The sequence below is a fragment of the Anomaloglossus baeobatrachus genome, chromosome 2 (assembly GCF_048569485.1).
Source record: "Anomaloglossus baeobatrachus isolate aAnoBae1 chromosome 2, aAnoBae1.hap1, whole genome shotgun sequence".
Lineage (NCBI taxonomy): Eukaryota > Metazoa > Chordata > Amphibia > Anura > Aromobatidae > Anomaloglossus > Anomaloglossus baeobatrachus.
Genome location: NC_134354.1, coordinates 741595124 through 741667212, shown reverse-complemented (window position 1 = coordinate 741667212; position 72089 = coordinate 741595124). Strand labels below are relative to the sequence as shown.

Here is a 72089-nt window from a genome sequence, read left to right as displayed (position 1 = left end):
TTGTGTGTGTCCTCTCATGCAGTTAAAAAAAAACTTACCGTGTATGGGAAGCTGAGACCCAGGCTATTTATGCGTATGATATGGATTGGCAATAGGTGTGGTTGGCCAATCCATATCATACGCATAAATAGCCTGGGTCTCAGCTTCCCATACACGGTAAGTTTTTTAAATGCATGAGAGGACACACACAAGCTAGGGACCCCAACGTAGAGAAATACTTTGGCGTAGTGTTGGGGCTCTATTGCATTGATCAATTCAGTAGCTAAATTTCTCTTTATTCATATGTTCATGGCAGTAATGCAGATTCCATTTTTCACATTTTCACTCTTACATATAGCTATTGGATTTTTCAAGTCAGTATTCACACAGCAGTTTCTGCTATTCCATGTATTCCCCTTACATAGTCACTGGTGTGCATACCTTATCTCCCCAGAATCAATAAAAGCCTTGATAGGCACTGTAGTCTCGGAGAACGAGAGCTGACCTGTAAAACTACACTTGGAGGGTGCAGACGGCGTACCTAGTAACCCCCCTCCTATAGATACTAGGGTTGGGAGTTTCCCTGGCGGCTGGGACACTTGTTAGCGTAGTGACCCGCACGACGAGACATGTAACATATAGGAGGACCAGACTTGCGTAGTCTGGAGGACGTATGACCTAACTCCATAGGAGTAGGAAATGTCTCAGATGCTGAGGAAGATGGTGGTGGACCTTCAACAACTGGAATAGCCCGATGCTTAGGGCGTGAGGAAGAGACCTCAAGTCTACGTTCCTTATGGCATACGTCGCTCCCATAGGGGAGTCGCCCATTCTAAGGCTTTGTCCTGAAGTAAGGATATGATAAAGCCTACTCTGGACCTCTCCGTAGAGAAGCGAGAAGAGTTGACCTCTAGGTGTATCTGACACTGACTAATGAAACCTCGACATGATCTGGCATCGCCAGAATACCTGTTTGGCAGAGCAAGTCGAGGATCATGTGCAAATGTCAGCTTGGTCTGAGGTTTATCCTCTGCAGTCTTGAGCCGCGACTCAAGTACTTGTATGTAACGGTGTTACTGCTGATATTCTGCCATAACTGCCAGACCCTTGGCTCAGTCCTAATGTTACGGGGGCTGTCTGATTATAAAAACCAAAGAGATATCAGACAGTCAGGGTCCACTGTGCAAAGTCTCTGCTGCAGACTATGGCAGAGGATAAGGGGTATCTTGTACCACGAAAGCAGTACTGACACTGATACATCTCAGTGACACTAGAGCCAATCACGGCGTGTACTGTTAAAGTCACAGCGACTACCGTATTTAGCATTAACGTAATGTTAATGAGTGAGGAAGAGTATATAAGTGTGCCGCTGTAAATAGTAGTACCACAAGTGCAGAGTGCAATACCTCTGTTAAACTCACAGAGGAATATAGTTAGGAAATAAAGCAATTCCTCCCTTACTCGGAGGGTGTGTGGTATGGTCTCTGTTAATGGTCACAGAGACAAAAGCAGTGAGTCTGAAATGGTACCTACCTAGGTCCGTTCCTCTAGTGGTGCCAGGAGACGGACAGCAGCGTAAGCCGCACAAAGCTCCTACCTGCGTTCGCTCCACTAGTGTGCAAGGACACGAACCACTAGATATGGCACCTGCCTAGGTCCGCTCCACTAGTTGTGCAAAAGAGACGGACAGCAGCACAAGCCGCACAAAGCTCCTACCTGCGTTCGCTCCACTAGTGTGTGAGGACACAAACCACTAGATATGGCTCCTGCCTAGGTCCGCTCCACTAGTGGTGCAAAAGAGACGGACAGCAGCACAAGCCGCACAAAGCTCCTACCTATGTTCGCTCCCCTAGTGTGCGAGGATACGAACAACTGCCAGACGCAGTATAAGGAACGTTACCCTAGCGGCAACGTCCACCTACAAGTAGAATCACAAGGCCCAGCCTGACAATGTGCCTCAGGCACCTGCCTATGTCCACTCCAATAAGATGCAAGGATACAGACCGCAGCCGAAGCTGTAAGGTACAAGAACGCTACCCTGCCGGTAGCGCTCACCTAGCATAGACAGAGAGATGCCTAGAGGGACGTGCACAGAGCGTCTACTCTCATGCATGAACCAAGAGGACTGAGCACCGAGCAGCGTGCGTCAGGGTCTTATATAGACTCTGTGCCTCATCCAAGATGGAGGACACTGCCAGAACGACAGCAATGACATCACGCTGGCCTATCACCGAGCAAGGCGTCACAAGCACATGACCAGCGGCTAATCAGCTTAGAAGGTGTCAGAGACATGTGACCTCGTGTCAGTGATGATGTCACTCGCACATGTGCAATGGCTCCAAGATAGGACTTAGTCTTCAGCGCTCGCACATGTGCAGTAGCAAGAAATCCGAACATAGTCTCCAGTACCACAGCAAAGGGGAAGGAGACACGCAGATACCCAGAAACGGGAACCGTAACAGGCTCACTGGTGGTGGCCGCAGCTCATAAGGGAAAAACCTGGTGACAGGTTCCCTTTAAGTATGTATAACTTTTTGATTTTACATTATAAAATAAAAACAAAACACAAAAAACACCATTCTGGCCCACCTATCACAATATTTAACCCGGTCTGTAGTCTTGTCTGTCCTGGGTGTCCTCATATCTGTGACAAGGAATGGGAGAACCCAACTGAAAACCAATATTTAGTATATCCATATTTATTTAACTTTAGCAAATGCCCTCCCCTGAAGACCCCCCCTATAGGCACAAGCCTTCTGTGCCCATCGATGTTCTTCTTCCTGATGCCACTTTATATATTTCTGATCCATGACTAGTGCGTGTACAAATTAGGAGCGCAATAAAACAAAATGACTTTTTCCAGACGGTCATTTTAAAAAGATTTAATAATTTGTTCATCCAGTCAATAACAGTGGCGTCGGCATATATGTTATATCAAGTTACAGCACTATGCATTGTAATATACATAGAATTGGAAAAAATACGGTATATGTATAAAAAGGTTTATTCAAAAATACTTTATAAAATGTCAACACTTAGGAATCTGTAATATGGCAGCCTATGTATGGTTAGATATCAGTCACTTGATAGCTATAACAGAGATTCAAGTTGATAAATTGGAAAAAGAGTAACACCAGGTCAGCATTATGGCAGTTATATATGGGCAAACGTCTTATGAAGACATTATCATATCTTTTGAAGTCCAAGGGCCAAAACTATGGCACAATAAGCATCGCATCAGCTCGTATTCATCCCTTTAGGAAACCCTCATGTTTTACTCAAAACAAGCATAGGTGTCTATAGCTGGCCTAATAATGTAGAAATAGAACCATATTGGGCTAAAATTAAGGTTGAGGTCCATCAAGGCTAGCACCTTTTCTAGCTGATCTCAACACAAATGTCTGCAGTCACTCTATGTAATTGCAGATTGACAAATCCCGTCAGTCTGCAATAGGCACACTGACAGGATTGCCCTGTGTTATATGCTGGAATGGTTAGTCATGTGATTTCAAGTATGTAATTTGAAGGCCAAATGCTGACTATCAACTTTTCCTGCTTCTCTCATTGATCTATTGAGGGAAGCGGATGAGAAGCTAGTCAGCTCATCTGCTTGAAAATGAAGAAGAATTGTGACGGTGTACATACTGCACACTGGCAAGATTTAGCAAACTGCAATCCCATAGAGAGACTGCAGAAATTTATGTTGAGCCCAGGAAGGCCCTTTAAAGGGAACCTGTCATCAGGTTTTTAGTTCTTATACTAATCACATCTATATAAAGCATCTAAAATGTTGGTTATATCTTTATGTTATAATCTGTGACTCCATTTTCTAGAAATCCATTTGCAAATGTTTATGCAATTGAGCTCCCAAGTGCAGGATGCATGGCCTGCACATACAGCTCTCCGTCATCTCTCCTTCTTTCTCCTCCCTTCGCCGGCCTTCTGTCAGTGACTGACAGGTCACTCCTCTCTGTGACCTGCTCCCTTGTCAGAGATCTGAAGCAGGTGCGGTCATTCCTGGTGGGGCGGCACATGCGCAGTAAGCTGTGATAACAGTGTTAGGGCCGGACCATAGATCTGCGCTAGTGCCACCCAGTGTAATGACTACTCTTGCACGAGTTCTCAGGCTGGTGAGCAGTTCACAAAAGTAGAGTGACCTGTCAGTAAGTGACAGGAGGATGGTGGTGGGAGGAAAAGAGGAAGAGTGGCCGAAGGGTTGTACGTGCCAGCCAACCCCCATCAATTGGCAGCTCATTTGCATAAATATTTGCTGATGGATTCTTAGAAACTGGAAGCACGAACCTATAATACAAAGGTATAGACATAACATTTCCAATGCTTTGCATAGATCAGATTAGTTTAGGATTGGTTACCACCGGCTGTTTATACTAAAAAAATGAATCTACTACACAGCTAACATTTATGTTAGATGACCAGTGAATTGGTGCTTTACTTTGAAAACAATTCCAAAATTCTTAGTTGTTAAGTACTGGCCCTCTATTTAAACAATCCATGCTGCCTCAACTTAAAGATATGTATGAATACAACACCATGCTTAAGTTACATCAGACAATGCACTTTGGTAGTTTGACCAATTTTACATTTTTCATGGATCAGAAAACGGAAAATCCTGTATATGGCCCACTCCCAATTTTGTCAGGGCCAAATTCAGACGTTCGTTAAATAAGGTCCAAGTATGGACTATGATGTCTGAACTGTCCGCGGGTCCCGTAAACTGAACTCAACAAATTCAATTTTGGGCATAAGACTGTTGAGTTCGGGTCAGTAGATCAGCGGCCGTTCTGGACTATATGTTCCCTTCCCAGACTGTGTTTTACTGAAGTCTAAATTCGGCTATAGGAGTTCAATTTTAAGCAGTACTGTTATAGCAATATCCGTGAAATAAACCAAGATGATCTGCAATGAAAAAGTCCATAGTATATTCCAGGAGGTAGAAGAGATGGTGTCGTGTAGTAGGAAGAAGAGATGGTGTCATGTAGAAGGAAAAAGAGATGGTGTCGTGTAGGAGGAAGAAGACATGGTGTCATGTAGAAGGAAAAAGAGATGGTGATGTGTAGGAGGAAGAAGAGATGGTGTCGTGTAGGAGGAAGAAGAAATGGTGTCGTGTAGGAGGAAGAAGAAATGGTGTCGTGTAGGAGGAAGAAGAAATGGTGTCGTGTAGGAGGAAGAAGAGATGATGTCGTGTAGGAGGAAGAAGAGATGATGTCGTGTAGGAGGAAGAAGAGATGTTGCTGTGTAGGAGGTGGTGTCATGTAAAAGAGATGGTGTCGCGTAGGAGGAATCGTGTAGGAGGAAGAAGGATGGTGTCATGTAGGAGGAAGAAGAGATGGTGTCCTGTAGGAGGAAGAAGAGATGGTGTTGTGTAGGAGGAAGAAGAGATGGTGTCATGTAGGAGGAAGAAGAGATGATGTTGTGTAGGAGGAAGAAGAGATGGTGTCGTGTAGGAGGAAGAAGAGATGATGTCGTGTAGGACGAAGAAGAATCTGGTGTTGTGTATGAGGAAGAAGAGGTGATGTCATGTAAAAGAGATGGGGCTGCGTAGGAGGAAGAAGACATGGTGTCATGTAGGAGGAAGAAAAGATGATGTTATGTAGCAGGAAGAAGAGATGGTGTTGTGTAGCAGGAAGAAGAGATGGTGTCATGTAGGAGGAAGAAGAGATGGTGTCGTGTAGGAGGAAGAAGAGATGGTGTCGCGTAGGAAGAAGAGATGGTGTTGCGTGGGAGGAAGAAGAGATGGTGTCGCGTAGGAGGTAGGAGGAAGAAGAGTTGCTGTTGTGTAGGAGGTAGAGGAGATGGTGTCGTGTAGGAGGAAGAAGAGATGATGTCCTGTAGGAGGAAAAAGATGCTGTTGTGTAGGAGGAAGATGAGATCGTGTCATGTAGGAGGAAGAAGAGATGGTGTCACGTAGACTTCAAAATTTAAAAATTCCTGGATAATTACTCATGCAGTAATACAGTATGATCAGTAATGAATATATAAGCTCTGCAAAATCAATTATTGGTCCTTATTGAACAATATCAAAGTATTTGTTATGTAAAATAAAAATATATTTTTCACAATGGTGCCGCTATTGACTTCATCATAAACTACCTTAGCAGTAAAATTGGCCTCTGGATATATCAAAATATAACTGAAAGATATAAGAAAAATCATCTATAAATTTTCTTTGATGTAGCAACCATATATTTTAAGTCATAGTAAAATGTCTTTATTTAGTATGCAAAAATACAATTTTTGGTGTATTTACTTTTTTTTTTATTTTTTTTGGGAAACATTACCATTTTTTATTCAATATTATTTTCCAATTTTTTTTTTACATATTTTCTAGCATTGTACTCTGGAATACTGGATTTAGCTAAAAAATATATATAAAAAGGCAATATAAGAATATTTGACAGTAATTATTTCTTTGGAATGAATCTACACAAAAAAATATACTTTACAATGATGCCCATCATGTGGAAGCTAAGCATTTTCTTGACTTTTCTGTATCTCTCAGTCTTGGTGATCCATTCAGATTCATCCATTTAGACCTCGATTCTTACTAAGTGTCTTAAGGGAAAATTCATTTAATTTTTGGAATTTTTTTGGTTTACATTTCTCATTCTATTTTTCTCTTGGTTCTAAAAGTTTATATTTTCTTATAATCAACCTTGGACTTGTCCATGGACTCGTTGCTGTTATGGCCCCCATACTAATGTTAGAGATAATGTGTATGGGGGCCTCCTGACAGATGGTGTAGGGAAAGAGAAGGATCGGCAAGTTGGAATTTCAACCGCGGAACCTTATTAGTGATGATCGAATATCACAAATAGTCGGCAATATTCGGCTTTGCGAATATTCAACGAATAGGTCGCCGCTATGCGAATATTCGATGCGCAATGTAAGTCTATGGGAAGCTCGAATAGTTGCTACTCGGCAACTATTCGGGTTTCCCATACACTTACATTGTGCATCGAATATTCGCAAATAGTTGAATAGCAGCAACCTATTCGTCGAATTCGAAGCCGAATATTTGAGGTATTCGATCATCCCTAATCCTTGTGTTCTCCCTGGAGATAAGCCTCTGCCAGAGCAGTCTGCTAGTGGCTCTGTCATAGAGAACATAGGAGCACTCTGCCAAGTGTTCCCATGAATGGGAAAGCCGGCGATAATTGGGTGCGGGACTTGTGTGATGTAACAACCTCAAGTAATCCCCAGGAACTTGAGCGCCGACACCATTAGAACTGCACCGGCACGGGAGGCAAGCATAAGCTTTTTTATTTTATTCTGATTGGTTGTGGGGCTCGCGTGTCATAACAATGTCATGTGAGCCCCGGAAATGCGAGCACCGACACTGCTGGAATCGTGCCGGCAGTGGAGGTGAGTAGTGATGAGCAAACCTGAGGTTCAAGGTTCAAAATTCGTGTTTGGAAACTGAACACCCCAAAAAAAAAAAAGTTTGAGTTCGAAGTTCGAGTGAGTTACGAGTGCAAACCACTTAAGTGGGTAGTACTTTGCTTGGGTATGATTGATACTCAGCCCTGTGCAAGCCACGTGTATTGTTTGAACAGCTCACATGGGAGGGAGGGTAAAATCAGCATGATCTGATGTAAAAAAATGTGAAAAACCCTGCCCACCCTTCCCCGGAAGTGATCAGCTTATGGTTGGCTGTAGGCGTAGACACGAACTGCCCAATTACTGACTTCCATTAAGGTTCAGATCAAGTCAGGGTCACAAATTGAACCTTATCTAGGGTTCGAATGTGTCCTCCGAACCGAACTTCCAAAGGTTCGCTCATCTCTTTTTATTTTTATGGGGACACACATGAGGAATGAGAAGGGGTTGTCCAAGTGTAGTCCAACATTGCACCCTTTGGGGGACAAGTGAATTGGTGCTTTACTTCTAAAACAATCAATTCCATTCTATGTATGGAATCTCCATGCTCGTATTTCTTTTATATCTTAGCTTTATCCTTTTTTAATGCTAACTTTTATTCAAAATAAATCTCCTTTTTTATTCAAATCACCTTTGACGACTTTAGGGAAAATTAATGCTTTGGAGGGGTTTTCCATTCCTTTGGGTAGATCATCAATTTTATATTGGATTGGTGGGAGTTTTAAGCTAAAGGCTACTTTACACACTGCGATATCGGTCCTGATATCGCTAATGTGGGTACCCGCCCCCATCTGTTGCGCGACACGGGCAAATCGCTGCCCGTGCCGCACAACATCGCCCAGACCTGTCACACATACTTACCTGCCCGGCGACGTCGCTGTGACCGGCGAACCGCCTCCTTTTTAAGGGGGCGGTCCGTGCGGCATCACAGCGACGTCACGGAGCGGCCGCCCAATAGCAGCGGAGGGGCGGAGATGAGCGGGACGTAACATCCCGCCCACCTCCTTCCTTCCGCATAGCGGCCGGGAGGCAGGTAAGGAGAGCTTCCTCGTTCCTGCGGTGTCACACATACCGATGTGTGCTGCCGCAGGAGCGACGAACTACATCGTTACTGCTGCAGTAACGATAATCGAGAATGGACCCCCATGTCACCGATGAGCGATTTTGCACGTTTTTGCAACGATGCAAAATCGCTCATCGGTGTCACACGCAGCAACATCGCTAATGCGGCCGGATGTGCGTCACAAATTCCGTGACCCCAACGACTCCGCATTAGCGATGTCACAGCGTGTAAAGCCCCCTTTATGTATGGTCATATTTGTAGGTATTAAAGGGTTTTCATTGTAAAATTGCCCTAATCTGGGTTTACACAAGAGACGCTAAGAAACTCATCAAAAAGCCTAAATGTGCAAGCTGTTGTAGTCCAAAAAGTGATCCAGGTAAATGTAAAAAAAACCCATCAAGAAACACAAATAACTCAAATAATGGAAATCCCTTTGCCAACCTGTAATTTCCTCCTCATGAACAATGATTCATTATTGAACAAAGCTTGCAACTGTTAAAAGCCGAATTTTCCAAGAATTGAAATGCAAATTGTTTGAATTTTTAGAATTCTCGTAAACACCTTTAACATTTATATATTCAGTAATTAAGAATCAGTTACAGTCTCTGCTAATGTCACTGAACGCTCCACATGTAAATTCAGCCTCAGAAGCCTCATGATTAGAAGACCGGCTGTCTATATAAACCTTTTATCTACCCATGGGCCAAAAAATTGCAGAAATGAGTATACACTAACAATGTTTAGCTATTAACACATTTTTCCCCTCATTTTTTTGTATTAGATATTAATTCTCAATTAGGTAACAATGTTCCACAAAGTTCCATTTTAAAATCCTTCCAGCACCCACATATGGTGAGGCTTTTGCTTTACTTCAGGAAACTTTTTGACTCTAAAAAAACAGGCATTGTCCTGGAATTAATAAAAAGAGAGACAGTTGTACTCTGTAGTGCTGCAACAATGAATATCGGAATATAGACATGCAATACTGCTATGTAAAACATGCTTAGCACACAAAAATGGCCTTTTTTATTTGAGCCCAACAACCAAAGCCAAGGCGACCTCTTATTGTTGGGTTCTTGCCTACTCTAATGCTTCTCTTTGGGTTAAAAAACCCTCCAATTTATGAGCGGACACGGACAGGAACCTGCAAATGGAGAATTAAAAGTGCCTGAGGTGAAGAGCAGGAGTGCTCAATCAGAAGACATAACATTGTGATCTAAGAAAAATACTGTGCTATCAGTCTTTTTCTTAGATTATAGTGTCCTGGAATCTGGGAAGCTTTGGCCCATCTACTGCATCCACTAATTCCATAGCCATCATTATTGTAAAAATATTCCAAAAATAGTGCCACCTCTGTCTTTGGGTGGTGTCTGGTATTGTAGCTCAGCCTCATTTTAGTGAATAGTGCCACATTTAAAGCTAGACACAGACTATGGACCGATGTGGCACAGTTTCTGCTAAAATAAAATATATATAAAAAGTAAATCTAATCATACCCAACATATTTAATTTTTCTCTAGAAAGTCTACAATTTCTAGTCTTGTCCTTACCGACTCCCTCAATTTTAACACACTCTTGTTCTGCTGCCACCATCATGATATCATTGGATACTTGTTGTTCTGTCCCTATTTATTTTCCAATACAAATTTTTTTTTAAACTGAGTAGCTCTTAAAATTAAAATTGCTCCACTGATTCTCTCTTTTCTGTGCCCCTTAGCTACAAAGTTATACCCCCGATCAAGGCCAATTAAAACATGGCCGCACCCACGAGGAGTTCCCAGTTTTGTTAAATGGAAAATTTCCTTCTTTTTCTTCTGGACCCCTCCATTCCAAAGTTATGTCTCCAGAAGAAAAGAACTATTCCAAAATGGAGCAGTGACAGTTGGAAAAAAGCTCAGTTTGAGTTAAAAATTCCAGTACAAAATCCCCTTTAAATAATATTTAGATTTCAGAGGACACTTTCCTTTTCATAATATGATAAGATTCGGGCAAGTGGCTACAAGACACATCTGGAGACACAGGGGACTAATAAGAAACCCATTGAGAAGAGTCAACAACTCACACCTGACATTAGCATTTTCTGTCAATTTCAGAAATGTTTATCACATTCATTTTTATATGTAAAAAAAAAATAAAGAATATGAAATTTACAAAGAATTTTTAGCTGCTCTCGGTGAAATTTAATTTTTGTTAACCCATCACATTTTAAACGCCTTCAAAAATATTTGATGAATACTGTCATCAGTAGTATCAAGAAAATTCTACTAGTAAATCTAAAGAATTGCATCAAAAAGTGAAGTTTTAAAATTATTTACAGTTCCCAAAATATTAAAAAAAATAATTGTTTATCACAATAAGACTTGGAAATGTTCTGTCACTGTCTCCAAAAATACACACTCCACATTTTTTTAAAATCTATACAGTTACGTGTCTCAGAAAATGAAGCATTCCTCATTGAAGATTATTGCAATTACACGTTTTGTTATACCCATGTTTATTTCCTTTGAGTGTATTGGAAGAACACAAAAAAAAACACAGAAAAAAAGGCAAATTGGCCATAATTTCACAAAAAAGACCAAAAAATGGGCCGGACAAAATAGTTGGCACCGTCAACTTAATATTTGGTTGCACATCCTTGGAATAAAGAACTGCAATCAATTGCTTCCTATAACCATCAACAAACTTCTTAAGGGCACTTTACACGCTGCGATATTGGTAGCGATATCGCTAGCGAGCGTACCCGCCCCCGTCGGATGTGCGACACGGGCAAATCGCTGCCCGTGGCGCACAACATCGCTTACAACTGGCACACGGACTTACCTTCCCTGCGACGTCGCTCTGGCCGGCGATCTGCCTCCTTTCTAAGGGGGCGGTTCGTGCGGCATCACAGCGACGTCACACGGCAGTCGTCCAATAGCAGAGGAGGGGCGGAGATGAGCGGCCGGAACATGCCGCCCACCTCCTTCCTTCCTCATTGCCGGTGGATGCACTAAGGAGATCTTCATCATTCCTGCGGTGTCACACATAGCGATGTGTGATGCCGCAGGAACGACGAACAACATCGTACCTGCAGCAGCAACGATATTAAGGAAATGAACGACGTGTCAAGGAGCAACGATTTTTCACGTATTTGCGCTCGTTGATCGTCGCTCATTGGTGTCATACGCTGCGATGTCGCTAACGGCGCCGGATGTGCGTCATTAACGATGTGACCCCGATGATATATCGTTAGCGATGTCGCAGCATGTAAAGCACCCTTAACTCCTCTCAACTGGAATTTTGGATCACTCTTCTTTTGCAATCTGCTCCAAGTCTCTCATATTTGAAGGCGTCTTCTCCCAATAGCAATGTTAAGATTTATCCACAGATGTTCAAAGTGATTTAGTTCTGAATCATTGCTGCCACTTCAGAACTCTCCAACGCTTTGTTTCCATCCATTTATGGGGGCTTCTTGAAGTATGTTTGGGATTATTATCATGCTGGAAGACATATGACCTAGGACGCAAACCCAGCTTTCTGATACTGGCCACTAAATTGTGACCCAAAATCCTTTGGTAATCTTCAGATTTCATGATACCTCACACACAGTCATGGCACCCAGTGCCAGAGACAGCAAAACAACCCCAAAACATCTTTGAACTTCCACCATATTTGACTGTAGGTACTCTGTTCTTTTTTTGTAGGCCTCATTCCTTTTTCAGTAAACAGTAGATAGATGTGCTTTACCAAAAAGCTCCATCTTGGTCTCATCTGTATGCAAGACACTTTCCCAGAAGGCTTTTGGTTACTCATGTACATTTTGGCACACTGCAGTCTAGCTTTTTAATGTTACTGTGTCAGCAGTGGGGTCCTCCTGAGTCTCCTGTCATAGCATTTCATTTTATTGAAATGTCAACAGATAGTTCACACTGACATTGATGCACCCTGAGCCTAGCCTACAGGAAAGCTAGAATTTCTTTGGAACTTGACTACGGCTGCTTATCAACTGTCCATCTTTGCCGTCAATGTTCAGGTAGATTTGCTATAGTGCCATGGGTTGTAAACTTCTTGATTATGTTGCGCACTGTGGACAAAGTAACACCAAGATCTCTGGATATGGACTTGTAAGCTTGAGATTGTTGATATTTTTGACCAGTTTTGGTTCTCAAGTCCTCAGATAGTTCTCTTCCTGTTTTTTTTGTTCTCCATGCTTATTGTGGCGCACACAGACACACAATGCAAAGATTGAGTCAACTTCTCCCCTTTTTATCTGGTTCAGGTGTGATTTTCATATTGCCCACACCTCTTACTTGCCACAGATGAGTTTTAACAAGCATTACGAAACAAAGTAGTTTACACACATTTTTCAAAAGGTGCCAACAATTTTATCCAACCCAGTTTTGGAGATTTTTTATGAAATTATGTCCAATTTTCTTTTTTTATCTGTGTTGTTCCAATACACACAAAGTAAATAAACATGGGTATAATGTAATGTGTAATTGCAAAAGTATTCAGAGAAAAATTCAGAATTTTTTGGGAATAATTTCAAGTAGCCAACATTTTTGTCTGTAACTGTATATCAAAAACATTTTAGAAATTACTTTATGCAGTGCTCGGAAAGACTCACTGAAACCTGTTAGGCAGATGAGATTCAAGGCCCATCATCTGGATAAACAGACCAGGTGGATATCCTCTTAAATTGATTTTATGGACCTTCATCATGCCAAGGTCTGGACCAACCACAGGATCTATATGTCCTCTGGATGGCCAGTCTGATAATGACTGTATGATAAATTTGTGGTAAAGTCAGCCTTCAGTATTTTGTGAATTACCTTTATTCCACACCTAAAGCTCACTAAATCAATCAATCAATCATATGTTGAATTATTCATACCAATAATTAAACCATTAACATGCCAACTTAAAGAGAATCAACCACCAGTATTTTCCTATATAAACTAAAGCCAGTGCTATACTGGCGCTATAAGGCTGATTCTAAGCCTACCTTTAATTGTGAGATCGGATGTATACTTTCTGAAATACAGGCAATTAAAGTTTGTGAAATGCACTGTTATTTGATGAGAGGTGCAACGGAATATCAAATAGATGGGTAGGGTTTTTGCTAGGTATTTCGCCCCGTCTGCTTGCCTCTCCTTCGTCCCCTGTCTCTGTTATTCCAGGGGGAGGAAGGAGGAAGGAAGGACAGGAGCATGGAAGGACAGGCAGCAGACAGGGGTGGGAATAACTAGCAAAACCCGACCCACCTATTAGATATTCCGTTGCACCTATGAATCAAATAACAGTGCATCTCACAAACTTTACTTGCCTATATTTCAGAAAGTATACATCCGATCTCACAACTAAAGGTATGTATAGAATAAGCATTATAGCGCCAGTATAGCACTGGCTTTAGTTTATATATGAAAATCCTGGTGGTTAGACCTCTTTAAGCAAGCAGAACATTTCGGCTGACATTTATCTTGTGTATAGGCTGCAAAAAAGGAGTTTGTCAGCAGAAAATGACTGTTCAAACCATGCACAAGAGCTAGGTGCATACTTAGCACGACCGATTAGGTCTGTGCAACTTCCTATCTACTTCTTTTGATTGATCTCCGCAATTCTGTTCCTTGATGGCAACTCTGGCTTTATATGAGCACACAAGAAGGTGGATGCAGAAAGAAATTAGGGAAAGTAAATACGTAGGAAGGTGCATTGAAATACTCGGTAATGCTAAGGGTGCACCGAGCTCATGTGTTTGGTTTGAACAGTTAATTTGTGCTGACACACTCCTTTTAAGGCCATTGTCACACTTGCGATTGCCTCGCGCGAGTCTCGCAGTGCATCACCCGGCATGGGCTCACACTCTCCTCACAAGAGCGGGTCGGTTGCATAGAGATGCATGCAACCGACCCGCTCCTATCAGGAGAGTGTGAGTCCATAATGGGTTATGCACCGCGAGACTCACGCGAGGTACACGCGAGGCAATTGCAAGTGTGACACCGGCCCAACTCCTAATATTTATTCTGTGTCCAATGGTTTGTAGATCTAAGTCCCTTCACATGTGATAAACCCATCCCAGTGAAAAAAGTGGGTTTCTGTTTAAAGTAATTATTATGTATGACATAGTTAAGGATGTGTTTATGATGGTCAAAGAGTCTCCACCAGTGAAGAGCTTAAATTATTCTCAAAAAAAGCAGAGGAATACAATAAAACTGTGTATAACACAAATTCCTCTGTACTAGATAGAATTACGAGAAAACAGATTAAATTAGTGCCCATTTTAGAAATTAGATTACAAAAACAGGTTTCTATAAAGCAGACTTATACGAATCTATGGTTTAATTTATCTACAATTGATCATGTCGCACAATATCCTGTGTAGAAAAATAAATGTTATGAAACAAACAGAAAAACATTGAAAAGAATCCAACAAAAGTGCCGTACATTGTCTGTACCTTCTCACTATAGTGTAACCAATGTTAATAGGTAAAATACAAAACAAAAAAAATCATAAAAAATAAATAGGTAAAAAAAGAAAATCAGTGCTGTTTGGTCTTTATCTTATATATAAAAAAACAACTATAATCCTATAATTTGAAGACTCCAGTGTTATAATGCTTAGTTCATGTAATAAACTACATCAAAAGAATCAAATGTCACTTTGATCACGAGCTGAACACTAGTCCTTCTTTTCGGTGGATATACATAGATATCATTAAAGAAAACTCTAATCTAGAGCAGGACATTGGGAAAAAAATAATAATAAATAGAATAAAAATAATAAATTAATTCGGAAGTACTAAAGGATAGTGTTAGTGGAAGCAGTTACATTTTTTTACATGATTAAAGTATATAAGTCAATTGTAAAAAAATAAAATAAACAAAAAATCAGAAAAAACATGTTTTCAATATTTTATAAGAGCTCATGCACACTGACATGGGATCAATAGAAGTCTATTGGGATCGTCACATGGGACCAATAGAAGTCTACTGGGATCGTCACATGGGACCAATAGAAGTCTATTGGGATCGTCACATGGGACCAATAGAAGTCTATTGGGATCGTCACATGGGACCAATAGAAGTCTATTGGGATCGTCACATGGGACCAATAGAAGTCTACTGGGATCGTCACATGGGACCAATAGAAGTCTATTGGGATCGTCACATGGGACCAATAGAAGTCTACTGGGATCGTCACATGGGACCAATAGAAGTCTATTGGGATCGTCACATGGGACCAATAGAAGTCTATTGGGATCGTCACATGGGACCAATAGAAGTCTACTGGGATCGTCACATGGGACCAATAGAAGTCTATTGGGATCGTCACATGGGACCAATAGAAGTCTATTGGGATCATCACATGGGACCAATAGAAGTCTATTGGGATTGTCACATAGGACAAAAAGAAGTCTATTGGGATCGTCACATGGGACCAATAGAAGTCTATTGGGATCGTCACATGGGACCAATAGAAGTCTATTGGAATCGTCACATGGGACCAATAGAAGTCTATTGGGATCGTCACATGGGACCAATAGAAGTCTACTGGGATACTGACATGGGACCAATAGAAGTCTATTGGGATCTTCTTGACACCGTATTACAAGCAGTTCCCCCATAGAAGAATGGCTTCTTGTTGAAGAATATGTCCGCAATATAGAACTATATGGGGGGCACACTGAGTATCTGTGGCTCCGCTATGTGTGTATGAGGCCTTAGTAAAAAAAAAAAAAAAAAAGACTAAATGGTTCAGTAGGAAATGAGAAGAGGAATAAAAAGTGCTTCTCCGAAAACCCCTGATGCACCAAAAATATCAAAATATAAATAAAATATCTATGTTTATAAAAATTAATGTTTGGCCTAAGCCAAAGGCTGCTGGTTATGTAATGTGCCAAGGCAATTACCCAACCCCCCCAAAAAATAAAGACAACCTTTGCTTTTAGTACAAATGTAATATAACCCTGTGCTGTAACTGAGCGATCACACCTCAATACAATACTTGAGCGTTGCTAAAATGTGAGCATACCGATGTACTTTGGAGATGCATGGCTCAGTAATTAACATACATGATTTACTATATAACCCCCTTGCTTGGAAGGAGATTACAAATGCTATTGTAGCAAACCTCCTTCAGCATTAGCTGAACAAAAGAAATAAACTTCACACCGCAAAAGGTGTATAGTCTTTTTTTTCGTTGTTATTATTATCTTCAATATCCACACTGGGATTTTTCCACCAAAATAGCTGCCGCAAGCTGTTGGGCGTCAGTCACGTGCGGATTTCTTTTCATAACTAATCGCACAAGTTCTGCTGGAAAGATGTTGCACAAGTTCACAAAAATCTTTTCTCTGGTGTTCGAAAATCTTTGGGGTTCCTGAGGGATTCCACAATATGGTACCCTCCAAGAGGGATCTTGGCTTTCTGGTGGGCTTTGGAAAGCAAACTGCTCATAACACGGTTGGGACGGGTTACCCGGCATTGGGTAGTTTGGTCGATAATTGTAAGCATCCCCATAACTCATTCGATCCCAGCTTCTGGGACTTTCTTGACTTAAGTAGGTTTTGTGCTGACGCTGTGGTGGGCTTTCGTATAGTCTTGAATCGGAAATGCTTTCCATTCTTGTAGACACTAGAGATCTTCCCATAATTCCATTTTTCGTCACTGGGGATTTTTGGGTAACATGGTACTCATTTGGGCAACTTGACCGAGCTGCAACAGCATGGTGCTGCAAAGACATATAAGGTGGTAACGTCTTATGGTGAAGCTTTACTTCTTGCTCATGCCCAAAGCTTTGAACTCTCGTTAAAGAGTCATGGTAGCCTTGCATGAAGGCTTGAGAACCTGAACGACTGTGTGGATGAATGTGCTGGCACTTCAGGTTATCTTCCAGTTGTGGATCAGGGGAGCTAACATAGGAACGGTCATTGTATCCAGCATAGGAATCGCTGCTACCACAGCTCAAACTACCATCACTACTACAGTCAGAAGCCACAGAACTGATCCTGTAATCCGTGTCCAGTGAAAACCGTCGTTCTGGGCTCCGGGTTCCAGAGATGCTGAGGTTTGAGTAAGCATTCATCATGGAATAATATCCAATATCCACTGGGGATTCACATTTGGGATACTGTTCGCATGAGATTGTCCCATGGCTCTTTGTGGACATTAACATTGGAGAGTAAAGTCCAGGTGGTACTTGGTCCTGAGATGGTAAATGCACAGTAGTAAGTAAGCCATTTCTAGATGGAGTTGTACTTTGGGGTTTCATACTTGATATACTAACTAAAGATGGCACAGACCTGGTTTCCAACTTATTTTTGGAGGGAAGCTTATCCTCCATGTCATAAGCCTGAGTTCTAATACTGGGGTCTGATTGCCTCTTTGGGGCTGAGCGCTTCACATCTGAGTTGATGTCAATCTTGGTGTTTGATGGAACACTATTGCTCTTGACTAACCCAACTTCATTGGCGGACTTGGTTATGTTGCTCCGAGACATGGCACGAAGTTCATCTGCTACTGACCGCTGAGGCTGGTTTCCTCTTTCTGGATGGTAATACTTGCACTTATGCCCATAGGTACATTTCTTTCCTAGATGGCAAAATAAAAAACACACAATATGAGATCTTTATATATTGTGACTCCAGATGACATGACTGATCTTTAAGGCTAGGGATGACACTACAGTTTATCAAAGTCTGTCTGGTCTCCTGTAACCTCACTTGTGTAATACTACTATTGCTGTTACTGCGTCTTCTACAACCTCTACTACCGCTTCCACTGCTACTTTCTACCTTTCAGCAGTCACTGTACGAATGGGGCATATTTGGCCTACAGCAGAGGTCCCCAACCTCGTAAGGCACAGTCATCTCTGAGAGGGTCGCAAGCCACATCCAGTTCGCGCCTCCACAACAGTAGTGGTACCCAGAGCCCCCATTACTCATATAATGACAAAGCTTTTCTACAGAAATCATACCGAGGCAGTAAACCGAGATCCAAGGGTTCCTATCTTGCCCCCATTCAGATCTGATCTGCTGGGTGGGGCTACTCCCAGAAGTCACCAACTAGAGACCTGCTCTTTGTAGCCGTTTGCTAGAGCTGGTGCTAATGCACCAAGCTGTAAGACAGCCACGAGTCACACATCATGGGTCCGCGAGCTACATGTGTCTCCAAAGCTATCGGTTGAGGGGCCCTGGCCTACAGTATAGACAAAAATACAGGCCCAACACCTTAAGTACAATGATTTTTCCAAACAACTCCAAATGGGATCTTTTTGTGCTGAACGTAGGAAGCTCTCCTGGGATATATTATTGGGTCAGAGTTTGGGCACATATAGACTTGTGACCTTATCATCAGGGTTATTGCTGCATATAACCTGTAACTTACCATAAGGACATGGCTGCTTCTTGTACTCAGGCACTACCGGCTTCTTTCTTAAAAAATTGTCCAGGCTTGGTCCATGGCGACCTAGCGGATCATCAGGTGGCATAAATCTTAAAAAAATAAATAAAATAAATGAGAACTGTGTACCAAGCCAGCTTATTTCCCATTTTTTCAATATTTGACTGATATATAATGTATATCTTATAATAAACTTTATTAATCAAAGTAGTTTTCTAGGATTAAAATGTTTAGGACTTTTCTTCAGCATTGAAAATCATTGGTTCATTGGCAGCTACTGACTGGAAAGGGGCTGAGTTGCACTCCCAGACACAGCTGCATATACAGATGAGCCGCTAAACCTTGACAAAAATTGTAGGGACACCAATCCTCAAACCCTTATACTGCAATGGTCATTGAGGGTGCGGATCCCTGAGATGGACCATTTATGGTGGGTTTAGTTTAAAGGATTCTGTAGTTTCGGAAAACCCCTGTAATTTATTTTACAAAAAAACCAAAAACCTGATTTTTCATCCTCCTGGGTTTCATAGCTGAGTCTCCACTGCTGATCCCAGTGCCTGTTATTGTCTGAAGTGCTGATGTCCCACTGACAGCACTCCAGCCAATCACCTGAGCTCAGTGGCTCGGAGAGGCTCATGCCATCTACTCTGGCAGAGCCACTGAGGTCAGTTATAGGCTTAATCCTTCAAACCTCTGCTTTCTGGGATTTTTGGTCCAGTGGGCGGTCCTATCAGTGACTGACAGCTCTCTCCATGTGCACACTAATACAGAGAAAGTGTCATCATTCACATATGGCTCTGCTCTCTTGCAGAGCCAGGGTGTGTTTTTCTGCTGTCTGTATGTTCTGGGTCTAGGCTTGGTGGGAGGGTCCTATTCGGTGATGCCTTATTCCGGGTGATTGCTCTTCCTCATCTTGGAGCCATTTCACCCGGAACGCTGTCCGTGACAGTTCCAGCTTGTTGTGTACATTTCTGGTTTCCGTGAGTTGCTATTCTGATCTTGTCCTGCTACCTAGTGTCCCATTCTGTGTTCCCTTGCTTCCCCTGCCTTATCTTATCTTCCAGTCTTCATGACCTCCAGCTTGCTTTGTGACCCCGGCTCTGCTCTCTCCTCGGTTCCGACGTGTCCTCTCAGTCCCTGACCCCGGCGTGCTTTCTAACCACGACTCTGCTCCCCTTATGTATCAAACGCTACTTCCTGGCTTACCGACCCTCAGCTCGCAAGTGATTCCGGCTTCTCTTTCTCCCCCTGTACTTATGTGACCTCCTGGCTACTGACACTTGGCTTAGTCGACTACTCTGCAGATATTCACCGCTAGGAAACTGGCGACCCCTAGCGGGCTAGCATCTCACTACACCTAGGTCCTGGACGTCATTCTAGTGCACTTGCGACCTTCAGTGGTTAGCGTCACAGGAAGCCATCGGTCACTGATAGGACCGCCCATTGGACCAAAAATCTTAGAAATAGCAGAGGATTAAATGATTAAAACACAGATTACACTGAATCTTTTCTCACAAAACCATATATTAATCCCCCTGCTGTATATCATGGTGTTTTCAGATTGGACGGCATTTTTATGGTGACAGGTTCCCAGGGACATGAGATGGAAATAAATTACATGATACAACTAGCGATTTGTTCCTAAATCTTCGTCTATTCCCTTATAATGCATCTTATTTTTTTAATCACAGACACTTTGGGTCCTCATATCAACCTCTGACGCAGAAAAGCTTGCCAAGCGTTCGTCTGTGTGGGATCAGAGGCCCCAACGCTATTTATAAAAGACGACTTCTATGTGATATGACGTCTTCTCCTTCACCGTTCTATTATATTTCCCCAGTCTGGATATGTTTTTTTATTACTGAGCTTACGACAACATTGTTCTGAATCACCAGTGATAACTAATATTGGAGCATTGAAGGCTGAGACTTACGAGGTCTGCCTTATTAATGCTCGGAGTGAATAGTCAATGGCTGTCACTGGATTCCAAATAACGACGTGAAGGAAAAGTCATTATTTTTTAAATTAGAGTTCATAGAGCGGCTTATTAGAGGATTCATCCGATCCGTCTTCATTTCCTCCTCAGTGTCTCTCATCATATGGGAATTCATCATTGTTGACAAGAAGTACCAGAACTATAGTTACTGAATCTATGAAATGTTTTCATTCTTCAGACTTGTGCCGACTACAGAGGAGATGATGGAAGACCACCCTCCATCTATGCAGGGCATGTAACCATCCACTGGTAGCTTCATTGGAATCTTTACAGTTATCATTGTGCACACAGAGCAGACCATCAATAAAGGTCCATTTACACAAATTGATTTCTGCCCATAAATAAGTGTTGATTGACTATACTATACGCTTATGAATGCTTGTTTACCCATTTTCATCCCTTTGTTATGAATCCTAATCAATATTAAATTATAGCCTGTATTATAACTCTACATGGCTTTTAGAAATATTCTTATAACTGGCAAGTAAAGATTTGCCAACATGCTCTATAAATTTGTTGACAAGGGCATACAAACCTTAGGGATAGCCTATAGGGCCTCTAGGGAGGTCCTAGCTTAGTTTGTCTGCATCCCTTTTTCTTAGAGGTTTTCTGGTCAATTTTTAAAATTCACAGTGGGCAGTCCAGAAAAAGTAAGATATATTTATCTTTTGATTCTCCTTCAGCTCTGGCTTAATGCTGTGACCACTGCTGGTGGTTATGGTCTCCTGAGCCGGCAGGCAGTCACACAACCACTGAGGCTGCATGGCTAGGAGACCATGACCACTAGTCACCTGACCTCTATGACCATTGCTTAGTGTTCATGACCTCCTGACTTGAGGCCAACTAATTGACATATGGGTGAGCCGACTGGTGAGTATGGTATCCTAACACTGCAGACAGTTACCTGAATACTGTAACCACTGAGCGGCTGCAAGGGCGGAAGGCCACAACCATCAGTCAACTGACCTATATGACCATTGCTGGTGTTAATGACCTTCTGACTGCAGGCAACTAATGACCATATGGGTCAGGTGACTGGTGGGTATGGTATCCTGAGCCTACAGACAGTCACCTGAATACTGTAACCAATGAATGGCTTCAAGGTCTGAAGACCACGACCACCAGTCAACTGTCCTCTATGACCATTGTTTGGTGTCCATGACCTCCTGACTCTGCAGGCAATCAATCTGAGTCAGGTGACTGGTAGGTATAGTATCCCGACCCTGCAGAATATCACCTGAATGTTGTAACCACAGATTGGCTGTAGGGTCGGAAGACCACGACACCTGACGGCTATGGCCATTGGTTGCATACAGTGTAAGGTGATCATGAGTCATGACCACTAGTCAGTTCCATTACCATTAAGACTACTGATTGGATCCAGGATCATGAGACTGGTGGAGACTTGATATCAGTGCTGGAGCAGGGAGCTAGTTACAAGCGGAAGCATAGCATAGCTTCTTTTGATTTTATTATATGCATGGCTCAGACATGTGAATTTTAAAAATAGGTTGGAAACCCTTTTAAAGTGAGATGATCATACATACCAATAGTCCTTATGTTTTTGGGAGAATCCAACCAAACAAAGACTGGAGTTTACGCAAATCCACCCAAAAGTTGGAGCTCCTGTTTGCTTCACAGATGTTCCCGGGTGGGAATCAAAGGGTTATTCCCTTCTCCAAGATCCTATCCCAATATGTAGTAGGTGTAATAATAATAATATTAGCAAATGCATCCAATTAGAAATGTAGTATAGTTCTCCTGATATAGCCATGTCTCTTCCCTCATGTGCAGAGCATTGCAGCTTAGGTATTCATGGTTAAGACCACAAGCAACTAATTAACTGTCACTATGAGTGAACATAACCATGGATATCTGTTACGTCACCGCCGGAGTCTGCTCCAGCGACTTCTGCTCCGATTGCCAGGCGACGCCATGTTCCTGCCGTGGATGGTGCTGGTGATGGGAGAGAAGTCGATGCCAGCGGCACCGGTGGGTGCAGGCTCCGATCATCCACTGGGCTGGGTTATCTTGGGATCTGCAGTACCGCTGGCTGACTGTGGGTGGCGTGTGTCTTCCAGCTGCTTCTTATTCCCCCTCCTGTCACATGACCACTGCCCGAGATAGTTCTGATTTCCTGGCTCCTGGTCCACCCTATTCTGTTTTGTGATTCCTGTGTGCTGACTTATGCGTGTTTTCTGACTCCCCTTCTGCCTGCTGTTTTTGTACCTCGCTGCCTGATCCGGATTTAACCTCTGCTCCGTTTTCTGATTACGTCCTTGTCTGCCGATTCTGTCCCTGTTCTGCTATTCCTGTTTTGACCCTGCCTGACGACTACTCTTATCGGACTGCAGCCTTCCACAGGTAGTGATCTCCAGGGCCCAGTGTAATTCCAAATCCCTGTATAGGGGTTAAAGGGCTTCAGGGTTCTGGGGGTCCTGCTTGGTGAGTGGCTTCCCTCTAGTCTGTCCATTACATCCCCCCTGAGTCTGTTGATCCAGGCAGGCGTTACAATATAAAAGCTGCAATGCCCTGCACATGAGGTAAGAGACATGACTATATCAGGAGAACTACAAATATTTTTAAAAAACTGACCTACCCGCACATCCAACAAATGTGAATAGGTGCTAGCTGAAAAAAACATAGTAACTATAGGATGCATACAGCTGCACACTAAAAAGCCAACAATGTATAAGGGAACTCTGGCACTGCATTACTGCTATATGAAAAAATTAGATTTTTAGTTAATGTATTGGCCAATGCATGTGAACCTGAAAACCAACGGCAAGATAATCTCTATAATCCGGGTGCCTAACTTAAATGCCACTATCTACTGTAGGTTAAAAACATCCGTGTCTGGGCAGCTAGACTAAAAAAATCTAACTTGAAATGCCACTATTTGGACTAACCTCCATGTTTGGGCAGTTAGGACTCCTGGTATAAAGGTTATGAACACAGCCTGGTTATAGGGTGGAGTGCTCAGTCAGAAAGAAACTCACTACAAATATTTCAAAAAAACTGACCCGCACATCCTACGGCTATGTGAGTACGCTGCATTTTTTTGACGCTGCGTTTTTGTGCGTTTTTGGCCGCTAAAAACGCACAAAAACGTACCTGCTTCGAAAAAACGCATAAAAAAAGCATGCGTTTTTACCGCGATTTTTGGCTGCGTTTTGCTGCGTTTTTCCAATGCATTGCATGGGCGGAAAACGCAGAAAAACGCAGGAAAGAATTGACATGTCCATTTTTTTTTTCAAGCTCAAAAACGCAGCTTAAAAAAACAGTTGTGTGCGGACAGCAAAACTGAAAACTCATAGACTTTGCTGGGGAAGCAAAGTCATGCAGTTTTGAGGCCAAAAACGCACCCGAAAAACGCGCAAAAACGCTGCGAAAAACGCACTGTGCGCACATAGCCTACAAGTGTGAATAGGTGCCAGCTGAAAAAACATAGTAACTATAAGATGCATACAGCTGCACACTAAAAAGCCAACAATGTATAAGGGAACTCTGGTACTGCATTACTGGTATACTTTCCGGACTTGCATGCATTGGCCAATACATGAACTAAAAATCTCATTTTTTCATATAGCAGTAATACAGTACCAGAGTTCCCTTATACATTGTTGGCATTTTAGTGTGCAGCTGTATGCATCTTATATATCAGGAGAACTATAATACATTTCTAATTGTAGGCATTTTCTATTATTATTATTATAACTACTACATATTAGGATAGGATCTTATCTTGGAGATGGGAATAACCCTTCAAATGTCCCAGTTTTGGACAGTTCAATATTACTGTTTCTGAGAACCACTGTTGCAATTCCCATTTTCACATACCATGGAACATAAGTGAAGAAAGTAGTGGAAAATTAACCTAAGGATGCCAGGAGGTATATTGGGTCATTCAAGCCTCCAGGTCTTCCTTTCCAGGTAGTAGTGTGCAACACCAAACGGTGGCCCCCTTTTAATCTTTACTCTGCAGCTACGTCACCTCTATTTTATTCTCATTTGTTCCAAAACTGAACCAGCAATGGGTCCTAGACAGGAGCTCAGACACTGCCTACAGTGTCAGACTGGGATGTCAGGGGCCCAGCAGTAACAGTTACTCTGGGAGCCCACTGATCAACTGCAAGCAAATATTGCATCCACAAATGTACCTATGCATCTATATAATAATACATTAGGTAGTTTGTAAAATGAATGATGAAACGCTGCCTTTGTCTGTACATAGTGAAACAAGTGTATTGTGCCAACTAGTGATTACATTTGGGTGGTAAGTGATGTACTACTACTGCAAAGGGGCCCACCAGAGGATTCTCCAGCTCTCCAGTGGGCCAGTCCGAGTCTGATTTATTCTAAATCCACAATAACAAATTATTTGTGGAAAAAAATTATGCACATTTTGAAGCACAGATGACTTACTTGTCATTGACAAATGAATACATGAGCAGCCTTTCATCAATGAACTTCTTCCACTCGGGCTTCTCATTTGCCAGATCTCTATAGTTATCATTGGACACGATGATGCCATCTGACTCAAATGCCAACTTCACTATGAAGCGATCATCGTAGCAGACCACTCTCCTGCCCTGCACACGCCGGGATGGGGTGAAAACCAGGATCTTGTCCTTCTCCAATTTCCGTAGGATTTCTTGATCTGGAAAATAAGAAAGTATATTAAGGAAATGATCTGCAAGGATTCTGCTTGTGCTAATCAGAATAACCTGTGAATGATATTGTACTTCTCAGATCTTTCGATCTGATTCAGGGCATTGATGGCTCCGAGCCCAATATAGCCCCATTGGAATTAACTGTCTAGTTGATATGCCAGAATTTCGTGGAGGGAATACCCATTAGCTCTACTGACATTTTACCAAGTACTTGTATTCCACAGAAATAATGCTGGATCTACTTTGTTTAGAAATATACATTCTGTTGTTCCTCTGTTATTCTTCCTGGAAATGTATGAATTAATTTACTACAAGATGTTCAATTGTTACAGTAAGCAACAACTAGACAGTTTCCCAGAGGAAAAATAGAGGAATGAGCCAAAGCAGAGTTGTAAAACATTTTTCATTAAAAAGATTATGTCACTTTATATAAACATGTAATTGTTTTACCTGGCGTAAATGCCGCATTTCTCCTGAATCTGGCATTATTTTCTTTCGTTTCTGTGCCTCTCTAATCCCGAGATATGGCCCTCTCGTCTCTGTATATAAATCCAGTTTTTTTAATCTAAGCGGGGGTGGTCCTCAAGAAGTCTCCTTTGCAGAACCACGCCCACTTGGCTACAAAGACTGGAATTATATACAAGTAAGAGAGGCCCTTATCTTAGGAACAGAGAGGTGCAGGAACAAAAGAAAAATATCACCAGATTCATGAGAACAGCGGCATTTACACAATGTAAACAAATCATGTACTTATGGGAAGTAACAGGTCCCCTTGAAACATTTTTTTTTGTGATAACATCTGTTTCTAAATGTTGATTTGGGAGAATTCAGGTCCTAGGAGTGCCAGTAATCGCTGAAACCAAAGCCTGCTTTACACGAGACGACCAATTGTGCGATAGCACAATCGATCGTACCCGCCCCCGTCATTTTTGCGTCACGGGCAATTAATTGCCCATGGCGCACAAACTCGTTTAACCCCTGTCACACGTACTTACCTTCCGGACGACCTCGCTCTGGGCAACGAACGTCCACTTCCTGGAGTGGGAGGGACGTTTGGCGTCACAGCGACGTCACACGGCAGCAGGCCAATAGAAGCGGAGGGGTGGAGATGAGCGGGATGTAAACATCCTGCCCACCTCCTTCCTTCCATTAAGCTGTCGGGTGCCCCGGGAGGCAGGTAAGATGCTGTTCATCGTTCCCGTGGTGTCACATGGAGCAACGTGTGATCCCACGGAAACGATGAACAACTGCCGCCATTTTAATTAAACAATTTTATGAAACCTAGCGACGAGTACACAACTCATGATTTGTGAGCGATTCTGCGTCGCTAGGAGGTGTTACACGAGACGACGTCGTGTACGATGCCAGATATGCGTCACGAAAACCGTGACCCCGACGATGCATCGCACGATCAGTCGTCTCGTGTAAAGCCCGCATAAGTTGATGAAAGTGCTTTCAGAGTGGACAACAGACCCATAGACTATCTAGGAAGCCCATCCACCTCTCTGCTTGGACTTGACCATAAATTAAGCTCTTACTTTCGAACTTAGACCCCCAATGATCAACACTATTAAACAGGACATCAAAAAATATTAAAAGATCTATATACCTTAAAAATAAAATTATTAGTAGGCCAATTTGCAGGGGAGCATTGCATGGCCTACAGTGATGGGCGAGCGTGCCTGTTACTGCTCATTACTCGATCATGCATTGGGTTTCTCCAACGCGACTTGAGTACCGAGTATAATTGAAATAAATGGAAAACGTGAGCATTTTCGAACTTTGATGTTCAAGGCTCGATCAAGTAACGAGCTGTGGTGAACATGCTCACTCATCGGTAATGGCCCTATATCAACTTGGCATGCATCACAAAGAGAAAGGTTACCTCTTAGACACACCGTCAGAGGCTTCTCACTCAGTCAAACCAGTTCTTCTGTTTTGCAGTGATGAGGAGCAAACACCCCAAAATACATGTCTGAAAATGGAGCTTCTGGTTTGTCTTCTTATCCCAAGTCATGTGACAAGGTTCTGGCACAGACTAGTACAATTTGTTGAAATCAATTGTGTTTCAGATTTGATGGTGTTGAATATTATCACTAACCAGTAATTAGAGCATCCGGTCGAGACTGTTCCTTCCGCCAGGCAGGTACAAACACTGTAATATCTTTATGGCCTCTATCTTGGAACCAGGTAACAGCAAGTTTGATCCCACGGCAAGAAAATACTTCTTTATTTCCATGACTGAAACAGACAAAGGATGGTATTAATGGATGTGGTATACCAACCGTGGTCAGACTGGTCTACACAAGAACAAGAGAGTCTTCCTTGGGTCCAGATTTGTGACAATGATAATAAAACATAATAAAGCCCGAGGTCCAGCAGCTGAAAACTCAAAAAGAATCGTGTCTGGTATGTCAGTCCAGCTCCATTAAAAGTCAATAAGACTTACCTGAACATCCACTCAGAACCTGTGAATGGGTGTGGCTTTGTGTTTGGTAGAAAGCAACCATGTTTATCGAATCCTAGACCACCTCTAATGGTAGACATGTATCTGTTTTAGGCCTTCTTCACACATGCGTATAAAACACACATGTGAAAAACTGGTATCATCAATGTGTCATCCATATTTTTCCAGTGCGGCTAAAGAAATAAAAACATAAAAAATCTAGAAAAGCGACACTCACCAGCCATAAAAACTCTTTATACCAAAAACACTGTTAAAACATACATGTTACGGGATAATGTGGTATGTGACACAACAACCGTTTCACGCCACAACCAACTCTTCTACAGGTCTCGCTGTAGAATGGGTGGTTGTGGCCGGAAACTGCTGTCATCGTGTCGTATCCCACATTATCCTGTAGTATGTACGTTTTCACAGTGTTTTTGGAATAAAGATTGACTCAATCTTTGCATTGTGTGTGTGCCAAACTAAGTATGGAGAACAGAAAGAGGAGAAGAGAACTGTCTGAGGCCTTCAGAACCAAAATTGTTGAAAAATGTCAACAATCGTAAGGTTGCAAGTCCATCTCCAGAGATCGTGATGTTCCTTTGTTCACGGTGTGCAACTTAATCAAGAGGTTTACAACCCATGGCACTGTAGTTAATCTCCCTGGACATGGACGGCAGAGAAAACTTGATGAAAGGCTGCAATGCACGATAGTCCGGATGGTGGATAAGTTTGAAAGAAATTCAAGCTGTATTGCAGGCTCAGGGTGCATCAGTGTCAGCGCAAACTATCCGTCAACATTTGTATGAAATTAAACACTATGGCCGGAGACCCAGGAGGACCCTATTGCTGACACAGAGACACAAAAAAGCTAGACTGCAGTAAGCCAAAATCCTTCTGGAAAAACATCTTGCGGACAGATAAGACCAAGATAGGAGATTTTTGGTAAAGCATGTCATTCTACTGATTACCAAAAAAGGAATGAGGCCTACAAAGAAAAGAACACAGCACCTACAGTCAAACATGGTGGAGGTTCAAAGATGTGTTTGAGGTTATTTTGCGGTCTATGGCACTGGGTGCCTTGATTGTAGTGTCCAGTGTCAGAAAGCTGAGTTTGCGTCTTAATGGGTCTTCCGTCAAGACAATGACCCCAAACATACTTCAAGAAGCACCCAGAAATGGAGAAATACTTCATTTTTTTTTAACAATTTCAAGGTCACCAACACTTTCGGACATGACTTTAGCAGACTGAAACTGCAATTTATTAAAAGATAAAGTCTAACATATATAAAAATAATTTCATATGTTTCAAAAGTTGTCTAATAGCCTTGAAGAAAGAGTAGCACTGAAAAATATTTGTCACAGTTTTGTGTAAAAACTGTAATATAACTATATGAAGGAATGAAAGAATTATTGAAGTAAAACTACTTGCATGTATATGGTTCCTTGACTCAGATTACAATGAGTATTTTATCAGAAGGAGATTAACGCTACATGACTACATCTCTTGTGCCAGCAGACAGGCTAATCTGTCTAACCCCGCCTCCACCACTGATTGGCAGCTTGATAGCAATTCACAGTGTACACAGGAAGCTGCCAATCAGAGCTTTGGGCAGGGTTATACACAGCCCAGAAGTCTTAGCCCTGCTACATCTACAGTGCCTTGCGAAAGTATTTGTCCCCTTTGAATTTTTCAACCTTTTCCCACATTTCAGGCTTCAAACATAAAGATAAAAAATTTAAATTTTATGGTGAAGAATCAACAACAAGTGGGACACAATTGTGAAGTTGAACGAAATGTATTGCTTATTTTAAACTTTTATAAAAAATAATAAACTGAAAATTGGGGCGTGCAATATTATTCGTCCCCTTTAAGTTAATACTTTGTAGCGCCACCTTTTGCTGCGATTACAGCTGCAGTCGCGTGGGGTATGTGTCTATCAGTTTTTCACATCGAGAGACTGAAATTCTCGCCCATTCTTCCTTTGTAAACAGCTGGAGCTGAGTGAGGTTGGATGGAGAGCATTTGTGAACAGCAGTTTTCAGCTCTTTCCACAGATTCTCGATTGGATTCAGGTCTGGACTGTGACTTGGCCATTCTAACACCTGGATACGTTTATTTGTGAACCATTCCATTGTAGATTTTGCTTTATGTTTGGGATCATTATCTTGTTGGAAGACAAATCTCCGTCCCAGTCTCAGGTCTTTTGCAGAGTCCAACAGGTTTTCTTCACGAATGGTCCTGTATTTGGCTCCATCCATCTTCCCATCCATTTTAACCATCTTCACTGTCCCTGCTGAAGTAAAGCAGGCCCAAACCATGATTCTGCCACCACCATGTTTGACAGTGGGGATGGTGTGTTCAGGGTGATGAGCTGTGTTGCTTTTATGCCTAACATATCGTTTGGCATTGTGCCCAAAAAGTTCGATTTTGGTTTCATCTGACCAGAGCACCTTCTTCCACATGTTTGGTGTCTCCCAGGTGACTTGTGGCAAACTTTAAATTACACTTTTTATGGATATCTTTGAGAAATGGCTTTTTTCTTGCCACTCTTCCATAAAGGCCAGATTTGTGCAGTGTATGACTGATTGTTGTCCTATGGACAGACTCTCCCACCTCAGCTGTAGATCTCTGCAGTCCATCCAGAGAGATCATGGGCCTCTTGGCTAAATCTCTGATCAGTTTTTTCCTTGTTTGAGATGAAAGTTTGGATGGATGGCCGGGTCTTGGTAGATTTGCAGTGGTATGATACTCCTTCCATTTCAATATGATCGCTTGCACAGTGCTTCTTGGGATGTTTAAAGTTGTGGAAATCTTTTTTTAACCAAATCCGGCTTTAAACGTCTCTACAACAGTATCACGGACCTGCCTGTTGTGTTCCTTGGTCTTCACGATGCTCTCTGTGCTTTAAATAGAACATTGCACTGAGACTATCACAGAGCAGGTGCATTTATACGGAGACTTGATTACACACAGGGGGATTATATTTATCATCATCAGTCATTTAGGACAACATTGGATCATTCAGAAATCCTCAATGAACTTCTGGTGTGAGTTTGCTGCACTGAAAGTAAAGGGGATGAATAATATTGCACGCCCCAATTTTCAGTTTATTATTTTTTAAAAAAATGTAAAATAAGCAATAAATTTGGTTCAACTTCACAATCGTGTGCCACTTGTTGTTGATTCTTCACCATAACATTAAAATGTTTTATCTTTATGTTTGAAGCCTGAAATGTGGGAAAAGGTTGAAAAATTCAAAGGGGTCGAATACTTTCACAAGGCACTGTACATCAGTCAAAACAGGGATTCTATCAAAACTGCACCAAGCAGCCCAATAAGTGACACATCACTGGAATCAGGCTCTATTGCCCTATATCATGCTGCTCTCAGATTAAATAGCAAAAACCTGCTGACAGATTTCCTTTAAACTTGGCTATACACAATAGATGTAGATCGTCTACATTCTTCGATTTCAGCAGGACTAACCCACCATTCATTTTTAATGGTAGCCTCCTACATAAAGGGAACCTGTCACCTATTCACCTGCGGGACTATCCGGTCCAGTTGGCGTTGCTGGTCTTGACCCCGGCGCCTGTTCTCTTCTTGCGATCCCCATCCTCCTTCTTGGTTGGTGTGGATGACTCATCATAAGTCATCCACACAGAGTTCTCCATTGTCCTCAAGCGCATGCGCACTTCTCTCTGCCCTGTTGTGCGCAGAACAAAGTACTGTAATTCACAGGCGCAAGGAAAGGTCAAGACCGCACGCACATGCGCACTACAATATTTTGATCTGCCCTCAGCAGGGTAGAGAGAAGTGCGCATGCGCAAGAGGACAATGGAGGATTCTCTGTGGATGATGTAGGACGCAAGAAAAAGGAAGCACACTAACTGCACCCGAGCTCCAGTCCATTTAGTGCACTTCCTTTTTATTGTTTCTTTCATCAATTTTTAGTGCATAAACAGAGTTGTCCATATTTTATGGTGGTGCCCTTTCTCCCCTATTTCTATCAGATGATGCAGGTCGCGTCATTGACACGAAGAAAGATGGAGGACGTCGATCACAAGAAATAGGAGGCGTTGAACTGAGACCAGTGGCACCCATCGGACCGGACCGCCCCGCAGATAAGTAGGTGACAGATTCCCTTTACCCCCTTCCACACTACCTGACAATTGTAGGGGAGATAAGGATTGGGATGTTGGATTAAAACTGCTATATCCTATTGTACTTGGGGAGAAAAAACCCACCAGATGTGTCCAGATGGACATTACACCCCTCTTCCTACTAGGAACATATGCATGCTCAGCTAACCTAAGTGTGGCGCCCTGGCCTAGCCAGGTCGTCACAAATAACATCCAAACACCCCCACCCCCAATAGACATGGACACCAGCCAAACAAAAACCCTTGTTGCCTCCCTCCAGTGTCTGATGTCCACACCAGGTGGGGCGGAGCTAAGCGGTTGGCCCCACCCACCAAGGAGTTCACAGGCCTGGAGGCGGGAAAAGTGACAGATAGAGTTTGGAGTTTGAAGTGAGAGGAGTGAGCACTTTGGGTGTCTAGGTTTGTGGCCCAGGCACTGACAGCAAGGTTGGCAGACGGTGGTGGCCGTCTGCAGGAGTGGTGAAGCAACGCGGAACCGTAGGAACGGGGAGCGAAGTGAAGCCAGCACACACAGGCAGGGCCATCGGACCCCGACCAGGCTTGGAGCCGCCGACAATAGTCAGATCCGAATGTGACTGGAACCCCAGGGGTTTCACAACAGCAAAAGTCCCGATTGAAGGCAACAGCCCACACCGTGAGGGTATACAGCTACCGCCTAAGGCTAGAGACCCAATGGCCAGCGTCTGTGGGCAAACGGGCTCCTCCGGTACCCATACATCAGGGAGCGGACTACCGTTGGGAATCCATAGTAGTCAGAAAGAGAACATCAAGGTGCAGGGAAAGACAGCCGCCATCACCTGTCCGGGGAGAAGCACTGCAGCCGGCTGCGGGACCCGTCCATCCAGCCGTTTGGTTTACCGAGGACTTTGTACCTTTCTTGCTGAGTGAGTATACCCGTGCCATCCGGCACCGCGCCGCGCTGTCCCTGCAACCGTGCACCTCACCAACCCTGCCTCCCCGTCATAACAACATCACCGGGCCCCGGGACCACCAACCCCTACCCACGGAGGGGGAAAACAACATCCCAGCTGCTCCCTACCATCGCTCCCGGGATCCCCGTCACCAGCAGCGGTGGTGCCCATCTTCACCACGACCCAAGGGTGGCGTCACGGACTAAATCCCCCAAACCAACCACCCCTTTCACTCACAGGCGAGGAGCGCCGCTCGAGTCCCCAGATCCGGCCCACCGCTCGAGCCACCGAGCAGCAGCAGCCGCAGCAGCGCCGGACCCGAGCGTTAGCGAGAGCGCAGCAGCGACGGCGTCCTCCCCGCCCGCGACATAAGCATGAATGTTTATGCGGGAACAATCAAGAGAGAAATGTTCATAAAGCAGATGTCTCATGTGTGTGATCAACCTGAAAAGAAGTACATGAAGCTGAGCTGCAATACCAGACACCGCCATGAACCAGAGAGGGCACTGTTCCCAGTAAAACCGCCTGTTATTGAGGGGACAGTGAATGACCACTATGCAATTTGGTCACAGAGATGTCCGAAAGAAGAAATATGATTGTAAAAACATGGCCGTCAATCAATGTCACTGATATGAGTCACTTCTCCTTTCAATAAAACTCTCACACATTTAAAACTTCCAGGCAGAACCCTCTTCTGCAATCACCTCTTGTAATCCGACATATGAAAAGGAAATTACAAGAGCAATTTGGATGTAATGATTTCTTGTCTGGAGTGGGATCTCTCTGAGAACATTAGCAATTATACCAATGAATTCTTAGCACATGCATTTCTATTCAGAGCTGCACAGGGAATTGTCACAATGGAAAATAATTAATTGAACACCATGCGAACATTTACTAGCAAATGCTAGAGTTTCATAACGTCTTTACACATAGAACAATATTCAGTCCAGAGACTTGTAATGAATTATTTCTGAGTTTTGTTATTCAGTTATGAATAATCCAACTTAAAGGTGCAACTACACTAGGAACGCTGATAATCGTGCTGTAAACAGGCCGCCGATCACTGAACGAACGAGCAAAACACTTGTTTGTTGGGTGAAATGATCTTCTGGTTTGGATAATCTATATTTTCTAATAATTCTGCTCTTGTTATAAGAAATTAACAAATCAATAAATCTAAAAAGTCCGTGGAGCCTCTGTTGGGAGTCTCAACGCAGAAAATAGCCAGATATTCCTCCAGGAAGGACCTAGCCAAGGAATGGCTCTGTTTAGGAGACCACCATAACCACCATATTAAGTGGCCCTTTTAGTAAATATCCAGCTCTAGGTGAGTTTATAGATATGACAAGGGAAATACCAAGACCAGTTATCCATCCACAGACAGCTGTTTTGGGGTATTGCCCCTCATCAGTGTGGGGTAGGATTCTGGCTAGGTGGGAGCAATGCCTAGTAGATCAGCAAGACAAAACAGTCACTGATCTCGGGGAGACCAGCCAGAGAAAACACTGCCGGCAGCCAGTGAAGGCGCTCAACACAGTGAAATCCTAGGTGCATTGCCGCCTGGGAAAGTCCGTGGGGCCTCTGTTAGCCAGCACCTAGGATTTCACTGTGTTGAGCGCCTTCGCTTCATCAAGAGCTGGATATTGACTAAAAGGGCCACTTAATATGGTGGTTAAGGTGGTCTCAAAAAAAGAGCCACTCCTTGGCTAGGTCCTTCCCGGAGGGATATCTGGCTATTTTCCGTGTTGAAACTCCTAACAGAGGCTCCATGGACCTTTTAGATTTGCATACTTCCCAGGGAGCAATGCACCTAGGATTTCACTGTGTTGAGCGTCTTCACTGGCTGTCGGCAGTGGTTTTTCTGGCTGGTCTCCCTGAGATCAGTGAGTGTTTTGTCTTATAAGAAATCAACTCAGAAAACTCCAACTCTCTGGAGAGCTTGTGATAGAGAGAAGCATCATAGGCGTAGAGCACAGTGTAACAGTAGTCCTAAGCTGTGTAGCACTGAATCCAGATCTAGGGACAAGCTGTATAGAATCTGAATCATCTGTTTACCCCTCTGCTATCTTCTCCTCCTTCAGATCTTCACACAGCGTATAATAGTCTGTGTAACCTGATAGTATACGGGGCTAGACTCGATCACAGATTTTCTTTCAATGTGTTATGGAGACAGGGTGAAGAGGAAGTAGAGGCAAAATATAGTTTTTTTTGGATATTCACTTGCACTATTGATTTATACAAGGTTTATGGAAAGTACAGTGTCTATTCACAGTATATACACACAAGGAAAGACAGAAGTCTTTAGATTTGCCTAGATATCCATATATCCCACGGTCAAAAAATGGCAATAAAAAGCTCTATAGTAAACATAGATATTTATTAGACAGCAAGTACATGGGATATAAAAAATTATCAATACATTAAAGACAGGATTTTGACAAGGACAGGTGAAAGAATCCTCATGTGGGGCCACATGCAAAACAGTATACAAAATAGCTCCCCGGTAAGAAAGGTGCTGAGTGGTAAAACCAAGCATACACATGGGGCGGAATAGCAGAAAAACACTTTGATAAATAAACTGAGAGGCCTCAGAAGTCTGCGTGCTAAAAATCCAGTGACCCAAAGGTATCACAACAGCACAGAGGACCAATACAAGGGAGCTTACCAAAATCAAGTAGGTCGCATGTGGACACACATGGGGACAAGTCCCAACACGTGTTTTGTGCGACTTCCTCATGGGACCGTGGACAACAAGGAATTCTATTCACAGTATATAACCTACTCACTGGATATGAGATCATTTATAGATTGTGCCATGGTTGGACTTTCACCACTTTCATTCTCTCTGAGAATGGAGTGGCTGTGCGCATGCTTGACCTCCATGGGCACGGCCAAATAAAAAGCACAAGCACAGCGCTAAGCGATCCCATATAGACTGAAATGAACAGTGATTGATTATTTGCACTGCTGCACCAATCTAACGAGGATAAAAGTGTCTCATTCAGCGGGTTGGCTCAGGTGTAGTGCTCGGCTCCCAACCAATCTATAAGTTATCACCTAGACACTAGGTAATAACCTATTTTCACCAGAGAACCCCTTTAAACAGGTGTGCGCTTTCAGGGAAGTGGGCAACAAATTGTGTAAAACATCGAATATGACAAGTGCTGCAGCAGGAACTCATCCTCCCTGGGTACAGCCACAGCTTCCTGGCCATGCTCCGGTCTCGGTGGTTTGGTTGCATTGGTGACATCACCTCTATAGCCAGTCTTTGAGCTCAGTGTGACGCCCTGGACTAGTCAGGTCGTCCCAGGTAGTCACACACACACATCACCCCCTCCCCGAGTAGGTGACAGCAGCCAACCAAGAAACCCTTGTCACCACCCTCCAGGTTTGATGTCCACACCAGGGGGGGGCAGAGCCAGGCGGTTGGCTCCGCCCACCAAGGAGTTCACAGGCCTGGAGGCGGGAAAAGACACAAGTTCGGACAGAAGTTCTAGAGCAGTCTAGAGAGTAGCCTTGACAGTGAAGGAGGGAGGACAAGTTCAAGGGCAGGCCTGTGACCAGGCCTGCCAAGAGTCTACTCAGGTGGCTTGGTCGGAGCCCAGTCACCTTTGGCAAGGAGGCAGACGGTGGTGGCCGCCTGCAGGAGCTGGGATTACAGCCGGTGGAACCGTAGGGACTGGGGTCGGGTGGTGGCCCGCCGGTACCGAACCGGGGAACCGATTGGAAACCGGAGCGCCAGGAGGGGTACTCAGACCCAGTACAAAGCCCCAAACCGACAGGGCCGAGTCAAATCAACTGATTGAGGACTGGACTTTAGAACCACAAGACCCGTTAGAAGACAACAGCCCAACCATACAGGGAAAAGCCACCACCAAGGCATAGAGACCCAAAGGGCCAGCGTCTGCGGGCAAACAGGGCTCTTCTGACAATCAGCAAGCTGGGGAGCGGACTACCGTTGCTTAGGCATAGGAGTTAACCGTTCATATAAAAGGTGCAGGAGAAAGGCGGAAACCACCAACCCGTTCAGGGAGAAGCTGCAGCCGGCTGCGGGTCCCGTTCATCATCCCGTTTGGTTTACCAGAGACTCCAGTGTATTGTGTCATAGTGTGTACACCACTGCCTTCGGGCCGCGCACCACGCCGCACCGCTTCAGCATACGCCCGCACCCACTCCCACGCCTCAACACCTCCCTCGGGCCCCCAGGACCATCACTCCCCTACCCACGGAGGGGTCAACACCAAGCTGCGCAACACTGTCCCCGGGAGGCCTAGTTAACGGCAGCGGTGGTGTCCATCTATTCACCACAACCCGTGGGTGGCGTCACAAACTTACATCCCAAACAAACCACCGCGGGCCCGGCCGTGGAACTTCCCCGTCAAGTCCCTGCGTGTAGCGCCAACCCCCTTGCAGAGCGACATGACCCCCGGGTCCGTGAAAGGCTCGAGCCACCACCCACCGTACGAGCACTGATCCGAGCGGCTCGGCGGTCGCAGCCGAGCCCGGGGCGGTACATCAGCACCTTCTACAATTAGCTCAGGATCTATGCCGAGGTTGATATGAGCTCAATGATTCGCTAGAGCAGTGATGCACACTACTGACGAGACATCACCACTGCAACCAAAACACCAGGACTGGAGCGGCGGTACTTGCAGTGTTTGATATTTTAGATGTTTTAAACAGTTTAAGGCCAACTTTCCTGAAATTTGACAACCATTTTAAGCTGTGTGTGTTTAACTACTAATTGGGTATTGTATACTATTTTACTTTTTTCCCTATTCAACCAAGTGGAATAGTTGCTTGGCATACATAACAAGTTATACACACATGGACAAAATTGCTGGTATCCTTATTGTAAAGTAAGAAAGACCCACAATGGTCACTGAAATAACTTGAAAGTAATTTGCAATGTAAATTTACTAACTATCACCTAATGAAAAGTAGACATTACTTTTGAAATGTGGCTCAAAAGAAGAAACATACAAACAATGAAGATGGCCTGGACAAAAATTATATTACACCTAGAAATGATTGAAAATAATATGATGCTTGTAGGAACATGTCAAACTAAAGCCTGCTTTACATGTTGCAATTTCGCATACGATATCGTATGCGATTTGCAACGCCCCCATCGTATGTGTGGCACGTTCAATTTTGTTGAATGTGCCGCACAAACCATTAACCCCAGTCACACGTACTTACCTTCCATACGACCTCGATGTGGGCGGCGAACGTCCACTTCCTGGAGTGGGAGGGACGTTCGGCGTCACATCGACGTCACGCGGCAGCCGGCCAATAGAAGCGGAGGGGCGGTGCTGAGCGGGACATAAACATCCCGCCCACCTCCTTCCTCCCACGCATTGTGGGTCGGGAGCCGCAGGACGCTGGTAAGATCTGTTCATCATTCCTGGGTTGTCACACACTGCAATGTGTGCTACCCCAGGTACGATGAACAACCTGACGTGCAATTCTAGAGAAAGGTACGATGTGTATGCGATGAACGTTTTACCGTTCAATCGCACGTACCTGTCACACACTGCAATGTACCTTACGATGCCGGATGTGCGTCACTTACGACGTGACCCCGCCGACACATTGTAAGATACATTGCAGCGTGTAAAGCGGGCTTAAGGTGTTTCCTACAACTAGCATCACATCTATAAACTAAGTCGGTCAGTCTGCTTATTTACAGGGTGAAACATAGTCACTGTCCTGTTTAGTATCATGGTATATACCACACTGAAAGTGGACATAAGAAAGCTAATAAGAGAGTTGTCTCAGGAGATTAGAAATACATTTTTTTACAAACATGTTAAAGGTAAAGGATATTAGACCATCTCCAAACAACTTGATGTTTTTGTGACTGCATTTGTACATACTCTGAGGTTTAAGGTGTATTGGACTGTAGATAATCTTCCTGGACGTTGGCATAAGAGGAAAATTGTTGACAATTATTTGGACTAAATAACTGAACTCTAAGGGTTACTTTACACGCTGCGACATCGCTAGCATTTGAAGAAGAGACGGGTTACTTACATCAGAGCTAGACTACAGGGAGACAGACAGAACAAACTTGAAAAGGCAAATCTATAGCCATTACACAATACATAGCATGGACATATTTATAAGATTATCTCAGCGCAGGAACATTTTTTATGACACATCCAGTTGTGGAAATTATTATTAAAATGTACTTTGATTGTACAACAACCCCTTTAAGTTCATCATCTGCCTAGAAGTTCTTTTCCACAAGACATGGACCTTCATCTGATAATCAATGATCTTGTTGTGGACATCATTATTCTTGTGCCATAGAAACCTGAGGTAGTTTCCACTGTCTTCACTGACAATATTAGCACTCCCATAAGGCCATTAATTAGGTTAGGCCTGGTAAGGACCAGGTTTGTTGAGAAGAATAACATCTGAAAAATACTCCAGATTTCTTTAGCTCCTAGAGCGTTTTTTTTTCTGAAGCCAATACACTTCTTGAGGAGATGTGTCTTCTATGGTGGAACATAGTTGATTTAGAGTTTTCAACCTTTTCACATTGGTTGCCCTTGTCCTGATATAGCTGATGTTGTAGCTGTGGGCAGAATGTCAGTAGTTTTCACGGACATTGGATCTGTACAGTTTCTGCTGTTAGAACGTCGACTCCCATACTTAAAGGGAATCTGTCAGCAAGTTTTTACTACTTCATCTGAGAGCAGCGTGATGCAGGCAAAGAGATTCTGAAACTAACCATATCTGACTTAGATTACTGGGTGCAGCCATTCTGACATTATCTACTATTGAGTTTACTGAGCTGGGAAAGCTGTCCCACCCACATCAGGCTCTCAATAGAGATTGTGTATTGACTGTGAGGTGTCAATCACAGCAGGGGGCAGGGGCCAGCCAGCCACAGCAATGATAAGGGAGGGATTTTGCTCTCTCTCCTCCGTATCCGGCTATTGCCATTCTTGCCCTGCACTCGAGTGCAGTGCGATTTTTCTCTCGCCCCATACACTTGAATGGGTGCGAGAGAGAGAGTCTCGCATTGCAGTTGCAGCATGCTGCGATTGTTTTCTCGGTCTGATTAGGGCTGAGAAAATAATCGCTCATGTGTGCTGACACACAGGCTAAAATTGGTCCGAGTGGAATGCGAATTTTTATCGCACTCCACTCGCACCGTTTTTCTCGCCGTGTAGCTTAGGCCGAACAGGAACTATGTTTTTTCTTAGGAGTAGGGTGACGTGCCGGCATATTGACTTGCAGGTGGGTATCTATCTGTCTGTATAGATTGCTTAGATGTAGGCCACTGGTACGTGAAGGAGTTTCAAGATCATGAATTGGCAGTACTGACCTTCAAAGCAGGATTTCTTTTGAAGAAATGTCTGTACTGTCAGGAACAATTGTAGCAGGGGTTCACATTTTTGGCTTAGCACTTGGTCTCCTCGTGCATCCATTTCACAACTAATCCTGTATCCTAGACTCCTACTAGTAGCTTGTAACAGTACCTTTAAAGGGAACCTGTCAGGTGCAATATGCACCCAGAACCACGAGCAGTTCTGGGTTCATATTTCTAATTCCTGCCCAACCGTTCCTGTATCTAGAAGCATAGATAAAGGGATCTTTAGAAAAAGTATTTATAAAGATCCTTAATGATATGCTAATGAGTGCTGAGACTAGTCACAAGGGTGTTAGTTCCTGTGCTCATTCCGTCCTCTTAACATGTTAGTGTGATGCCCTGGCCGGGCCAGGTAGTTACAGATAGGGCCCCGCATTACACCTGTCTCTCATAGGTAACATACAGCCAAACATTTAAACCCTAGTCACCCCCCTCAGGACTTCATGGACAGACCAGGGGGCGGAACCAGGTGGTTGGAAGACGCCCACTGAGGAGTTCAGACAGCCTGGGGTGGGAAAGTAAACAGTACAGTTTCAGAGTTCAAGTTGAAGGGGTGTGTGGGCTGGAGCGGTGTGCAGCTCCAGCAGAGGAGAAAAAACAATTTGGGCAGGTGTCGGGGTAGGAACCTTGGTACCTTTGGCTAGGAGGCAGACGGCGGTCTCCATCTGCAGGAGACGGGAAGATGGCTCGGTGGAACCGAGGTGGACCAAGACAGGGTTGTAGCCCGCCGGTACCGACCCGTGGAACTGACTCGGAAACCGGAGCACAAAGGGGGGTACTCAGACCCTGAAGCTAGGTCCAGAAGCTACTGGGGGCTAGCTAATTAACTGATTGTGGCCAGGACTAGAGGTCCTGTCCCACCCAAAGACCCGACTGAATGCAACAGTCCAACGAGGGAGATAAACAGCCACAACTACGGCTCAGAGATTCAACGGGCCAGCGTCTACGGGCAAAGGGCTCCTTAGGCGACAATAAGCCAGGAGCAGACTCCTGAAGTTGCAAGCACAGGCAGTCCACCATCTGTGCGGGGGACCAGACTGCAGCCGGCTGCGGGCACCGACCACCATCACCTTGGTTTACCAGAGACTCGTGTGTTTACTAATAGTGAGTACAACAGCACCCTCCGGTCGCCCATCTCCCTGCACCGCCAAACATCCCCCCCAATAGGTCCCGGGGCCACCATCCCTGCCCACGGAGGGGTTAACAACTTGCTGCGTAACATCTCCCCTGGGTGCCCTGTAATAGCAGCGGTGGTGTCCACCATCACCACGTCCCGTGGGTGGCGTCATGAACTTAACACGGCTCCGGCCATACATCTACGTCCCCAAACCACAACCCCCCTTTCAGTTGAAGTGACCACGAGACCCCGGGTCCGGAGATCCTCGAGCCAGCCACTGAAGGTCCGGATCTGAGTGGCTCGGATGCCGAGCATGGGGCGGTACATTAGCACGCCCACAGGGGTGTACTAACATGATATTCAATGAAGCATCACCAGCGGTGACATGCGTACCTGTGTCCGCTGTCACTGCTGATCTGAATGCTTGGCACTTCCGGTCATGCACAATATGAAGCTGGGTGTACGGGTCTAGTGCGCATGACTGGAAGTGTCGGGACTTCTCATCAGCAGTCACAGCAGACATTGGTACACGCATCACCGCTGGTGATGCTGCCTTGATTAGCATGTTAGCACACCCCTGGGGCGTGCTAACATGCTAAGAGGGCGGAATGAGTGCAGGAACTAATGCCCTTGCGACTAGTCCCCTCGCTCATTAGCATATCATAAAAGATCTTTAGAAATACTTTTTCGAAAGATCTCTTTATCTATGCTACTAGATACAGGCACTGCTAGGCAGGGACTAGCAATATGCACCCAAAACTGCTCATGGTTCTGGGTGTATATTGCACCTGACAGGCTCCCTTTAACTGTGCAATGGCTGTGGCATGCTTATGTGTCGCCCTGGGCAAGCCAGGGGACACGGGTAACAACACCACTACACCCCACACTCCAGGTAGGCACACCTGCTAACCCAAAAATCCTTGTTGCCTCCCTCCAAGAGTCTGTTGATGCACACCAGGGGGTGGGCCAGGCGGTTGGCTCCGCCCACCAAGGAGCTCACAACTCTGGAGGCAGGAAGTAACCAGGCAGATAGCCCCGGGCAGGGGAAGAGTGCAGTCTAGCTGAGGGCTAGAGTAAACAACAAGAAGTGAAAGTAAGGAAAGGAAAGTGGAAAAGGAGGAAAGCAAGAAGTGGAGAGAGCGCCGAGAGAGTGCAAAGCCTGAGAGCCCAGCTGTGTGTAGGGCTAGAACAGCAAGGTCAGCGACGGCGGTGACTGTCCGGAGGGGGGACCGTTTGGAAGTTCCTGGAAGGACCCCGTTGGCTGTGTGCCCGGTGGTCTGGAGCAGTGTTCCGAAGGACAGTCAGCACCAGGGCAGGGGCCTCTCGGACCCCGGCAAGGCTAGGAGTCGCCCAATTTGCCGAATCCGTCAGTGAAGGGGACGCAGATCCCCCAGCAACAAAGTCCCGATTGACGGCAACAGCCCGACCATTACCGGGGGGACACCGCCACCGCCAAGGCACCAGTTTCCCCAGGGCCAGCGCCTGCGGGCAAAGTGTAGAGCTCCTCCGGCCCAGATTGCAGTCGGGGAGCGGGTAACCGGAGGGAATCCACCGATACCATCAGACAACACAGGTGCAAGGAAGAGAGACGTCACCGTCACCTACCGGGAGTGCAGGTGCAACCGTCTGTGGGACCGTCCTACCAGCCGTTGGTTTACCGTACAAACTGTGTCCGTGTCTCAGGCTGAGTGAGTACCACAGTGCCGCAAGGCACAGCGCTGCCCCCGCGTCCCTGCGCCCTCCAGGCCCTACACTTCACATCTCTTCACCGGGCCCCGGGATCACCAACCCCTACCCACGGAGGGGCAACACAACACCTGGCTGCTCCAATCACCATCCCCGGGACCCCCACACTGAGCAGCGGTGGTGCCATCACCACAACCGTGGGTGGCGTCACGAACTATAATCCCAACAACCACCTCCCCTTTCACTCACGGGCGAGGAGTGTCGCTCGAGACACCCCGGGATCCGGCCCGCAGCTCGAGCCACCAGGAGCAACTGCCGGACCCGAGCAGAAGGGGTGAGCGCGGTGTGCTGACACCCTCCTCCCCGCCCGCGACACTTACATTCCTTCTCTAGAGCCTTTATTTCTGCTCTTCTGCGCGCTGCATTCAATTTCCAACTCTGAATTTTTCTGTGCTGCACTGAATTCCAATTCAGTTTTCATTTGCTCGTATCTTAGTGGCCTCTGCTTCGGTACATGCTGTTATAAGCTGTTTGCTGAGCGTTGAATATTAATAAGAATGTGACCTAGATGATCGTTTAGATCATATAGTGGACACAGAAATGCAAAATGATGACTCTAGAATTTTTGCAATTCTTGCTTCTGCCTTAGACTTTATTTCACATAATATGCTGTCTCTCTCATAAGTAAGGTGCTGGAAACTTTTCAGTTCTTCTAGAGAATCTTTTGTATTTTGTTTTCTTCCAAGTGCTAATATACAGTAGTCTTGGCTTGTCCTTGCCTAGAGCTCATATGCTGCTCATGGTTGTTCTACAGCTCCCTCTAGTGGTGACTTATATGAAGCAGGCTGAGAGATGGTAGTAATGTAACTTGGCAATATTTGCCATATGTCTGACACATTACAAGAAAGTTCATGTTTCACACTTTCAAGGTTCTGTAGGCTTAGCAGAGCATTTAGCCTTCTCACTAGACTGAATTCAGATCCATGTTTTTTTCATCTGACTGTGGACCTTGGAAAGACCGTGCAGCTTTCCCTTCAGACATGGCACTTCACAGGCAGAATGGATCTGTATAGAGATGTGGGCCCTGGTTTCTAGCAGGATCTATGCTGAGGGAGACTCAGCTGCTGTTGTTTCATCAATTGTCTGAGGCTGTATCTCTACAAAGGCTGTAAATTGGCTTTACAGGTATATCTGTCAGACATCTTTTAACTATTCTGACTCCATAACTGGGTTGCAAGTGTGAGGCTCCTGAGTCAGTCCCTCGATGCATGTTTGTATTGAACCAGTAGGCAAGCCGAGAACTTTATCAGACAGTGTGTCATGCGGTGTTCGGCTTTGCACTCATTGGGTATCATGGCAGCGTTGGACTCTGTCCACACCACAGAGTCAGACAAGCAGCCTAAGGTCTCATAGTTTTTCAGCCTGACTTGGACATCAGCTGTTTTAGCTTCCCTGCTCTCCAGTCTAGCAGGAGTTAATTCCTGCTGGCTTGTGACCTGCTGTCAGGAGCTCAGGCTGCTAATGACCACTCACAGCCGTCTTAACTCTTTATAAGGTACTGAATATAGCTCAGTGTTGCTGCATTGTAGCGATACCAGTCCTTATTGTAGTGATCCAGAGCCTGGTGATCTGTCGTGTGCTGTCTTGTGTGGCATGGAAATATTCCTGTTAGTTTATTTCCTCCCTGTGTTTTATTTCCTCATGTGCACATATTGTCTCTCCCCTGTGTCTGATTGCAGTGTGCATGTGTTTTGTCTTTTTTCCCGTCTGTGAGGTTTGATCCTCTGATCCCGGCTCTCTCCTGGGGTGGGAGAGAAGGGGTGTTACATCAGGGTTCGGTCATGTTGGCGGTCCAGACCTAACTACCATTAAGCTTACCTCTGGGATAAGGGGCAGTGCAGGCTCCTTAGTCTGAGGGCCAGCTTAGAGATCCCTGCTTTAGTTACCCCGACTATCCCGTGACACAGTGTCAACTCTGCTGCAGAGGCATCTATGAGGACTCCAGAAGAGGTTTATTCAGGCTGACAGTAACAGCAAGAGAAAAGATGATTCTTTACCAGGGAGGTGCAGAGGAGGAACATGAGACAATGGTAGCTGACTCAATACTAACCAAATGCAGGAAGAAGGGAGGACCTACTTACATTAGAGCTAGACTATAAGGAGACAGACAGGACAAGTTTCAAAAGCTAAACTGATTGCATAGCTGTATAACAGCAATAATACAACCATAATACAAAACTGTGTAATTCCCAAATTGTCGGACACGACAACAGTTGAGGAGACGAATAATACAAATTTTAATTAAAGAGACCAAAACAACAAGAGATTAGAGGTGAACTTCAAGGTCAACGTAGATCAGTATCAGATCACAAAGTCTGTCGCTGTCTTGGCCAAAGTGAACTTCAAGGAAACGACTGTTTCCACTTAAAGCAAATCATAAAAAAGCGAAACAAAAATTTACCAAACTGCAAATTGACAAGCTACAAAGCTGGGAAAATGTCCTTTGGGCCTCTTTCACACGTCCGTATTCTGCATCAGTGTTTCATCAGTATTTGGATGCCAAAACCAGGAGTGTCTCCAAAATATAGAACAGGTGTCAGTCTTTCAATTATCGTTCTTCTCTGTAAGTTCCACTCCTGGTTTTGGCATCCAAATACTGATGAAACATTGATGCAAAACACTGATGTGTGCAAGAGGCATTAGAGAGATGAGACAAAACTGGAGCTTTTTGGCAATTGACATCAACTGTCTGTTCACAGATGCAAAAATGAAGCCACAAAGAAAAGATCATTGTACCTATTGTGAAACATGGAGGAGGCTCAGTTATGTTTTGAGGCTGCTCTGCTGCATCTGGCATAGGGTGTCTTGAATCTGTTCAAAGTACAATGAAATCTCAAGACTATCAAGGGATTCTAGAGAGAAATGTGGTGCGTAGTGTCACAAAACTCAGTCTGAGTCATAGGTCATGGCTCCTCCAACAGGGCAATTACCCAAAACACACAGCTAAAACATCCAAGAATGGCTAAGAGGAAAATATTGGACTATTCTGAAGAGGCTTCTATAGGCCCTGATCTAAATCCTATTGAACATCTGTGGAAGGAGCTGAGACCTGCAGTCTGGAGAAGACGCCTTCACATCTGAAACAACTGAAGCAGTTTGCTCTTGAGGAGTGGGCCAAAATACCTGTGGACGGGGGCAGAAATTTCACTGAACTCCACAGAAAAAAAAATTGTTTGCAGTTTGCCTCATAAGGTTCTGCAACAAAATATAAGTTCACGGAATCATCATTTTTGTCCAGACCAGCTTCATTATCGTTTAGTTTTATTTCTGTTGAACCAAAACTTTTGAGCACACTGTCGTATTGTCACTAGTTGATAGTCAGCAAATCTAACTGGAAAATGACTTAAGTTAAGCTGGTGTCACACATAACGACAACGACGTTGCTGCTACGTCACCATATTCTGTGACGTAGCAGCGACCATAGATGATCGTTAGTTAGCTGTCAAACATGTTATATAAAGCAGCGACGGAGCAGCGATCATAGCGACGTCGACGGTCGTTGTGTGGTTTCAGACGTAGCGTAGCGTAGCAATCGTCGCTGCTGCGGTGTCAAACACAAGGATTATCAGCTTATCAGCATGGCGCAGCGGGATAGCAGCGATCAAAAAATGACCTGGAACATTCAGGAGCGAGCAACGATTTCGCAGCAGGGGTCTGATCGTTGTTATGTGTCACACACAGCGACGTCGCTGTTGAGGTCGCTGCAACGTCACAGAATATGGTGACGTAGCAGCGACGTCGTTGTCGTTGTCGTTATGTGTGACACCAGCTTTATTCCAGTGACCATTGTGGGTTTTTCTTACTTTTCCAGAAGGGTGCCAACAATTTTGTCCATGTGTGTAGATGCAATGTGGGCACCAGGCTGCATGGTGCTTGTCTATAAAAAGGTACTATATAAGATTCTAGGTATAGGTGAGGCATGGAAGGCCTAAAACATTTGCAAAAGGGTATAGTATGACCAAAAAACCTCTGTGAGTGCCTTATTACATCTCCGCACAGCTGGAGATTAATTGCATGGTTGTGATATGCCCATGGACAATAGACTTGATTGGCAAAGCATACTGCTTAATTCACAACTCAAAGGGCAATTTTTTTGTAGCTGTAAATCATTTATGACAAATGAATTCCATCGTCTTTAATCAACTTTTGCTGTACGAGTTGATGGATTTTCTTTAGTAGCTGGAGCTCTGCCACTATTACCGACATGCAGTTTAATCCTGGCACCATCCTGAGAAAGCGGTCTGGAATATATTAGTGGGGTTTGCTGAAAAATGTTTCTTCTACTGACATACAAGTGCATCTCAATAAAGTAGAATATCATTAATTTATTTCAGTAATTCAATACAAAAAGGGAAACACATACTGTGTATTATATAGAGTCATTACACACAGAGTGATCTGTTTCAAGTGTTTATTTCTGTCAATGTTGATGATTATGGCTTACAGCCAATGAAAGCCCAAGAGTCATTATCTCAGAAAATTAGAATAATTACTACAAAACACCTGCAAAGGCTTTCTAAGCATTTAAAATGGTCCCTTAGTCTGATTCAGTAGGCAACACAATCATGGTGAAGACTGCTGACTTGACAGATGTCCAGAAGCAGTCACTGACACACTCCACAGGAGGGTAAGCCACAAAAGATTATTGCTATAGAAGCTGGCTGTTCACAGAGTGCTGTATCCAAGTATATTAATGGAAAGTTGAGTGGAAGGAAAAAGTGTGGTAGAAAAGGTGCACAAGCAACCGGGATAACCGCAGCCTTGATAGGATTGTTATAGAAAGGCCATTTAAAAATTTGGGGGAGATTCACAAGTGGACGCTGCTGGAGTCAGTGCTTCAAGAGCCACCACACACAGATGTATCCAGGACATGGATTGCAATTGACGCATTTCTTGTGTCAAGCCATTCATGACCAATAGACAACACCAGAAGCGTCTTACCTGGGCCAAGGAGAAAAAGAACTGGACTTTTGCTCAGTGTTCCAAGGTGTTGTTTTCAGATGAAAGTAAATTTTACATTTCATTTGGAAATCGCGGTCCCAGAGTCTGGAGGAAGAGTGGAGAGGCCACAATCCAAGCTGCTTGAGGTCTAGTGTGAAGTTTCCACAATCAGTGATGGTTTGGGGAGCCATGTCATCTGCTGGTGTAGGGCCACTGTGTTTTATCAAGACCAAAGTCAGCACAGCCGTCTACCAGGAAATTTTAGAGCACTTCATGCTTCCCTCTGCCGACAAGCTTTCTGGAGATGGAAATTCCATTTTCCAGCAGGACTCGGCACCTGTCCACACTGCCAAAAGTACCAATACTTGGTTTAATAACCACAGTATCACTGTGCTTGATTGGCCAGCAACCTCACCTGACCTAAAGCCCATAGAGAATCTATGAGAGACACCAGAACCAACAATGCAGACGAGCTGAAGGCTGCTACCACAGCAACCTGAGCTTCCATAACACCTCAGCAGTGCTACAGGCTGATCGCCTCCATGCCACGCCGCATTGATGCAGTAATTCATACAAAAGTATTGAGGCATTTACTGTACAGACTTTTCAGTAGGCGCCAACATTTCTGAGTTTAAAATCATTTTTTCAGTTGGTCTTATATAATGTTCTAATTTTCTGAGATAATGAGTTTTGGGTTTTCATTGGCTGTAAGCCATAATCATCAACATTAACAGAAATAAACACTTGCAATAGATCCCTCTGTGTGTAATGACTCTATATAATATATAGGAATAGATCACTCTGTGTGTAATGACTCTATATAATATACAGGAATAGATCCCTCTGTGTAATGACTCTACTGTATATAATATATAGGAATAGATCCCTCTGTATGTAATGACTCTATATAATATATAGGAATAGATCCCTCTGTGTGTAATGACTCTATATCATATACAGCAATAGATCACTCTGTGTGTAATGACTCTATATAATATACAGGAATAGATCCCTCTGTGTGTAATGACTCTATTGTATATAATATATAGGAATAGATCCCTCTGTGTGTAATGACTCTATATAATATATAGGAATAGATCCCTATGTGTGTAATGACTCTATATAATATATGTGTTTCCCTTTTTGTATTGAATTACTGAAATAAGTAAACTTTTTGATGATATTCTAATTTATTGAGATGCACTCGTAACTAATGCTGGTCTATAAGTGGGCACAGATTTGTAGTACAATTTGCACCAATCTTCCTTTAGAATAGGCAATAGCACGTTTCGAGACTTTAATATAAAAGTCATCGAATTCTGAGCGACAGGAAATAAGAATAGAACACTGCACCAAGTCACCTGTCAGGTCACAGGATATAAAGATATAATACTCTCTAAAGACAGATCAAAAGAGCACGAGACCAGGCTGTGCTACACAAAGTATAACCAAACGCAATAAACTAGAAGTGTTCATACAACATAAACCAAGAAAAATACTCCTAAAAATAGCATTTATTAGAAAAAGTCTTTAAAAATATTCAGAAATACAGAGTATAATAACTCTTATATATACACAACAGTCATATAGTGGTGACAAAGTGAGTGGAAGGTCAGAAAACGTACCACACCTGCTGGTGAGGGAAGGGGGACTAATTGTCTTAAAATGGGTAAGCCTGAGATAGCAAGACTCTTCATATGTAATAAAGTAGCCTATAAACCTAGAGGTTAACAGGGGGAAAAAAAACCTCTCCCTCTCTAGTAGCTACCTAACAGCGGAGGTGCACCTTAAGTTGTTGGGTGCCCCCCGCTCCACGTCGGCTGTCCCTAAGCTTTCCCTTTAACCTGCAAGTCGCAAAAGGGACCCACCACCAAAACAGTAGAAGTGCAGAAATAGTCAACAAGTCATTATGAGGTATTAATAACCTATAAGACTGGTAACAATACAAATTTGGGAATCAATATATGGTTTTACCGATAATATCAATGTAATAATAGCCAATTCTAGATGCTACACAGATATAAATATACCATGATGTATAGAAAAATAAACTTATAATCCCAGCAAGGAACTTATCTGCTGGGGTCACTACTGGCAATCCAACATCCTGTTTACTGCTGGTAATCCAACATCCCGACGCGTTTCCCCCCTGAAGAGTTATTTTCAGGGGTTCATCAGGGGAGACCAAGGATTTTCACCATATCCAAATACATCAAAAATTATAGGGTTTTATCTAGATAAAGAGAAATCACATTCCCAAATTAGGACATGGAATCACATCCCAAACTAAACGGTTCATTCTCCATGTGGCAATACATAAACAATAAATACCTTAATGTCTTTGGCTTTCTGAATAATAGCAGAACGGCATCAATAGCCTAAGATGGAAGGCAGATCATCTAACTGATAATCCCAACAAGGTGCTCAAGGTACAATGACCATGGTAACCTGAGGCCAAAAGCGGTGCTGCCAGCTCCAAAGTGTATTTTATATGGGAGCCAGCAGCCACCTAGGAGGAACTTCCTGTCCTCCCGACTACGACCGGAAGTAGCCGCAGTATAGAGTAAACCACGCGGCGGGGCCGAAAGCGGCAAAGGATAGCGTGTGACGTCACTTCCGCTCCCGCCGGACGGACCGGAAGTGACATCGGAAATATCCAACGCAACATCCGCTCCAGTGCGGCACAGTACGGCCAACCGGAAGTGACATCTGCCAATCAGACGTCACCTCCACTCCTGCGCAAGCATGACAGTGAGTGGATCCCCATATTGACACGGAAAAATCAAACCGCTATCCATCCCATAGTGAATGGGGACATAACATAAGTAAAGGACTATATATCCATGTATAAATACACCATACTGTTATATGACTAATAACGTCGATTTAGATATGAAACAGTATAGTAAACGAGATACATAGCCATCCAAAAGACAGCAAATGATGGCAAAATCAATCATGCCTGTTAGGTTACCATAGTGATAAAAATAAAGAATAGGGATTACAATAGTACTCAATGTAACGTAATGAAAGCCAATAGACATTGGCATAAAGCATCACCAAACGATAAACTATAAAGAAAAGGAGAATGTGCAAAGACTAATTAACGGCACAAGAAATAACCTTAATGGAATAAATACACCAAAAAGAACTTTATCAACTGTCGAACGGAGGGTCTTGTTTATAGGTGTACATGCACATGTCCGCTTAGCTACATAGGGAAGACAAGACGCCAATTGCGCGTCCGCATTGGAGAGCATTTGGGCGATATTACGCACAAACGGGACACGCCTATAGCGAGACATGTTAACAGCTTTCATCAAGGGGATCCCAAAAGTATTCGGTTTCAGGGGATTGAGGCAGTTCCGATGCCAATCAGGAAGGGTAATTGGGACAATAAAATACTTCAAAGGGAAGCCCGATGGACCTTCCTCTTAGACACGATGCATCCGAAGGGCCTCAATGAGGTATTGAGCTATATTAGCTTCATTTAGGTCTGTTGTTCCCTGGCGCGTTATTTTTCTCTCTATTAATACATATTTTTACATTTCTTATAGTTATTCTTAGTAGTTGGGTCTTTTTTGTCGCTTTAGCCTGGGCTTCTCCTGAGAGGCATCTATTATTCTATATAGCCAGGTTTTCATTTAGTTCTTTTTGGTGTATTTATTCCATTAAGGTTATTTCTTGTGCCGTTAATTAGTCTTTGCACATTCTCCTTTTCTTTATAGTTTATCGTTTGGTGATGCTTTATGCCAATGTCTATTGGCTTTCATTACGTTACATTGAGTACTATTGTAATCCCTATTCTTTATTTTTATCACTATGGTAACCTAACAGGCATGATTGATTTTGCCATCATTTGCTGTCTTTTGGATGGCTATGTATCTCGTTTACTATACTGTTTCATATCTAAATCGACGTTATTAGTCATATAACAGTATGGTGTATTTATACATGGATATATAGTCCTTTACTTATGTTATGTCCCCATTCACTATGGGATGGATAGCGGTTTGATTTTTCCGTGTCAATATGGGGATCCACTCACTGTCATGCTTGCGCAGGAGTGGAGGTGACGTCTGATTGGCAGATGTCACTTCCGGTTGGCCGTACTGTGCCGCACTGGAGCGGATGTTGCGTTGGATATTTCCGATGTCACTTCCGGTCCGTCCGGCGGGAGCGGAAGTGACGTCACACGCTATCCTTTGCCGCTTTCGGCCCCGCCGCGTGGTTTACTCTATACTGCGGCTACTTCCGGTCGTAGTCGGGAGGACAGGAAGTTCCTCCTAGGTGGCTGCTGGCTCCCATATAAAATACACTTTGGAGCTGGCAGCACCGCTTTTGGCCTCAGGTTACCATGGTCATTGTACCTTGAGCACCTTGTTGGGATTATCAGTTAGATGATCTGCCTTCCATCTTAGGCTATTGATGCCGTTCTGCTATTATTCAGAAAGCCAAAGACATTAAGGTATTTATTGTTTATGTATTGCCACATGGAGAATGAACCGTTTAGTTTGGGATGTGATTCCATGTCCTAATTTGGGAATGTGATTTCTCTTTATCTAGATAAAACCCTATAATTTTTGATGTATTTGGATATGGTGAAAATCCTTGGTCTCCCCTGATGAACCCCTGAAAATAACTCTTCAGGGGGGAAACGCGTCGGGATGTTGGATTACCAGCAGTAAACAGGATGTTGGATTGCCAGTAGTGACCCCAGCAGATAAGTTCCTTGCTGGGATTATAAGTTTATTTTTCTATACATCATGGTATATTTATATCTGTGTAGCATCTAGAATTGGCTATTATTACATTGATATTATCGGTAAAACCATATATTGATTCCCAAATTTGTATTGTTACCAGTCTTATAGGTTATTAATACCTCATAATGACTTGTTGACTATTTCTGCACTTCTACTGTTTTGGTGGTGGGTCCCTTTTGCGACTTGCAGGTTAAAGGGAAAGCTTAGGGACAGCCGACGTGGAGCGGGGGGCACCCAACAACTTAAGGTGCACCTCCGCTGTTAGGTAGCTACTAGAGAGGGAGAGGTTTTTTTTCCCCCTGTTAACCTCTAGGTTTATAGGCTACTTTATTACATATGAAGAGTCTTGCTATCTCAGGCTTACCCATTTTAAGACAATTAGTCCCCCTTCCCTCACCAGCAGGTGTGGTACGTTTTCTGACCTTCCACTCACTTTGTCACCACTATATGACTGTTGTGTATATATAAGAGTTATTATACTCTGTATTTCTGAATATTTTTAAAGACTTTTTCTAATAAATGCTATTTTTAGGAGTATTTTTCTTGGTTTATGTTGTGCTACACAAAGTCAAGCATTCTGACCTGGAGGCAAATCCTTCATAACCCAACATTAACATTAACATGGTCATTAAAGAATAATTGGGTTTTTTTTCTTTTCATCTAATTATTGATAAATCTTTGGAAAGTTGTGAATTTTTGTAATATACTCCATTATCTTATCGTGTTTCCTTTTCTCCAAAACTCTAAGGTGAAGGGTCTGTTTTAACTGTCCTCATGCAAGTCTTTTCAGGTAGCTGTTTTGAACTGCAGGTTTAGAAATGATATGTCCTCCTGTGCGAGCGTCTATTCTCCGCTCGTCCATTGTTTGGACAAGGAAAGAATCTGTCATTTAAACAGTGTCTGAGCTTTGAGGAATGAAAAAGAGAAACCCATTCTGGTGAACAGATATTTGTTATACTTACAGGTCAAAACAGCTACTCCTAGTGCAAGAACAAAACAGCTAAAATAGCCGCTCTGCATGGAGTTTGGAAGACAAGGAAGCAAGCGAAGGTAATGGACTATACTACAAAGATTCATTGCTTTGCAAAAACGAATTAATAATTCAGTAAAAAAATGTTTACTCTTTAATAATAAAACATCCCACTATCCTAGTTAGATCTTTGGGTGGTAAACTTATACAACTTAATATCCTTGCGTGATCTTCAGATTCCAGTACCACAGAGTCCTGTATTGAGAAATGAACAGTGGTGCTTCTCAAGAGGGCCAGCTAGCTGCAAATTTTAATAGCTAAGCCTGTCCCCTTCTATGGTTGTGACAAATAAAGGGCCTCTTAGCTATTACAATTAAGTCATGGATGGCACGGTGGCTCAGTGGTTAGAACTGCAGTCTTGCAGCGCTGGGGTCCTGGGTTCAAATCCCACCAAGGACAACATCTGCAAGGAGTTTGTATGTTCCCCTCATGTTTGCGTGGGTGTCCTCCGGGCACTCCAGTTTCCTCCCACACTCTAAAGACATACAGATAGGGAATTTAGATTGTGAGCCCCAATGGGGACAGTGTTCCTGATGTATGTAAAGTGCTGTGGAATTAATGGCGCTATATAATTATGAAGTCAACAGGCCATGTTACACACAACATTGATGGCGTGCCACCATATGACATGCCACAACGCTCTCCTGCATCAGAAAGGAAACTTTTATATAGATACACACACACACACACACACACACACACACACACACGTATTGTAAGATGGTCACTGGCAAAATACTAGAGAGGAGATATGCATCACCGAGATTATTAACCTTACCATATTAACTTTGACTATAGAATATTTTAAAACCAATAAAAGTGTTCTCCAGTCCCAATCGACAAGTCTGCACTCACGCTATGTGACTGCAGACTTGTGAATTCTCACATGTGCATTGTGCACTGTTAGGATTTTACGGTGTCAGCGACAGCAATAGTGGTCACATGACCGCAAATATGGATATGCACACACCCGGCCAGAATCCGACTAGACTGCTTCCACTACGCTCAATTCCATTGTATTACACGAGGCTGGAAACAGTTGAGTCGGATTCTGGCAGGAGTCTACATATCTCATACTTGCAGTCATGTGACCACCATTCGCAGCACTGATACTCCCGAACATGGTGCACGACAGAGCACATGGTGACTCCGTCTGCACCATTATAGTCAGTGGCCCAGTTGGCGCACATGTCCGAGTCCCATTTTGTGGGGGAAATTCGAAGGAAGCCCCGAAGGGACCATTGAACAGGGAGAGGAACGCAGTGTGATACCACCCTAATGCCGGCGTCACACGGTACGATATATCGGGTGATATGTCGTCGGGGTCACGTCGTTAGTGACGCACATCCGGCATCGTGTGACATATCGTACCGTGTGACACCTCCGAACGACTGTGAACGAGCAAAAATACTCACCTTATCGTTGCTCGTTGACACGTCGTTCATTTTCATTATGTTGTTCCTCCTTCTGTGCTCCGGGTGTTCATCGTTCCAGAGGCAGCACACGTCGCTCCGTGTGACACCCCGGGAACGATGAACACAGCTTACCTGCATCCCGCCGGCAATGCGGAAGGAAAGAGGTGGGCGGGATGTTACATCCCGCTCATCTCCGCCCCTCCGCTTCTATTGACCGGTGGCAGTGTGACGTCGCTGTGACGTCGAACGTCCCTCCCCCTTCAGGAAGAGGATGTTCGCTGCCCACAGCGAGGTCGTGCAGGAGGTAAGTACGTGTGATGGCGGTTGCCGACTTTGTGCGACACGGGCAATGAATTGCCTGTGACGCACCAGGAGGTAAGTACGTGTGACGGCGGTTGCCGACTTTGTGCGACACGGGCAATGAATTGCTCGTGACGCACAAACGACGGGGGCGGGTGCGATCGCTCATGCGATTGCACGATATATCGTCCTGTGTGACGCCGGCATTACAGTAATAACACGTCCTCATTTTGCTGATTGATTTGTGTCCCAGCAGTCAGACACACTGATTAATAAGTTATGACCTATTCCCTTCATGGATAATACCTTGTTTCACCGGACAACTACTTTACATCATAACACAAGAAATATAAAACGTTATCATCCATACCACTGTCCGCACATCTGGTGACCTGTATCAGCAATTTTGATCTCACACATGTTACATTGAAGTCACAGTATCACTCACCTCATAGCCACATTGCTCCCATCAATTACAATTGGTCTCAGGTTTTCACTGTCATCTACTCCCTCCTGATGAAATGGGGATTCAGGTCTTTGAGATTCGAAGGAAGATGCTTCCCGTACAACAGTGTTAGTCACGCCACCATTTTGTTCCATCTCGCTCTTGCTCCCAAGTTTGACAAGTTCACCCAGAATGTCATTAATTAAAGCATTTGTACCCAACTTGTTAAGGACAAGAAGAACCTGCTCTTCCGAGTATCCCAATTTAAGTGCAAAGTCCAATTTCGTTTGGTATTCTTTTACGTCGTCAGGAGGCTTTTTTATTTCTTTAGAGCCCGTTTGGTCATGTTCACTTTTAAGGTCTTCTAGAATCTCGTTTCTTTTTAGTATGTATGGCTCAATGCAAGGAGACCGACAGAGCTGTTTATGCTTCTTGGTCACCCGGCAAGGTTCTGCTACAAGTCTACTGGCCAGCTCAGACTCGTTATCAGAATTTGTGCTTTCTTCCGAGTCACAACTCGAACTACATGTTTCCTCAGAGGTTTCTTTATCTGAATCATCCTTCCTGGAGTTAACTTTATCCATGGTTGGCTTCCGCAGAATAGTCCACGGCACAATTGCACTTAAGTGTGGATCACTGGTCTCTGTGTAAAGACGCCCAAAGCTATGGCCAAAGTCATCTTTTAAGCCCATGAAGCCGGTACATGTATCCGACTCCACCTTTTTATTATTTCTAAAGCCTTGATAAAGTGACCTGAATTCCTGAAAATTAAAGAAAGTACAAATTAGACATATAGTAACAAGACATTTCATATCGTAGATTGGTAGAGATCATTGTGCTGGCATTAACAATCTGGATTAAAAGCGTAACAGAAGTTGCATCAAGACTCTACTACTTGTTTTTGCCCAAATTCCTTCCATTACATAAACAGACACTAGTATTATAAATGATGGGTGGAAGAGTCACATACAATTTTTGCATTGAGTCCCATCATTCCTAACAACAAGTCAAAGCTATATGAGACCCCGGCAACTTCATCTCTAAAACACCTATACCAAATGTAGTCATATATTCTTAACAGCCATCATGTCCATTACCAATGTTTCGTAATTAGCCGTTTCATCTGTCAATTCACACAACCTCCTATGTCATGGGGAAGATGGACAGGAGGCCATGACCTTGCCCCAGTGGCTAGCATTACTGAATAGTAAAATGATCATCCATCTGCATCCACAATGGCTTTCCTCCCCCCTGTAGTCCTCCTCTATATCTGTCCAGACAGTCTTCCAATGATCCTCTCATTGCGTGAAATTCACACAAAAGTAGCTCTGGAGCCTTGAAAAGGATTGGTGAGTTTGGTCAACCAAGTTTGGATTTTGGTCATCCAGAAAGAAGTTGGTTGACGGAAGACTTCAAAAAGTTTTCAGCTCACCCAGTATTAACGTGTCCCAGGACTTTGGCTGGAGTGCTCGCGGTCCACTGGACGGGCCAGTCCAGAAATAGACTTTGAGGCACAAAGGAGGGGTAGGACCCAGCACCAATTCACGTAGAAATAAAATCCAAAGCTTTATTAGGTCATCTTAAAAACAATAATCATCCAAGAGGCTCCATAATATATGCCCAAGCATAAGAACTTGACGCGTTTCGGACTAAAAAATAAAAACAAAGTCCTTAAAGGGAACCTGTCACCACTTTTTTGGCCTATAAGCTGCGGCCACCACCACCAGGCTCTTATATACAGCATTCTATCATACTGTATATAAGAGCCCAGACCGGGGGTATAATATAAAAACACTTTATAATACTTACCTAACAGTCGTGCGGTGGGCCTTATGGGCGTCTCCGTTGTCCGGTGCCGGCTCTTTTGGCCACCTGTGTTCTCCTTCTCTAGCCGTGGTCCATGACGGGTCCAACGTCATACACACTCTCCAGCAATTAGGTCCTGAGCAGGACCGGCGAGTGTGTATGACGTAACCGCTTCATGCACACAGGCTTCAGAAAGAGGACGAAGATGGCCAAAAGGGGAGGCGCCCGCACCGGACAACGGAAAAGCCCATAAGGTGGTGGCCACAGCTTATAGGCCAAAAATGTGGTGACAGGTTCCCTTTCATCATAAGTCACTTATGATTAAGGACTTTGTTTTTATTTTTTAGTCCGAAACGCGTCAAGTTCTTATGCTTGGGCATATATTATGGAGCCTCTTGGATGATTATTGTTTTTAAAATGACCTAATAAAGCTTTTAATTTAATTTTACGTGAATTGGTGCTGGGTCCTACCCCTCCTTTTTGCCTCAAGTTGATGGATGACTCACAGCTGTGGGTCCAAGGTTAGAGGTTAAATGTATGGTGTGCTGAAATAATAACAATTATTTTGACTGTACTCTAAAATGATGAAACATGTAATGGACACAGCTCTGCAGTAGGACTCCCTTCTATTTCTAAAACAAGACCATAAGGGCAAAAGCACAGGCATTTCCTATAAACAATAATTTCAGGAGCACTTGCAGTAAAATATCTGTGTTGGCCTTTAGCTTCTAATTCTTCCCTCTTAGCTTGTTTCTCCATAGAATTTTAAAAGCACTAACTGATATTTCCCATCTCAGAAATTGAAAAATCTGTCTTCAATGAACACAGATTTTACCACTGAATTGAGAGATAAAATTGAACCCAGGAGATAAAAGAAGAAGATATATTACACAAGCTTTTGGGAGAACTTGCAGCAGAATATTTGTCGGCCTCGCCGCTTCCTTCTCCATAGAATTTTAAGAGCACCAACTGATATTTCCCATCTCAGAAATTGGAAAATCTATCTTCAGTGAATACAGATTTTACCACTGAACTGAGATAAATAATTCCATCCAGGAGATAAAAGAAGCAAATATATTACCCAAGTTGCTTCTATTCATATTCACTATTGATTTATGAAATAAAAGATAAAACAACGGCCATTCTTTAAATACAGAACAAATGCATTGTATTGTGGCTCATAATTTTCCATGGTCTATACAATTTTCTTGTGTAGAGTCAATGACACATCAGACATATTGCACAAACACAGCGGTCTCTTGGGAAACAATTGCATCCAAACCAGGGACTGCGACAACTAATTGTACCTAATTAGGGATCTTGTCCTTAGACTCATCCTGAGGTTCAGCAGATTGCAGACATTCCCACTGCCCCTGTCAGTCATGGGAAGGCCGCAGATGGCGCGGACGCTACAGACTACGGCTTCCCGTTTGTAAACCTGACATCTGTTTGACGACCAATCACAACGGGACCGGACGAGACCCCACCAATTCGGTTAGGGACCATTTGCTGCAAAAATCAGTAGAGTGTGGTCAGCGCTTTAATTAACTAATGGGTAAAAGCCTACTAACATGTACAGCATTTTTCAGAAAAGCTTTAAAATATTTTTTCCGACTTTGCAATAAAAAAATGTCAAATGTATATTTTTTAAAGGGAAAAAAAACTTGGCAATGTTTTGGTTTTTTTGCATTAATTAATCTCAGAGTAAAAATAAACTGGCAATATGATTCTCCAAGTCAGTACAATTACCAAACTTGTGAAGTTTTATTTATTTGTCTTTCATGAATGGACCTGCATGAGAACTTGTTGTTATCTTGTGTGGCAAGTTGACTTTTTAATGTTACCATTTTGGGGCAAGCTCTGTCATATTTACTCTTTTGGGAGAGGACATGCTAAGGGGCACTTTGCACACTACGACATCGCAGGTGCGATGTCGGAGGGGTCATGTCGAAAGTGACGCACTTCCGGCGTCGCACTCGACATCGTAGTGTGTAAATCCTAGATGATACGATTAAAGAGCGCAAAATCGTCGTAATCGTATCATCGGTGTAGTGTCCGGGAATTCCATAATTACGCGACTGCGACAGGTACGATGTTGTTCCTCGTTCAGCCGCAGGAGCAAGGAACATCTCCTCACCTGTGTCCTGCAGCTCACGCCGGCTATGCGGAAGGACAGAGGTGGGCGGGATGTTTATGTCCCGCTCATCTCCGCCCCTCCGCTTCTATTGGCCGCCTGCCGTGTGATGTCGCTATGACGCTGCACGACCTGGCCCCTTAATAAGGAGGCGGGTCGCCGGCCAGATCGACGTCGCAAGGCAGGTGAGTGCATGTGAAGCTGCTGTAGCAATAATGTTCGCTACGGCTGCTATCACAAGATATCGCTGCTGCGACGGGGGCGGGGACTATCGCGCTCGGCATCGCTAGCATCGGCTTGAGATGTCGTTGTGTGCAAAGTGCCCCTAAGGGTTAGACCCCACAAATTTGACTATGTAATTATTAAAGTCCAGAAAAATGCCAGAAATAGGAATTGAGTTCTGGTGAGAGGGGGGGGGGGGGGGGGGTGTCAGAGTTAGGCCTCAGATCTACTTGCGCATAGCTTCCGTTGTGAGAGCTTCAGATGCAATATGTAATGCTTCTCGGCTCATGCTCTGCTGTGAGTGTAAGCTGGGGGTCCTGCGACTGTGATCCCATCTTGCGATTGGGTCACAGCTGCGGAGAAGAGGGAGGGAGCACTTTCTCACCATCCCCTCCTCTGCCTGTCTCTGCAGACATCGCACTGCACTCTGATGACATAAAAGTGCAGTGCGATGTTTCACACTCTCTCATACACTTGTATGGGTGCGTGTGATCCGAGACTCGCTTCCAAACGCAGCATGCTGCGATTCATTGCTCATTCCAATATGGCATGAGAAACCAATCGCAGATGGACACTGCCCCATAGTTTTGCACAGGTGCAAATTCAATCCGATGTTTTATGGGATTGCAGTCATCCGTGCGAAACGCAAGTGGAACCGAGGCCGTAAGATGTATCAGTCCCATGGGTTCTATGGCAATGGGATGGCTGTCACCTCGGTTAGAATCTACTGCAAAAATCAGATGGCAACTCACATTCCTTGCCACTTTGAGATCTGTAATCATCTTGTAAAACCGATGTTCCTTTAACCCCTTCCTGGCTGGATAATTTTCAGGGGTTTTTTTTGCACTTTCGTTCTTTCCGTCTTCCAAGATCCAGTTTTTTTTTAATTTTTACGTTATCAGAGCCTGTTTTTTTTGCAGGACGAGTTGAATGTTTGAATGACACTATTTATTTTATCATACGATGTGCTGGAAAATGGGAAAGTAGGGTGAAATAATAAAAATTAAAAAAGCGAACTGCCACAATGGTTTTTTTTTATTATATCATTAATTTTGCAGTACAAGTGACATGATATGATTCCCAGGTCAGTACGAGTTTGTAGATACCAAACATGCATAGTTTTTCTTTTATTTAGGTAGCGAACAAAAAATCAGAAATTTGTAAAAAAGAAAAAGTTTTTGCTTGTGTCGCAATTTTCTAATGATTTCAATTTTCTTGATATGGGGCTGTGTCAGGGCTTGTTTTTTGAGCCCCAATGTTTTTATTGATACCATTTTAGGGTAAATATGATGTTTCGATCGACTCATTACATTTTTTTGCGTTGTTGCGGGGGCCCACCACCACAATTTTAACATTTAGATTTTTTTTCTCTATAAATTGGAATAATTTTTTTGATATTTTGATAGATGGGATGTTTACAAATGAAGCGTTATCAAATATGTGTGGTTTTTTATTTCTTAATTTTTAATATATGGAATTGGGATGATTTAAATTTATATAATTTTTGAATTTTTTTGTCGTAAATTTTTTATTGTATTTATTAGTCCCCTTAGGGGGCTTAAATCTGTGATTATCCTATCACTTGTGCTATATACAGCAATGCCACGGTATTGCAGTATATAGAAGAAATCACGGTTTCCTATGAATGCTAACCATGAGATTGGCTTTCACTGGAGTACCGTCATAACAAGCGGTAACGACAACCCATCAATGTCCCATTTTTGTGTTGCAGGAGCGCCGATGAGCAGTTAGAGTTAGGCCATGTGCGCACTGAGAGTTTTTCGGGTGCGTTTTTGTGCGTTTTTGGCCTCAAAACTGCATGACTTTGCTTCCCCAGCAAAGTCTAGGACTTTTCATTTTTGCTGTCCGCACACAATTTTTTTTTTTAGGTGCGTTTTTGAGCTAAAAAAAAAATGGACATGTCAATTCTTTCCTGCGTTTTACTGCATTTTCACCCATGCAATGCATTGGAAAAATGTAGCAAAACACAGCCAAAAATGCACCGAAATGCGGTAAAAACGCATGCTTTTTTTACTGGTGTGTTTTTTTGCGTTTTTGCGTAAATAAAATGCTATATGCGCACATAGCTTTATGCACTGTCCTGCCCTTATGCTGTAAATGCCACTGTAACAGATTAACAGTGACATTTAACAGGTTAACAGCTGTGCTTCACCTACGGCTGTTAGAGGCAGGTGATGGGTGAATATCACAGTCATCATCTGCCGGGAAAGATGAGGGCTCAGCACGCGAGCCTGCATCAAAAAGTCTGGGAGCCAGCATGTGATGTATCAGTACAACAAATGTCAGCGAGGGGTTGAATGGAATATATCATCAGAAAATTATAAACAGTTTTTGCATGAAGTATTTGTTAAACTTTATTGTCAAAGTTGTTGTTTTCTTTTTAAATACCAAGCTACATTACCCCCCATCCTCTTAGTAATCCAATTTTGACATTGGACACTTTATTAAGGCCGCTCTACACGCAGCAACATCGCTAACGAGATGTCGTTGGGGGTCACGGAATTCGTGACACACATCTGGCCTCGTTAGCGGCGTTGTTGCGTGTGAAACGCAAAAACGACCATTAACGATCAAAATTACTCACCTTATCGTTGATCGTTCACACATCGTTCCTTTCCCGAATATCGTTGCTGTTGCAGGATGCAGGTTGTTCGTCGTTCCTGCGGCAGCACACATCGCTACGTGTGACACCGCAGGAACGAGGAACTACATCGTACCTGCGGCCGCCGGCAATGAGCAAGGAAGGAGGTGGTGGGATGTTCTGCCCGCTCATCTCCGCCCATCCTCTTCTATTGGACGGCTGCCGTGTGACGTCGCTGTGACGCCGCACGAACCGCTCTCTTAGAAAGGAGGTGGTTCACCAGCCACAGCGACGTCGCAGGGAAGGTAAGTCCGTGTGATGGGTGTTAACGATGTTGTGCACCACGGGCAGCGATTTGCCCGTGACGCACAATAGACGGGGGCGGGTACGCACGCTAGCGATATCGATACCGATATCGCTGCGTGTAAAGCGGCCTTTAGACTCATATTTCTAGTCCTTTCAGGAAGAATTTTCAGCAGGCTCTTTATCATTACAGGCAGGCAGGATTATAAAAGCAAGTAATGCCTCCATACACTGCCGATAACACAGGATTTACAATAATAATAGGTGATGTCACAACTGACCCTGCACCCACTTCCTTAACAATGATCTTTGCACATGCTCATTAGATGCTTTAATACCAAAAATGGTGTTGGGGGCTGACCATTGTGACTAATGTGCAAGTGCTATTTCTTGAAACAACAGGAAGTTATTGTCTGGTGGGGGGGCAGTGGTCAGTGTGAAAATTGCAAGATTTCTAATTTTTGTTTTTAGTTAAGATTGTGATATGGTGAAAAATAAATATATATAGAAAAAAATACAAGTAACACAAAAACCTGATTTCAACAAAAGGTAATGTTTTGATGGCACGTTCCATTTAAAGTGGGACTTTTAAGTATTTTACAACATCAAAACCAATTCTATATGAGTAAAGCGGATAAACCTACAAGCATGTAACCACATTTTCCTGCGGCGCGCCTGGTTCTCTTTTGATATCAGGATTATAGTGCTAAAATGTAGAGTTTTCAACAGCTCTTCTCCATTAAACACTTGATCTAGCCTTTGATATAGGAACCGCTGTTGGAACGGACTTCTCTAGGGAAGTATTGTAGCCCGCAGACATTACGTGACTGTAAATCATCATTTATCAATACATCGCAGTACTGAAGATGTAACATAAATCCAGGGACGCAGGTCAGCGTGTACGGGCAGATATATGAGGTGCTGCTCACACTGTTTGCTGCCATGGGAGGAATACTAAGTACTGCAGTTTTCTAGTTTCACTCCAAATTATATTATCCACATTTCAGTGGAGCCTTTATAGCAGTTGAAGTGCATTTTTTCTTACACAAAATCCCAAATTCTCTCAAAAATCTCTCTTGACATATAGGTTTTACAAAATACTTGTGTTCTCTCCCCCTCACCACCGCTCAAAACATAATTCTTTAGCATCTTTACCGTCCCTCATCCTAGAAATTTAGGAATACATTTTTAACTGGGTGCTACTATTCTCCTTATTAGAGGGGTATATCTCTACGTAGACTCCTTGAAAAAGCTATCAAGCGAAACGTACGTCGGAGGTCTTGGGTGCTGGTTTTATGTGTTGTACTTTATGTCCTTTTGATGATTGTAGCTTTTGAAATGTTATGGTATTATACGCATTTTCTTTAGTTACTTCCATAGATATATTTTCAAAATTGATAATACTGGTAGTAATCAGTCATATTTCTAATATATGGTCTAATTTATCTGTTATCTAATTTTACAACACTACTACCCTATTTCCCTGAAAATAAGACCTATCCTAAACATAAGCCCTAGTAGGATTTTTTGGGCTTTTTGGAATATGCGTAAAATATTAGCCCTACTCCGAAAAATAAGCCCTTGTTGTAGTTCCATACGGAAGTGTATAAGCAGCTAAAAAAGTTAAATACAGAAGGACTCTTCATCAAAGAAAGCAGACATCCACCAAAACAACGAACACCCCCGCCCCCCATAAAACAAATAAAATTGCACTCTCCAGACCTCAAACATTTGCATCTGACAAGTGCCGATGGTGGATGGGTTCTCACACAGAGATCTTCATTGCCGTCAGGTCCTTTGCCTTTCTTGATGCATTGTACTGCAGCTGTCACAGATTGGGTACTAGTATCACATACTGCTTCCATCCACCAGGGGTGCCAACCGCTGTAGAACACAGGGGACCTGACAGAGATGCACATTTGTATGTGAGAGCCCATTCACTTGCCAACTCTAATTGTTTGGGGTCTGGTAAGTGCGATTCTTTTAGGGGTGTCTGCTTTCTTTTGGGGGTAAACTTAGCAGTATATAAAGAATAATACATTTAAGCACGTAATATAAACCTTTGTAGATATGGAATGTACCCACCGCAATAGGACGGGTTCTGCGCCACGAGAATAGCGATTCAGATAAGAGAATGTGCATCTGAGCCAGTAATGAATATGTAATAATTGAACTGTTTATCTACTGATTGGACAAAGTCACACTTTAGGGACACACCTCCAACTAGTGGTACCACCCAATTGTCAATTTATTCAGAAATTTGTAGGCGGAATTATAAAGGAAGAGAAAAACGTAGGATTCTAAGAAAAGATTAATTATTTCATGAGGAATACAAATATTTCATGAACTACACGTCTGCAGCACTGACAGATCCTTTTAAAGAATTGAAATGATCAAAGTGATGACAGATTGGTGGATTGTACAAACCATTGTCAATTATTTTGCTTCCATCGGCCTAGCTTAAAAATGTGCATTTAGAAATTGAAAATTTAAGACTAATAGATATGAGCAAAAGTATTTAAACATTAGTTGTTTCACTAAAATGTATGTGTAAAATAACACCATTCACATAAAGAAGTCAGACTATGTTCACACGTTGCGTTTTTGCAGCATTTTTTTTGCTGCAGTTTTTTTTATGCAAATAAAAGCTGTTTTTTACCGTACGAGAAAAAGTGAAGATTCCAGAAATCTCATGGACACGCTTGTTTTTTTTTTCTAATGGATTTGTATAACTGCTGCATTTTTGCAAACTGCAGTATATCAATTCTTTCAGTATTTTTTGCTGCATTTTTTCACCATAGGAAAATATGAGGAAGAGCAGAAGCACAACCATGCGTTTTTTCTGTGTTTTTGGTGACTAATAATAACTAGTGTGTCCACCCATATCCTGTCCACTGCCATTAACTTGAGAACGGCGGCAGCTATAGGCATAAAAGTGGTGTCTAGGTATAGTAAAGTAGTCATGCGCTATGCAGTGAAACCACCTATAGCGCCACCTGCTGGAAAACAACGGAGTTAGCATTTTTATCTCAAAAACGGAACGAGATAGAGAAAAAAAGTGAAATACAAAGTTGTAGGGCATCATCAATTCAATACGAATCGACACCTTGCATACAGAAATGCAATGATATGAAACCCATGACTCCCCCAAAACACTGAATTCTGGTCACGCATATGGCGCTCATTTAACTTTGATGCTCAAAGTGACCACCGTCAGCTGCAATGCACACCTGGACTCTGGACAGCATACTGTATCCTGCTGCACGTTGTGCAATATGGTAGGTGACACGTTTACACAAGCATCTGTGATACGTCGTCGTAGGTCCTGCAATGTTGGTGAAGGGGTCGCATACACCTGCTGTTTGATGTGACCTCACAGAAAGAAATCCAATGGGGTCAGGTCAGGTGAGCGTGGAGGCCACTCCATGCAGCCACCATACCCAATGACTTGTAGGAAGGTCTCCATGAGGCATCGCTTCACGTCCGCAGCCTTGTGCGTTTTACACGTTCTAATCATAGCATTTCTGTATGCAAGGTGTCGATTCGTATTGAATTGATGATGCCCTACAACTTTCTAATTCACTTTTTTTCTCTATCTCGTTTTGTTTTCGAGATAAAAATGCTAACTCCGTTGTTTTCCAGCAGGTGGCGCTATAGGTGGTTTCATTGCGTAGCGCATGGCTACTTTACTACTTTACCCTGCACAAAAGTGGGCATTTGAGATTGGATCGGGAGTGTTCACTGAAGGACTAGGACAGATCCTACCACCCTTTGAATTGTAGGCTTTCAGCCCAGGTAAAGGCATTCAAGGATAGGGTCCCAACAATGGGATACACCTTATCGCTGGCTGTTGGGCTTATCATATTATGGCCAAATTGTCTACCAAGTACCTAATTTTAACCTAGTTTCTATGGCAGTAATGTAGTTCCAAATTTCTTATATTCAATGTTTACCTATTATAGTATTTCAGTGTGCAGCTGTATTCTCTTTAATTGTATTCACTAGTTCCTTAAGTATGCACCTGTGCACACCTGTTTCGTGGATGTGCCGGTCAGTTCTTTTAATATTTGTAGTATAGTCTCTTCTGACTGGGCACTCCGCTCACTAGCCAAGTGCATTTAAATTATAGATAGATCCTACCTGCCTTTTAAATTCTAGGCTTTCAGCCAAGGTGGAGGTATTCAAGGATAGGATCCCAACAATGGGGTACGCCTTGTCACTGGCTGTTTGGCTTATAATGAATTGGTCAAATTGTGTATCTACAATCAAGGGCATTTTAATTATAATAGCTGGATCCTACCTGTCTTTTAAATTGTAGGCTTTTAGCCCACATAGAGGCATTTAAGGATAGGGTCCCAACAAAAGACAGTCTTGTCACTGGCTGTTGGGCTTATCGTGAATTGGCCAAATTGTGTACCAAGTACCTTATTTTAACCTAGTTTCTATGGTAGTAATGCAGTTACAAATTTCTTATATTCAATGTTTGCCTACTATAGCATTTCAGTTTGCAGCTTTATTCGCTTTAATATGTATCTAGTTCCTTCACTATGCATCTATTCACATTTATCCGTTTCTTGGATGTGCTGGTCAATTTTTTCAGACATGTAGTATACTTCCTTCTGACTGAACACGTCGACCCACCAGCCAAGGACATTTTAATTATAGCTAGATCCTACCTGCCCATTTAATTGTGGGCTTTCATCCCAGGTAGAGGCATTCAAGGATAGGGTCCCAATAACGGAGTCCGCCTTGTTGCTGGATGTTGGGCTTATCATGAATTGGCCAAATTGTGTTTTTTGGATATGTCGGTCAGTTTTTTATATTTGTAGTATACTCCCTTCCGACTGAGCACTCCACTGACGAGCCAAGAGCATTTTAATTATAGCCAGATCCTACCTGCCCATTTAATTGTAGGCTTTCAGCCCACCAGGTAGAGGCATTCAAGGATAAGGTCCCAACAATGGGGTATGCCTTGTCGCTGGCTGCTGGGCTTATCATGAATTGGCCAAATTGTGTTTTTTGGTTGCAATGGTCAGGTTTTTTTTAGATTTTTAGTATACTCCCTTCTGACTGAGCACTCCGAACCACCAGCCAAGGGCATTTTAATAATAGCTAGATCCTACCTGCCCATTTAATTGTAGGCTTTCAGCCCAAGTAGAGACATTCAAGGCTAGAGTCCCAACAGGATACGCCTTGTCGCAGGCTGTCGGGCTTATCATGAATTGGCCAAATTGTGTTTTTTTTGGATGTGTCGGTCAGTTTTTTGATATTTGTAGTATACTCCCTTCTGATTGAGCACGCCAACCAACCAGCCAAGTGTGATATATTCAATGTTTACCTATCAGAGTATTTCAGTGTGCACCTGTATTCACTTTCACTGTAGGACTAGGGGCAGGGTTGTGGAGTGTAATAATTTTATCCCCCCCAGAAATGGTGGCAACTATGATAAGACCAGTTGGTGATCATGTTACTTTGGAGCATAAGACCAATGCCAATGACAAGATTCAGAGCTGTAATACAGGTAGAAAAAGCTTTGATGGACCAATCAATTCAAACTTAGATTTCCAATATTCTTTTCTAGTTTAATATTCCAGACTTCAAGGGTAAAATGAAGATAAATATGGATTCTCTTCAGATTAGGCGAAGTCCTCAATTTATTCCCTGGCGCCTCTGACCAATTATGACAGCCTCTTTTAAGTTAGAATGTGCTAGTTTTTAATATGTGCAGCCTTCATACAAAAAAAAAAGTATCTTCACAAGGAAATTCTACTCGGAACTCTGTTGCCAGGCAACCAACCTCAGTTGCTAGGATGCAAGTCCTTTAACATACCATCATGAATGCTATCACAGAAAAAAAAGATTAATTTGGTATGAACAAAAGACCTATGAAAGAGGCTGGGACATAAGTGCGTCTGGTTTACGCTTCAAGAACAATGAAGCTGCCAAACCAATCTGAAAGCGCCAACATCATTGTTCAATAAGTCCAGCGCTGCGCCCAGCCTGGAGGAAGTGGATTTAATAAGAGACATTTTTTTTTTTTTATTTAATCTGCTCTAGAAAGTTGAGGACAACTTTTCTTCGGCCTCAGTGTTCTTGTATCAGATTAGATAATGGATGTTTAAGTATGTAAATGAGGCAATCTCCATGCAAATCCTATTATGCAAAAAAAAAAAAAAAAGCTAAAACAAATTAAAGCCACGTCTGGAATTGCAACCCAGCAGAATATAAATTAAAATGTTTTGATCTCTTTTAATCAGATGTTAAAATCCAATATTAATCAAAAATTTAAAGAAAATTTTTTGAAAAATTTGGAATGTTTTTGTTGTATTATTATTGTTAGGTGATCACATATTAAAATTGTATATTTGTCATTTTTTTTTTTAAAAAAAAAAAAGGGACCTGGGGTGAGATGAGCATTTACTAAACGGCAGATGTACTAATAGAATTGCATTTTAACAGCTCGCTGCCTGAATTAACTACTGAAGCACACGTCTGTCTATTGGGGGTCAGGAAATTTCAATATGAAAGCCCATGAAATTCGAAACCTTATCATTAAGTCTGAGACAAATACATTGAGCTGCCGGGCCCATGGTCATCTTGCAAATGCGAAAGTTCTGAATATATTAAGTAGCATCTGTGTCCTCCTGCTTATTCCCTGTGGATTTTGGGAGAGGGATTTGTCTGCAGCTGTCTTTTATCGAGGACAGTTTTTCTTTTCTGAAAGTTTATAAGATCACAAATGGCCTAGATTTTATACACCAGTCAACAGAGAATGGATAATCTGAAATAAAATAATCATCACATTAATTAATAGTTGAATTTTAGGCATATTTGGTCTTGGCACAGAGACTCCAAAGTCTCTTAATTTCATCCATACTTGGATAAGAATACAGTACACCATATGATTATGATACTACTAGAAGGTGGCCCGATTCTAACGCATCGGGTATTCTAGAATTTATTGTGTAGTTAATGTATGTTTTTTGTTATATATATAGATGTTGTTGTGTGTAATTGCCAGTGTTTGTGTAGGGGCTGTAAATGTTCTGGGTGTTGTCTGGGTGTGGCGATGTGTGAGAGCGGTGTTGTATGTGTGTTGCGTTATGTGTGTTGCATTGTTTGTGGAGCGCTGTGTGTCTACAGCGTTCTGTGTGTGTGGTGCTGTGTGTGTTGCGCGGTTTGTGTGGGTGTGGAGTGCGTGTGTGTGTTTTGGGGGAGGTATGTTTTGTGCAGTATGTGTGTTGCGCGGTATGTGCGTATATTTGTGTATGCCGCGGTGTTTGTGTGTTGTGTGTGTGCAGCATTGTCTGTGTAGGGCGGTGTTTGTGGTTCCCAGTGTGTGTGTGATGTGTTGTGCGGTGCGCATGTGGCGCAGTGTGTGTGTTTTGGGGGGAGGTGTGCACCCCCATCATGCTCCATCCCCCATGCTGTGCACCCCCCATCGTGCTCCATCCCCCATGCTGCGCACCCCCATCGTGCTCCATCCCCCATGCAGCGCACCCCCATTGTGCTCCATCCCCCATGCTGCGCACCCCCCATCGTGCTCCATCCCCCATGCTGCGCACTCCCCATCGTGCTCCACAGTCACACATCAGACAGTATACCCGCACACATCTGATCGCATACACTCACACCCCACTTCTCCCTATGCCCTCCGGTGTGCGGTCCCAGCAGCTGTGCTGCACGCCGTGCTCCTCTGCCGACACTCACAGATCCGATCGCATACACTCACACATCAGAACACATGCACACACCCGATCGCATACACGCACACACCCGATCACATACACGCACACATCCGATCGCATACACGCACACACCCGATCGCATACACGCACACACCCGATCGCATACACGCACACACCCGATCGCATACACGCACACACCCGATCGCATACACGCACACACACGATCGCATACACGCACACATCCGATCGCATACACGCACACACACACTGACGATATCGCACATACGCGCTCACTAACTCACAACATCCGGAGATACCACATGCTTCCGGCCATGTGATCCTCCGGCAGGTCCTGGAAGGTCACTGCACGCACAGTATCGCCGCCGAGAAGTAAGCGATGTTGTTCTGTGTGGATGCGATCTGATGTGTGTGTGAGAGTGAGTGAGTGTGATCTGATGTGTGTGTGTCTGTTCTTATGTGTGTGTGTGCGTGTGTGTGTGTTCCGCCGCTGCAGGACCTTGATGCGCTCACCTGCTCCCGGTCGGCGTCTGGTATGACTGCGGGGTCTTCTTTCTTCTGTCTTCTCTCTTCTGGGGGTGCCCGCTGCCTATAATGAAGTGTCTTGCAGTGTCTTTAACTCTTTCACCTCTGCATGGCACTTCATTATTGACCGCAGCGTATGCCGGCTCCCTGCACATGTGTACCGGGAGCCGGTGTACGCTGGAGCGGGCGATGCATGCGGAGGTCCGGGGCGAGCGGCTAATCCATGTGGGGGGCGGGGCCAGGCCGAGGCGAGCGGCCAATCCGTGGGGGGGCGGAGCCAGGCCGAGCCCAGAGTGGCTAATCCATGCGGGGGGCGGGGTCAGGCCGAGGCGAGCGGCCAATCAGTGGGGGGGCGGGGCCAGGCCGAGCCCAGCGGCCAATCCGACAGTTGTCACTTTTATGACACTTACGGTGACACTGTCACGTGACACAATTTTGGAGCAAGACAGACAGACAGACAGAATAAGGCAATTATATATATAGATATGGTTGTATTGTGCACATTGAGCCCAATGGCTGCTATATTGACGACATTCCCTTGATGGGGAACCTAAGGGTACTTTGCACACTACGACATCACTAGCCGATTGTAGCGTGGCCGAGCGTGATAGCCCCCGCCCCCGTCGCAG

At 43.6% G+C, this 72089-nt stretch overlaps 1 protein-coding gene across 1 annotated transcript; it reads right to left on the bottom strand.

Annotated features, from left to right (window-relative positions):
- Positions 1-16023: 16023 nt before the first annotated feature.
- ZC3H12C (zinc finger CCCH-type containing 12C) lies at positions 16024-56917 on the bottom strand. The gene is made up of 5 exons (XM_075334652.1): positions 56166-56917; positions 27591-27730; positions 25242-25476; positions 18806-18912; positions 16024-18010 (listed from the first exon to the last, which is right to left on the bottom strand). Exons 1-5 carry the CDS (start codon positions 56852-56854, stop codon positions 16635-16637), a joined length of 2547 nt encoding a protein of 848 aa, XP_075190767.1. The 5' UTR covers positions 56855-56917; the 3' UTR covers positions 16024-16634.
- Between the last annotated feature and the right edge of the window lie 15172 nt (positions 56918-72089).

Coding starts and splice junctions, on each gene's coding strand:
- ZC3H12C (XM_075334652.1), bottom strand. CDS start 56,854: ATGGGCTTAAAAGATGACTTTGGCCATAGCTTTGGGCGTCTTTACACA. Junction 27,731..56,165: donor GGGAGCAATGTGGCTATGAG/GTGAGTGATACT, acceptor TGTCTGTTTCAG/TCATGGAAATAAAGAAGTAT. Junction 18,913..25,241: donor TATTCATTTGTCAATGACAA/GTAAGTCATCTG, acceptor TATTTTTTTAAG/ATTTATGCCACCTGATGATC.